The sequence below is a fragment of the Myxocyprinus asiaticus genome, chromosome 38 (genome assembly GCF_019703515.2).
Source record: "Myxocyprinus asiaticus isolate MX2 ecotype Aquarium Trade chromosome 38, UBuf_Myxa_2, whole genome shotgun sequence".
Taxonomy (NCBI): domain Eukaryota; kingdom Metazoa; phylum Chordata; class Actinopteri; order Cypriniformes; family Catostomidae; genus Myxocyprinus; species Myxocyprinus asiaticus.
The window spans coordinates 41902440-41974528 of record NC_059381.1 but is presented as its reverse complement, the minus strand read 5'-3'; positions in this window follow the sequence as shown (position 1 = coordinate 41974528).

Sequence of the window (72089 nt, the reverse complement as noted above, 5' to 3'; positions counted from 1 at the left end):
TTGAATGGTTAACCCAATAACGACTATCCGTGCATATCCCTAATTTTCATCAGTCCAGTTGGAAAGAGGGTCATGTTCACAAGGTTTAGGGTTGAAACAAGGAACGCTTTAAAGTGGTGTCTCTACATTAGGGCCAGGTGGAGCTTTTGTGCAAAATACGTGGCATAGGCCTTATACAATTATTTTAAGAAATGTAAGCACAGCGTAGTTCTAGCGGGAAGACTAGCAGCTGTACATCATCGCACCATTAGCTAGGTAACTCCTAGCCAATCACATGTAGGCCAGTGCTTTATAAGTCTGCTCACAATCTATCACATTGCGTTTCAGTGTGCTAACACGGCAACCTCCACCACCCCACCACCACCAGTTGAGTCCCGTCCTGCATGGGGGTAGGCTCCTCACCCCTGCCTCCTATCTCTGGTAGGATATGACGGTTCCGAGAACAACTTCTTCGGACCATCAGACAGGGCTTACTTATTCATCAAATAAATGTCATCTTAAATTTCACTCAAGTCTGCGAGTCTTCCTGATAGAACTATATTTTCCGCATCTTAAAATTATTTTATGTCCATTATACAACACAACAGTAGATCTTTTTTTGAGAAATTTCTATAATTATTAAGGTCTGTTCTGTTAATGCCATTTAATCGTTCTCATTTGCTATGCATGGGGCTATCCCGTTGTCCTCAGTGATAATCAAGGGAAATCTAGAGAACATAATGCGCATGTGCAAAGAGCATTCAATGTTAGCCTGTGGGGCACGTTTGCCTTTGCCCCTTAGCGTTAGCCAATAAAAAGCTTTGGAAGTGCAGACCTGTGTAAGGAACTTCATTGGTAACTTTTAAAAGCTAATTTATTCTAACATGATGCTGGTTGGATTAGTTAAAGCCTGTCGCTCATAATTTCAATTAATTGTATGCCATTGCTTTAAGGTGTTGATGCACTGGTTTATATTAGATTAAGATAACTGCGAAATATTGAGAGCCCTTCATGTTGATTAGTTTTGTAATGCTGTTTATGATTGTGGATTGTGGGCGTGGTCAAGCATCCGTCCGGAGAGAGAGAAAGCGGTACGGGCAATTGCACCTGAGCTAGATTATGTTTAACACCTGTATCTTATTCCAATGAGCATGGGGAGAGCGGCATATAAGCAGCCACACCACCAGCAGAGAGAGAGAGAGAGATAGTCTGGCACAAGGAAGGCCACGGTGCTCCTGAAGCTGTTGTGTTTAATCTGTTGTGTTTGTGAAGCTGATGTGTCTAAGTACCTACGTGCCTGTGAAGCTAATATGTTTGAAAGTCTACATGCCTGTGAAGCTGACGAGTTTGTAAAGTTGTGAAGCATTGAAGTGGCCGATTAGAAGTCTTACCTGAGCCTAGAAAACCCGCTTCCCTGTGTTCTCCTTCGCTTCTTCTGTGAAGTTGTGTTACAAGGATGTTTTGATATTCTAGGTACTATTAACAGGTCATAATTTTGCATTCGTAGTGAACGTGATGGAAAATAGCATGATAGAAGGTTGCTTAAGTACTGAGGAGCTAGACCATTCAAAGCTTTGTAAGTAATAAGCAGAATTTTTTAATTTATATGAAACTTAACAGGTAGGAAATTTAGTGACGATAAAATGGGGCTGATATGATCTATGATCTAGTCAGCACTCTAGCTGCTGCATTTTGAACCAACTGAAGCTTATTTATTGAACCTGCAGGACATCCTCCCAGTAATACATTAAAATAAGAGGTCACGAACGCATGAATTAGCTTTTTGGCATCAGAAACAGAGAGCATGTGTCGTAACTTAGAAATATTTCTGAGGTGGAAGAATTCTGTTCTACAAACATTGTAAATGTGATTTTCAAAGGACAGATTGCTATCAAACATAACACACAAGTTCTTAACTGTAGAAGACAACATAACAGTACATCCATTGAGAGACAAGTTATATTCTAGGATCTTATCTTTAGACGTTTTTGGTCCAATAAGTAGTACCTCCTTTTTTTTTTTTTTTTTTTTTTTTTTTAGAATTAAGCAGTAGGAAATTTCTAGCCATCCTGTCTTTGATATCATTAATACATTCTGCTAACTTGGAAAATTGAGAAATTTCATCAGTTCTCAAGGAAATATAAAGCTGATTATTATCTGCATAACAGTGAAAACTAATTTCATGGTTCCTGATATTGTCTTCCAGGGGAAGCATATACAAGGAGAAAAACAGAGGACCTAATACTGAGCCCTGCGGTACTCCATACTTCTACTTGATGCTTGACTTTACCATGCTAATGCCTGTCCACAAATGCTAAAATTATTCTCAAGCCTAGAAATGGTTTTAATCAATGGTGTCAAAAGCAGCACAAAGATATATTAATATTTTAGACATAAATTGGAGATTTGAGATCGGTCTATAATTAACTATAAAACTAACAATATAATCTATAAAAAGCTGTACATTTCCACTGGAGTGAAAGAAATCTGCTCAGCCCCGTTCACAACACTAGAAAGCTGACTGTGACTGATCACTTTACATGTCAGTTAGATGGCTCGTCCTGTCTATGTAGGTGGTTCTTGGCCAATTTAAGCTGTAATGCAGACCTGTGCCATTTTATGGAAACATTAGGCTAGTAAATCAAATCAAATCAAATCAAATCACTTTTATTGTCACACAACCATATACACAAGTGCAATAGTGTGTGAAATTCTTGGGTGCAGTTCCGAGCAACATAGAAGTCGTGACAATGATGAGACATATACCAGTCTACAATAAACATCAAATTTACACAACACAATTTAAAATCTAATATACACATAATTACACACAACACAATATACAAATAATAACATACAATGTACATTATACAATACACACAGTATAAATACACATTATAAAATAAAAAAAATTGTATATATAGTATATATAAAATGTACAGTAGGTTGTATTATACTGTATTGACATTCAGGCTGTCGGTTGATGGTCAGTTGCCAGTGTGTTGTTAAGAGAATATAATTTATGACAGTCCAATGTGAGATAATAAGATTAATAAAGTGCAGTGCTGATGTATATTGATCGTGAGAGATCAAGAGTTCAAAAGTCTGATTGCTTGGGGGAAGAAGCTGTCATGAAGTCGGCTGGTGCGGGTCCTGATGCTGCGATACCTCCTGCCTGATGGTAGTAGTGAGAGCAGCCCATGGCTCGGGTGGCTGGAGTCTCTGATGATCCTCCAAGCTTTTTTCACACACTGCCTGGTGTATATATCCTGGCAGTTAGCACCACCCTTTGCAGGGCTTTGTGGTTGTGGACGGTGCTATTGCCATACCAGGCGGAGATGCAACCAGTCAGGATGCTCTCTACAGTGCTGGTGTAGAACCGTGTGAGGATGTGGCGGTTCATTCCAAACTTCCTCAGCCATCTCAGGAAGAAGAGGCGCTGATGAGCCTTCTTCACAATGGCCTCAGTGTGGACGGACCATGTGAGTTCCTCAGTGATGTGGACACCCAGGAACTTGAAGCTGCTGACTCTCTCCACTGGTGTTGAATGCTGAGCTGTAGTCTACAAACAGCATTTTCCTTTTTTCAGGTGGGAGAGAGCAGTGTATATTGTAGATGCAATGGCATCATCAGTGATGGAGGCAGCACAGAGCAGATGTAATCTCTGATTAGTCTCTCATCAGCATTTGCTGATGATGGGGGTCAGAGCAACAGGATGCCAGTCCTTTAAGCAAGTGATTTTGGATTGCTTTGGTACAGGCACAATGGTGGACGTTTCAAAGCATGTGGGGACTACAGACAAGGAGAGGGAAAGGTTGAAAATATCCGTAAAAACACCAGCCAGTTGGTTCGCGCACGCTCTGATGACGCGGCCCGGAATTCCGCCTGTAAGTGGGCAGAAGCAGAATGGAAGAGTGGTCCGATTTGCCAAATGGTAGGCGAGGGAGGGATTTGTAGCCATCCCGGAAGGGAGAGTAGCAATGGTCCAAAACCCGGTCCCCTCGTGTGTTAAAACTGATGTGTTGGTGGTATTTTGGTGCAATTGATTTAAAATTGGCTTTGTTAAAGTCCATGGTCACAATGAACGCAGCCTCAGGGTGTGCGGTTTCCTGCTTGCTTATAATCCCATACAGTTCCTTGAGTGCCCGGTCTGTGTCGGCTTGTGGCGGGATGTACACAGCTGTGATAATGACCGCTGTGAATTCCCTCGGTAGCCAGAATGGTCGACACAGAAGCATAAGGAATTCCAGATCAGGAGAGCAGAAAGACTTGATAGAATGTACGTTCCTCTGATCACACCAGGATTTGTTGATCATAAAACATACACCACCACCTCTGCTTTTACCTGAGAGTTTTTGCTCGGTCCGCTCGGTGCATGGAGAACCCTGCGGGTTCAATGGCTGAGTCTGGGATCTCTGCAGACATCCAAGTTTCTGTAAGGCAGATAATGCAGCAATCCCTCGTCTCTCGTTGGAAAGAGATCCGCGCTCTCAGCTCACAGAGCTTGTTGTCCAGAGACTGAAAATTTGCCAGTAGAATACTGGGTAGCGGGGGTCGATTTGCATGACATCTTACTCTGATGACAATGGTGGCTCTGTTTCCCCTTTTCCTTCTGTGTTTCTGCGGCCGGGCAGCCCAGACAAAGAGCTCCGCTGGCGTGTTTGTAAACAGTGGGTCGGCATTGAGGAATTTGAAGTTCGGTTTACAGTGTGTAATTGCAGAACCAATGTCCAAAAGTGTTTGTCTGTCATAGACATTAAGGCAGACAACATCCAATGCAAAAAACGTAAGAATTGTAAACAAAACAAACAAAAAACTGCAATGTTATTTCAGAGCTCGCAACGCAGCAGCCATACTCGGCGCCATCTTGAGTCCAGTTCCTTGGGCACATATTTGTTGTTCTGGTGCAAACATACCTCTCTAAACCAAATGCTTGGAGTTCTAGATCTTATATTCTGTGTTGCCAGGATTGTGGGCAAATTGTGGAGGATTTTGTGTATTCTGGAGTTTATCTGGCTCGGTCTAAGTGGTGCCCCTTCTTTGTATGCCTTAATAGAGGAATCAGTAAAGGCAGGATATTGTTTTGCCACATTACAGGTGGTGTAACAGTGTTTGATCCCCACAAGGTCTTCACCTTCTCCACTGTATCCAACACCCTATCCACCTTTCTCCTGAATTTCATGAGGATTCATAAGGGAATGTTCTCGTTTTCTAGTCTCCAGTGTTTTCACTCGCATCAGAGTATGTTCGTAGCTGATAAATTAGCATAATAAATTTGTAAAAACATTTCATAAAAAACATGTGAGCAAGAGAATCGGGATGATTGTATTTTGTAGGAGTGGGGCTATGAACCGAGGTTAGTTATATAAATATCATTAACTACTTTGAGTTGTTATGACAGCCAACAATTGTACAAGTTGAGCCTGAACTAATTTTTTCCAACTGACACTTAAAATGGTTGTTGTTCTCCATCTGGAACACTGATTTTTAAGATTTTTTACATGAAGCCTTATGGAGGCCGCAACCAGAAAACAGTCCAGCAGCAATCAGAATCACCTTGGCGTCGTCCAAGGGTGTAGATTTGGCTCCCCCCTGGAATCTACACCCCTGGCGTCACCCTGTGGTTAGTCAGGAAAATTGTGGATTAAAAAATGGAACATTCCATAAAATTGTGACACTCAGGAAGTGACATCATTTTGCAGCCACATGTTAGGAAATTTGGATGTTTATTTAATGTTCATTGCTAGAAAATAACTCAAATCAGTGTTTTAAACTGTATTCAGACTTTGGTAACAGGGTTGAAAAAATTGTAAACCTCATATAAAATCAATAGAAATTAAAATGGCAAATATAATATTTGATTTTCTGAATGTTCAGCACCTCCTTTTACTGACTCAATTTCTTAGCCATATTTTGTGCCCCTTCCATGGAAATCCACCCCAGGACATACAGTTATTTCAACCAATGTAATCTGAGTGTTATACTTCACATGTAAATCTCAACTCTCATAATTGTAAACGCACGCAGTGGACTTCACCGTACTGAATACAGCTGCAGCTCGAGCAGTGCCTGGCTGTTGTGTAGTAAAGACTTTATCCACTGTTTTTTTATTGGGCTGTAAGGGGTCTAGAGGTTACACTGTCTACAAGTCAAGGGTTAATCTGTAGACCGGATCAAAGGGTCACCTCGCAGATAAAGCCAGACCCTTGAGCTTTTCTCTGCTATCTGCAAATGGTTAAATGCACTGTGATGAACTGCATCCAGTGGTGGAGGGGAGGTTTTAAGTACGTATAGTTGCAGGCTGGAGATCTCCAAGTGGGGGTGGAATCTCCAAAAGAGTGTGGGGTTACTTCAAAAGGGGGTTGCACCAACTCCAAAAAGTGCCGTCATTTCCACACACAGTTAGGGTTAGAGAAAGGATTAGGTTAGGGGCTCGCTATATCTTTGCTGGTGGTTTGGAGCTCCCACCCCTTTTGGGAGCTCTGCCTGCAGCTATACCCTTCTTTGAAGTTTTGCTCTAATAGTGCAGATCTCTTCAAACACAAAAGTCTTAAGGCATCTAAAAAGTAAATTAGGCCTTTCAACATTAAAATTATTTCACAGCTTGGTTGCAGAGTTGACTATAAGGGACTATATTTTCCTGTAGCTCAACTGATACTCACAACCCCAAGGTCCCTTTCAAGGCAAGTCAGCCTACTCTGCAGCCATCTTTGGAATGTTAGTTACTTTCTATGGATACAAGCCGTAATATCATAAATTGTACTAATTTAGCTCAGATCAAGCTAAAAAATGCTATTTTTCAGGCTGATCCAGCCTTATGCACGTTCTCGAGTTAACTGACTGGTGATGTCTGTATCTGAAAGGTGATTGGCTCTTTTAGTCTCTGATTTGATTCTCAGGGAACATGTGTACTTATAAAATTTACAGATGTACTGATTAACCTTGAATGCACTATAAGTATCTTTGGATAACAGTGACTACCAAATGCATAAATGTAAATGATCCAAAAGAAACTTAAAGTAGGCCATTCATAAGTTGGTTTCTAACAAAAGTTTTAAAACGTTCCTCTGTTAGTTTGAGAGTCTTATCGTTTGGAATATGTTTGAAAACAGTGATTATTTTTTCAGTTCTGTTTGGTGATACTATTGATGCACAAATAAAGGATTAGTTCATCCAAAGATAAAAATGATGTCATCATCTACATCATGTACCTCATGTCACTCCAAACTTGTATTGCTGTCTTCTGTTTGGTGTGAGGAACAGACCCAAATTTAATCTCATTCAACTATGCTGTGTCTAGTTTGATGTCAGTGACGCTGAATGCCATTGGCAATGTGTCAAGTTTAAATCTGCAAAAGTATGAATGAGATTTGAAAGCTTCAGCGGAGCGTAGATTTTTAGTGAATAATTACTTGCATTTTATCCTTTCCTCACAAACTGTTGAAACTGTTTGGGCTTGGCCCACTGAAAAATCTTGGTAGTCTTCAAACCAAGGGTGTAGGTTTGGTTTAAAGTTGGTAGGGATATTTCAAGGAGGAAAATATTAAAAATGTTGGCTTTAAGAAAATGTGAGAATGTCAGTGTGGTAATATAGGCAAAATAACATTATTTCCTTATGCACGTAACAAGTCACATTTCCCATTTCTCTGCCATACCACATTAAATACTGGCCTGTTTTTTTTTTTTATTATTATTTCTGAAGAATAAACATGTTTAGAAGTGACCACTAAGGCTGCACAGTATGGAGGAGAAAATGTGATGAACTCATTGATTATGAGACAGCAATATGTGTGGTGATAAACCTCAGATTAATGTGTCAAATATAGGCTACATTAAAATGTATTAATATACACTGAGAAAACAATGACATCCAAGGGATTGAAGTGACAATCTGTAAAATTTATTATCCAGCATTAAACAAATGGTAATCTAAACAAACAGTAGGCTAAATGTACGAGTTACGTATGCAAATTGGCATCTCAAGATAAACAACCTATGGGGAAGAATGGAGCATTGACACCCCTTTACATTTTTATGCTTTCCAACTCCCCACACTTCCACATAATGTTTATTTATATGTAGTTACAGTTTAATCTGAAAAAGTAGGCCTCTGTACAAAGTAGACTTTAGGTTTACAAATAATTAGATCACAAAGGCCTGATTTTATTGTATATTTTATTGACAAAAGATGCTTTTCATATCTACCCCGAAGTTCTTCTCCAATGTGCAAAATAAAACATGTATTACCTAAATGCAGTAGTGTAGTCTAGGGCATACGCAGGCATATGCTGTATTCCCACCAATCTTTCTTGAGATTTTGCATATGCCCACCTAAAATAAGTGATACGTATGGCCGCCAGAAGAACTGGGTTAGCTTTTGACCCAGAATTTTTTCAATCTAATAACGCGATGCCGCAGCACCGTTGAGTGAATTGTGATTTTATTTTAATTTATAAAAGTGGACAGAGATTCTCTCTAAACATGTGTATATATATATATATATATATATATATATATATATATATATATATATATATATATATACACACCGATCAGCCACAACATTAAAACCACCTGCCTAATATTGTGTAGGTCCCCCTCATGCCACCAAAACAGTGCCAACCCGCATCTCAGAATTGCACTCTGAGATGCTATTCTTCTCACCACAAATGTACAGAGTGGTTATCTGAGTTACCGTAGACTTTGTCAGTTCGAAACCACTCTGGTCATTCTATGTTGACCTCTCTCATCAACAAGGCATTTCTGTCCGCAGAACTGCCCCTCACTGGATGTTTTTTGTTTTTGGCACCAATCTTAGTAAATTCTAGAGACTGTTGAGTGTGAAAATCCCAGGAGATCAGCAGTTACAGAAATACTCAAACCAGCCCATCTGGCACCAACAATCATGCCACTGTCCAAATCACTAAGATCACATTTTTCCCCATTCTGATAGTTGATGTGAACATTAACTGAAGCTCCAGACCCGTATCTGCATGATCCTATGCACTGCAGCCACACGATTGGCTGATTAGATAATTGCATGGATGATTGTTGGTGCCAGACGGGCTGGCTTGAGTATTTCTGTAACTGCTTATCTCCTAGGATTTTCACACACAACAGTCTCTAGACTGTTTTTGATCAGTTCTGCAGCTCTTCTGACCACCACTATTATTTTTTACTTGGTATGGCAATCAGTTCTCTGCATCTTACTAACATCTTAAAGGGGTCATGGAGTGCTTTTTTAAAATAATTGTATTATCTTCCCTGAGGTTCAATGATAATGTTATAAAAGTTTTTTTTTTTTTTCCACCAAAACAGTCACAATTTAGTAATATATGAGAATTTTCCACCCTGTTTTTGGCCCTCTGTCTGAAATGCTTGGTTTTGGCATAAGTGCCTCCTTAAAACTTCAACGTAAGCGGCCACTGTTCTGACTGACTAACATCATGCAGCCCCTCAAATTCAGCAAACTCAATTGGAAGAGAATGAACCTAGACATTATAAAACTAAATTTCAGGGTTTACAAATTACATTAGTATAATTACCTATAATTACTACATTAGGGGCAAGTGGGGCTGAACCCTGCCAGAGGTGGCGCGGTTGTGAAAATTGCATGGCATCATCTTAAATATTTTTTTTTAGAAATAATATATTTTCCGGAACTTAAATGTGTTTTATGTCCATTATACAAGAAAAAAGTATATATTCTTGAAATTACATTATTATTAAGGTATGTTGCATAAAAGCCATTTAATCATTCTCATTTGCTATGCGTGGGGCTAGCCCTTCATCCTCAATGTTAATCAACGGAGATCTGGAGAATGTCATGCGCATGTGCAACGAGCGTTCAACGATGGCCTGAGGGGCTAGTTTGCCATTGCCCCTGAGCCAATCAAAAGCTTTGATCATATTTATGTCAGCTGTTGACATGAGCATCGGAAGTTACCGGGTGCAGAGTAGACCTGCGTTCCAACTTCATTGGTAAGTTTAAAAGCTAATTTTTTTCTAATGTGCAGCTGGTTGGATTAGTTAAAGTGTACCATTCATCATCCAAGAATTTTGTTGAAGGTTCAGAGTTTTATGTGTGACGTTTTGGGCACCCAAATTTCACTTTGCCCCAGACTCTGTATTTTGGGCGATGGGCCGATCATAAATTTGGGGGATAAACACATAAAAAATTGGGTTCTGACCAGTATCATGATTGGCAGGCAAATTATTTTAAGGGGATGGAAGACAGATGGAGCACCCTCATTTCCGGAGTGGTGTGCAGAGATGGGGAGGTTTGCTGCTTTCGAGGAGGGGTCAAGCAGAAGGCTGGGGGTTCGGAATTTGTTTGATAGGAAATGGGGCAACTACGTTTTTGGAAGACTCTCGGGGAGGGGCAGTGGAGAGAGTAGTTTAGTTTTAATTATACATGATTATTATATTTTCTTTTGTGTGTGTGTGTGTGTGTGTGTGTGTGTGTGTGTGTGTGTGTGTGTGTGTATTCATTCCTATTGTGACCAAGCGGTGTTCGTTTGGGGTCAGGGTGGGGTGGGTGATTGGGGAGGGGTAATAGTGGGGGTTACATTTTAAATGTGATTCAATGTATATATGTTGTGTTTTTTCTTTGTGATATGTCTATGAATCAATAAAAAATGTTAATTAAAAAAAAAAGTGCACCATTCATCATTTCAATGAATTGAAATGTGCCACTGCATTGCACTAAATATTGGAAGTCTGTTGTCATTTTGATTAGTTTTGTGATTTGCCTATTTGTGGTTTACTTGAGCTTTTTGTTGTGAATGTGCACATTTAGTGGTGTTTTGTGCTGAGATTAATTCATTAGGGATGTTTGTGTGGCATCATGTTCAGAGGTTGCACTAGAAACAAGTCTTTATCCATCACTCTCTGTAAAAATTCTGTCATGATCTATTTTTATCAGTCATACTTGTTTTCATTTTATAAGTACTAGGGCATTTAGGGACATGGCATCCATTATAATGGCACCTAAATGACAGTAGATAAGCTTTTATGATGGATTTATTGACTCCCCTTGTTTGAGTCCAGTGAAACCAATGAGTTCTAGTGTGAAACTTCTACCTGTCAATCAACCGCTGCGCTAAAATGAGGTTTTTAAACTTTGCCTGTTAAAGCGCATACACACATGCACAAGTTTACAGAACTTCATAGTCCCTAATGTGAACATAAAGTGTAACATGAGAAGCACATCTGTGACAGAATTTGGAATTATTTGTCAATATTTCAAAGATTGGTCACATAATTGATTGTTTAGGGATCGTTTGTGCCCCACACTAAATAATGACCCTGAGATGCCACTGATCTGAATATATTAAACTGTTCATCTCAAGCACAACTGTTAACACAGGGCACCATAAACTATCAAACACTCATGACATTTGAAATATTCATGAATGAAACAGTTTACTTATGTTTTTGAAATGTTTTTAACTGCCCCATTCTTCAATAACAGTTCTTTTGCAAATCCACGCTGACACAAGCCGAAAAAAATGCACACACATAGTCCAGAGTGGTGAAACTAGACACACTCACATACAGTATCGTCCTGCAATGAGGTGCACATCACTGGAAACACATCGAAATGGTCAAAGACGTCCATCGTCAAAGACGTCCTATGTTTACATTCACTACCAATTAAAAATATTGCAGATGTGCAAAAGTACGCATCCATGATGCGTTTGTCCTCAAAACAACAAGAGGCAGCAGCTGAATGAGAGAATTGCTTCTCCCTTTCAGAGTTGTAACTTTACACTGCGTCTTTTAAAAGCGGCGAGATATATGGCAGCGGTCAAAGAGTCTGTGTAGTTCATGTTTACATACAAAGTAATTCAATATAGTCAAGATGGATCCCCTTTGGTGTTCAAGATTAGTTAGCCACACAAGGCCTGCTCTCTTGACTTGAACTGCGCACCAGAGGCCAGGACCAAGGGTGCGATGATGCATGTTGTGGGATGTGTAAATACAAATGAGCAATGTTTCGTGACGTCACGAACAGACAGATTTCAAAACAAGATGTTTCAGCTGGGTGGTAACTATAAATGCTCTTTTTTGACTGGGGAGGAAGTTAAGAGTTCTGAAATTTGCAGTATGTTTTTTTTTAGTACAGTTACCTGTTATACTGTGTCTAAATATCAAGGGAAATTTGATTCTCCATTTCATGATCCCTTTAAAATCCTGCACCTCCAATCCACCTCCACCTGGCACAGTCATTCAAATTCAAAGGTGTCTTCCTCAAGAGGTCGCATACTGGCCGTAAATGAAGAATCCTCCAATAATTGGTATGCATGAAAGACTCAGAAAGCTTTTTTGACTTTCACAGGAAAGATTTGTATATAAAAGTGGTTTAATATATTTATTTTAAGGATTGTACCTAAGATACAAATGGAAATCCTCACTTGTAATCTTCAGAGAATGATTAAAAAGCCCTTATACAGTAATCACAAACTATTGTGATCCTGAACAGCACTTAGAAAAGTAACAGGTGCCATGAGACAATGCGGCAGTTCAATATAGGTCAGACAGAGTCACATGATGCCATGAGAGGAGAGGACGTGTGAACGGCGAGCTCTGTGCACTTTGCTAGTTTTAAAACTATGTGTATAATAAACCAGTGAGATTCAATTCACCCTGATTCTTAACTGTTCTAGGAAGACAATATGTCAAAGAATTCAAAATCCTCAGGCTCTGGAGACATTAAAAGACACTTATGTGCTCAAGCTGATTCCCCTCAGTGGCAGGCCGAAAGCCTCGGACTCAATTCGGACAGTTAACTGAAAGAAATCCGGTGTGAATTGATGAATGTGTCGGCAATGCTGGCGAAGGTCGTTGCAGACTTGGAGGATCTTGCTGTGATACGTCGATCGATCACCGCCATGGAGATGAAATTCTCTGAGATGGTTACAAGAATGTTGGATGTTGAGAAACGGATCGATTATCCGGTGTCATCGGAGAGGGAATTTGCTGCTAACACGCTAGCGACCAAGGGAGATTTGGAACGTATCTGGGAAAAACTGGAGGATTTGGAGAATCGTAATCAATGAAACAACGTAGAATTTTTGGAATTCCTGAGCATGAGGAAGGTATAGTAAAATTGCTCGACGGGCTCTTCCCGAGTCTGCTCGACATAACAGGCCATAAGCTGGAAATTGAGCGAGATCACAGGGTCCCGGCTCGGATATCCACTGAGGGAAACAGGCCCCGATCAATTCTGGCCAAATTTCTGAAATCATCCGATAAAGATCTCGTGTTATGCGAGGAGTAAAGGAAAGCTTTTTGGAAGAACCACAGCATTTTCCTGTTCCCAGACTTTGTGAATTAGACAAGAGTGAAACGTGAACAATTCAGGGAATGCAAGAAACTCTTACATCAATGGAAAGTTGCATTTGCTCTGATGTTTCCGGTCAAACTAAGAAAGATACTAAGGATGGCCGTAGAGAATTGACATGCCCACAGCAAGCATTGTCCTACATAAAGACAATGGAATGAGTAAGCCATTTGGTGATTTTCATGTTGCCGCCTAGTGGACCTGACTCACTGAACATTCTCTTGACTGTTCGAGGAAACTGGGTGCCTTTTTCATTTCGTTTTGTGCTGGTTCCGCCTAGCGGCTGGAGTTTATTTTGTGTAGTATCATTTCTTCGGGACAGTTTGTGGATGAATCTGCTCGTTTTGGGTGCTTATGCCTCCTGTTGGCTGGAGTTGGTTTTGTGGAATATTTCTTGCAGGACATTGGAGTGAGTTTGACTGCCTGAAGAACTGAATGGCCAGGGTTTTTTTTTGTTTTTTTGTGCTGGTTCCGCTAGCGGCTGGAGCTTGTTTTGTGGAGGCACACACCTTCGAGACAGTTCAGTGGATGAATCTACACGTTTTTTTTTTGTGTGTGTGTGTGTGTTTATTCCATTTATTGGCTGGAGTTTGTTTTATAGATTATTTTCTGTTATGTAAGTCTTTCTCACAGACTTTGTATAGAAGCACCGGACTTGAGAAATCCGATGGCAAAGTAGTCGCGGGGGCTCTCATAGGCGTACATTGACTGTTTGAGTTTAGAGGGATGGACGCCGGTTGCAACTTTTTATTTTTTCTGTTTGTTTGGTTCGGGGGGAATTTCGGGGTTTGATTATTGCACTAATGTTAATGTGGTCTTTATAATTTTATTTTTGACACACAATCCATTTTTTTAATATGTCAAAATGTCAAATGTTAATATGAGTGGATTGTCTCTCTCCACATGGAATGTGAATGGGTTGGGGCACCCCATAAAAAGAAGGAAGGTTATTTCTTTTCTTAAATGTAAGAAATATGATATAGTGTTTCTTCAAGAAACGCATCTTTCCCCACAGGAAGCTGAAACATTTGGGAGGATATGGGTGGACATGTTTTCTTTAGTGCTGGCTCACGTAAGAGCAGGGGAGTCATTACATTGATAAGTAAACATCTACAATTCAAATGTCTCAAACAGATTAAAGATAAATTAGGAAGAGTCATTGTTGTTTTAGCAGAAATTCAGGGGCAAAAGTTGATTTTGGCTAATATTTATGCACTTAATGCTGATGATCAGGGCTTTTTTACAGATCTTGAATGGATGTTGAAAGCCGCTGGCACCCCTCATGGTATAATATTGGGAGGAGACTTTAATCTTTTGATAGACTCAGTCCTTGATCATAGTGAAGCAAAAGTGTGTAAGCCCCCAAGAGCAACATTGATGCTTCACTGGATATGTAAAAATCTTGGTCTTACAGATATTTGGAGACTTTTAAACCCATCTGGGAGGGACTATAAATTTTATTAATCAGTCCATAAGATTTAGTCTAGAATAGATTTTTCCCTCATTTCATCTGTTGTTGATTGCTCAATTGGAAACATCTTAGTCTCAGATCATGCCCTGGTGAGTTTAGAGGTGTTGCCACATACAGAGAAAAAGAAGTCATATAGTTGGTGCTTTAATGTATCCCTTTTGCAAAATCCTGATTTCCAACAAATGTTAAAGGCTGAAATCAATGTTTATATGGAGACCAACTGGTCCTCAGTATCCTCTGTGGGCATGGCTTGGGAGGCACTTAAGGCAGTTCTTAGGGGTCAGATCATACAGTATGCTTCATTCATCAAAAAATCCAAAGCACGAAAACTCATGGAGTTGGAAGGGAATACTAAAAGTGCCAATGGCAGAGCTGATGCGCAAAATGTCGTCTGATGGCCTCAGAGAATTGACCTGATTGAAATGCAGATATAATACTATTTTGTCGCAGAAAGTGGAGTGTTGGTTATTCAGGGCAAGACAGTCCTACAAAGCAGGAAAACTTTTGGCTAGATATATTAAGCAGAGAGAGTGAAATCTGCTGGTGGTGAAATTTTTACCTCAGCCATTGGTATTAATAATGCTTTTAAAAAATTCTCTCTTGATCTTTATAGTTCCACGTCTTCGTCTACTGATGAAGATATTAGAAACTTTGTGGAACCATTAGATCTCCCTAAATTGGCGACTGAGCAAAAAAATTATCTTGATTCTGAGATAACCTTGGAGGAGCTTGACGAGGTAATTAAGGCCTTACCAGATGGCTTTGCCGCTGAATTTTTTAGATCTTATGCTACAGAACTGGCTCCACTTTTGTTAGAAGTTTATACGGAATCATTAAAGAATGGAAAGCTTCCGCCAACCATGACACAAGCCCGGATCAGTCTGATTCTTAAAAAGGACAAAGATCCAAGCGAGTGTAAGAGTTACTGTCCAATTTCCCTGATCCAGCTAGACGTAAAAATATTGTCAAAAATGTTGGCCAGCCGATTAAGTAAAGTTATGACATCTCTTATACATATAGATCAGGTGGGGTTTATTTGGGGCCGTAGCTCTTCTGATAACATTAGGCGTTTTATCAATATCATGTGGTCAGTGGCGAACATTCAGATTCCGGTCGCTGCCATCTCACTTGACGCTGAAAAGGTGTTTGACATGGTAGAATGGGATTATCTTTTTAAGGTTTTGGAAATATATGGGTTTGGGAATAGTTTTATTGGATGGATTTAGTTACTTTATAGACACCTGGTAGTTGCGGTACAAATGAATGGATTAATTTCGGATTATCCTAAATCCGAAGCTTTGGCTCTGACAGCGTACTGCCCAGTAACGGCTTTTCGGCCGTGTGCCTTTCAGTGGACCAAACAGGGCATTAAGTATTTTGGCATCTTATTCCCAGCAAATATGTGTGATTTAGTTAGAGTTCATTTCAACCCATTAATAAAAAGGTTTTTTGAGCGATGTGGGCAGGTGGACTTCATTACATTTATCTATGATTGGAAAGGTTAATGTTATTAAAATGAATTGTTTTCCAAAATTCAACTACCTGCTACAGTCTCTCCCTATAGATGTCCCCCTCTCTTATTTCAAGCAACTTGATAGTATAGCGAAGTCCTTCATTAGGAATGGTAAACGTCCCAGATTACATTTCAATAAGTTACATAGGCCAATTGACAAAGGTGGGTTAGGCCTACCCAAGAATTTGTTTTATTATTATGCATTCGGTCTCAGACATTTCGCTCATTGGTCGCTTCCACCTGAGAGAGCCCCTCCCTGGTTTTGTATCGAACAGAAAGTTCTTGCCCCTATTTTGCCATTGCAAAGCCTATCTATTAAACTAACCGGAGAAGTTATGTCACACCCCGTTATCTCGCATTTGCATGCAGTATGGACAAAAGTGTCCAGAGTGTTTAATTCTAACATTTATTTAAATGTTGCCTCGAGTATATGGCGGAACTGTATTAAAACGTCCCCTTTCTGCTGGTCAGAGTGGATTGTGAGGGAGGTTAATACACTCGGTGACCTATATGAGAGTGGAGTGCTAAGATCTTTTGAAAACATGGTTCAACATTTTAGGATTCCCAGATCTCAGTTCTTTAGGTATTTACAGCTGCGCCACCTGCTCTGTACTATTTTTGGGAGTAGCATACACCCCCCTAAAGCGGCAGATACTCTGGAAGTGGTGATTACTGCTTTTGGAAAAGGTCATGAGGCATCAGTGTATTACTCCCTGGTAATTCAGAGTCTGGGTGAAGGAGCTTTAACTTCTCTCAAGAGAGTATGGGAGAAAGATTTAAACTTGGTATTGGAGGAGGGAGTGTGGGCTAGGATTCTAAAAAAAATGTCAAGTCTGCATCTAGAGATGCAAGGGTGCGCCTTATGCAATTTAAGATTTTGCATTGATTCTATTGGACCCCCTCTAGATTGTATAGTCTTGGACTTAAAGACACACCCACCTGCTGGGTGATGCCAATCAGAAGATGCAGACACATCCCATGTGTTTTGGGGATGTGTTAAGATCCAAAAGTTTTGGTTGAGGGTTCAGAGCTTCGTGTGTGAAGTGGTTGACACTTGGTTTTCGTTTTGCCACAGACTGTGTGTTTTGGGGGATGGGGCGGTCCTGAATGTGTTTGATAAATATATGGAGAGCTGCGTCCTGACCAGCGTGATGATTGGCAGGTGGTTAATCCTCAGGGGATCGAGGTCATCTGGTGTGCCCTCGTTTTGTGAGAGGTGCGTCGAGTTGGGCAGGGTGGCAGCATTTGAGGAGATGGTGTATAGAAGGCTGGGCAACATGGATATTTACATCAGGAAGTGGGGCGGCTATCTGGCCTTTTTGGAGGGCTCTCGGGAAGGGGCAGCAGAGAGGGACTATTGGGTTTTAATTAATTAATTAATTTATTTATTCTTTATTTTCTATTTTATTTTTATGTCTCTAAATATTTTCTGTTTTATTGTCTATTTGTGTGTCTTTGTCATTTGACTTTTGACCACTGGAGTGCTTGTTTGTGTCGGGTGGGGGGGTTAATGTTCGGGGGGAAAAAGTTATGATTTCATGTGGTTTTATGGTGCATTTTCTGTTATGTCTATGTGATTTGCTGCATGGAATCAATAAAAATTGTTAATAACAAAAAATAATAATAATAATATTAAAAAAAATAAATAAATAAAACATAGTATAAAGTTTAAGTATTTTCTATGTGGTTAAATTGCCTAAATGTTGGTCGGGACATTTCAGATTTTCTGAAAGTTGATAGGGTCATGTCCTTACCATCCCTACCTAAATCTATGCCTATGCTTCAAACAAATCTGTAAAAGCCAGTTCCTCAAAGAAACACCATTTGTTTGATGTCATGAAAGGAATTTTTATTTACTAAAGGAAATGGTCTTTTTTTGTCACTTCTTGGGACTACTTGGGGATTTAGAGGCTTCTTGTACAGTAGAATTCCATTGTGTATGTCCACTAAGTTTGAGTTATGTTGCTTTATTGTCGTACTGCTGACGTTGAAATAAAAAATGAAAACTGGACTATATACTAAACTATTACAAACTGAAATCAAAGCACTGTGCAAACAGAAGAAAGTCTCCCAGCAGGCCACATCCTCAACACCTGGTCTTCTGGACATCACCTGTCCTATGGAGGGCGCACACAACTCTACTACAAAACACTACAAATCTACAGAACCTGAACATTCTGTCATCATTTTCTCATTCTCATGTCCTTCCAAACACAGAACTTTCTGTCTTCTGTGAATAATGCATACTGGTCACTATTTTTCCTCATTCATCTTTATTATATGGAAAAGAGCAACCAGTAAATTCTTCAAAATGTCTTCTGTTGTGTTCCACAGAAGAATAAAAATCATAAAGATTCGACATAAGATTGAGTAAATGATGACAGAATGTCCATGTTTGTGTGAACTCTGCCTTTAATGTGAGGTGTTCAGTAGAGCAGTTGCCCTGCAGCAAATATCACTTTGTTTTTTGTTTTTTTAGCTTTGACACTTTTGAGGGCTGCAGCGGCTCAGACGTGCATTTGCCACACAGGAAGGGTCCTGTCCGCAGAGGGATTTGTCAGATCAGGATGACTTGCGTTAATCCAGACAGTCTGCGGCAGTGTGTCATCTGCAGTGGTGTGACTGTGTGTGTCCTTCATTAAAACACCTCACACCCACTGACGGGCGACCCTCCTCATCATTATCCCATCAACCCTGTCACTTATACAAGCATTCAACACATTCGGACACACCCACATACAGCTAGCCAAACAAAAGTGCTATACGTACATTTGTCCTGGGGCCATTCAGGATCTGCTACAACAAAAGCAGTGTGGCAATGTGCTCAAACATCTCTGTGACTCCACCCGTGTGTGTGTGTGTGTGTGTGTGTTCAGACCCCTCTGAGATCAAATAATCTACAACAGTTTATTGTTTATAGAATGACATGGCCACATCATACGGTAAATAGTGTTCCGACCACTACAAATCAACAGAACAAATCAAATGTTACTGCTGAATAGTTTTTGGTTGATGAAAGTAAAGTATTGACATTATCAGTGAGTTATTTAAAGCAGGAATGATGGCAACAAAGACACAGAAACATGTATACGCACCTTTGGTGCTTGTCCCCTAAAAAGAAAAAAAAAAAGAAAACGAAATCTGTTGGCGGACTGACATATACTGTACATTGAGTACATGTTCGATAATGTAATGCATAAGGAATTTGTATTGCTTTTATTTTTGGAGAAATTGCAAAATCAGTTTTTGTCCCTCACTTTCTGTTCAGCTGCGTTATTCTGTGAAATGGTGTGATCTTTAGTGACATCATATGTAACAGAGTGACATCAAAATATTTTTGACCACATGATTAGTTTCTCTACATTTACTGTATATTAGCTGCGTCAAACATAATATTTCAACTCTGCTGTATCTGAAAATATTAAAGTGAGACAACAGAAAAAGACATGTTCTTTGACAACAGTCAATATTGTGATGTGATGTAATTATATTTTTAACCCGATCATAAACTGCAAATCATTTTAAATGTAATAGGGTTAAAAAGTCATTGCACTAAATATGTCTTGAAAGATAAAAGTCATAGGTTATTAATCATTTTTTTCCCCAGTTATAATGTTTTATTAATAGCCAAAACAAAACAAGTTATACTACCAAAATGCACTTAGTCATTAATTAAAATAAGTATAAGAATTCCAAATTTGGTTTGACAGGTATGAAATAATGTAGCACTGTTGTTGAGCTGGGCTTAGAGTTAGTAGAGATCAATAACTATTGGTACTTTGCAAGGCTGTAGTGACTTGTTAAGCACTGGCGGTAATAGAGATCAGTCTGCCACCAAAACACTCAAAACTCAAGATGCATTGAGCAGGTATGATGGTCTCCTGAACAGAATGACGCTGTTGTGTAAATGTGATATAGATCAGTGTATGTGATGTGGTCTGCTCTGGGTTGTGTTAAGGCAAAGCAAAGATCTTCTGCAGGCTATTGGAGCTTATAGAAGAATACAGGCATCTGACAGAGGGTGACTTTACCCTGCCTTCATCTCCGACACGGTATGCCGAAACAGAGACATGAATGTGATCTGCTGCAACAGAGTTCAAAGTGCACAGGAATAATGGAGGCTCATTAAAAGCTTATAGGAGAATCTGAGCTTCAGGTTGTCATGTGCACTGATGGTGTCAAAAACAGACACACAATGTAGTGACTGGAGTTAATTTAGTGCAGGTTTATAATAGTAATAAATAGTATAAATATACCACAATATGAAAGGCATTTTAGAATGACTACTAAACAAATAATCAATGTGTGTTTTTTTTGTTTGTTTTTTTTTTTAAAGACGAAAGAAAACAATAATTATAATAATAATTATACCCACTTCCCAACCCCCAAACTGTCTTTCCAATAATGTGTAAGTCTTATGGTTGTGTGTAACTGAACTGTGTCTAGACTGAATGTCTACCACCTTTAATCCAGCTAAATCGATGTGAAACCTGAGCTGAAGATGAACTTCTCAGGTTGTCTGAGGCATTCATGGATTAATGTGACAATGGCCTGTGAGCCCTGCAAATACTGTGCATACTTCTCAATACTGGCCACATACTCCTTCAGTTCTGTCCTTTTGGCAATTTGACACCAATTTAAACATCACTACCTTCTATTTAAACTTTCATAGAACATTTACCTTGTTCAATTTAATTTTTTTCCATGTGGCAGGCATTCTTGCTACACAAACTAATAAATGACAGGGTGGAGAAGGATTTGACTCAACTTGGTTGTTTTCATTGATTAGTGCTGGATTAGGGCTGAAGTTAGTTTTATGACCGGGATTAGGGTTAAAGCAAATGCTATGCCAATAAGACAAACAGAGGAGGGCAGTGGAGGTGAATCTTAAAATAACTGGATTCCAATAAATGTAAACAACACTAAACATTGTGCGCTAATAAATGTGAATATTATCATCCAACAGCAGTCTACAAATGTGAAAATAATCTACAGTGCCATTCAAAAGTCTGAGACCACACTGAATCACGTCTGAATTATGTTTAATTTATCTAATTTAAACATGGAAATAAAAAGAAAGTTTAGACTTTGGATTTTAAAATATTTAAAACATAAATATTATGACATAAAATGAAAAAAAAAAAAAATTCTAGGTCATTAATGGAAAAAAATTGTGACACTGACCTTGTGAACTCCATTATGAAAGATCAGATTTCTTTGCTTCAATTGAAGCTCTTTATAACATTTTCAAATCATCTTTCAAATGGTCTTTATCAGTATTTTATCACGTTTACACTTATATTAGCCTACTCACCTCGAAAAAAGATTTTTACAGAAAGGATTTTGTATTTGGCATAAAACAAGAATATCGACTATAAATAATGATATTTTCTAAGATTATTATTATTATTATTATTTTGCATTGGGTTATTAATATTTATTTTTTCATTTATATAATATGTCATTTAATTTAAGGCACACAGAAATACTAAACACCCAGTTATCTATTTAAATTATATGTACAGTATATGCATTCCAAACTTACTGTGATGGGGTTGAAATAATGTAGATATTAGTTGTGTTGGGGTAACCTAATGTATTGAGGTTGATTCAGACATGTTAACTAATATTTTTGACATGACTAAAATCAGCTCATTTAGAAGTGACCACATGAAGAACATTTTAGGTTAACATCTTTTCAGTGTAGTTTCTGCATTATTTGTTAAGCATTCAATGATTCATTTGTTTTTATTCATTAATTTGAACTAAAATACAACTCACCTAATTGCAAAATACATCAAATCAGCTGTCGGTTTCTGAGAAATAAATGTTTAAAACAGTATTTGGATGAAAGTTCAGAGCGTAACCTGAGACACATACTTGTAGTTATGGGGTCAAACACATATATTTGACTTTATCCAGACTCCCTTCTCTTTTGCTGTCTACTACTGTATGATGCTATAAATTTCATGCGGTTCAGCAACACCATGAGGGCCGTTTGTTGGTTCAGCATGCAGCGCTTGCATTGACTCTGAACTGCAGCAAATACAGTGAAACAAATACAGATAAAACCTCATCCTTAAGTATTCAAACAAACAGAATGACCATTAAATCTATTTTTCATTTCTTTACAGAGCAGCATACTAAGGGCCCTATGCACAGTGCTATGCCATAAGTTCATACACACAAAGTCAATGGACATGGCCAGGAGGTTTTGGAATTTTCGTGCAAGCATACATGGGTGGGTTAGATGAAACTGTGCACAACACGCTAATGTTATTGAATGAAAGTATTATTAATCATTTTCATCTACTGTCACACAAATCATGGCTAGTATCAACACTGATTGTATCGGAAAGCACTTCACATGTACCGGTTATTAAAATTAAACCAAAAATATTTCTAAATTCAAATTATACTTCAAACGAAACAAAAATAAAATCAAAATAACGAAGTGGTCAAAAAAATCATACCAAATCCAGATTTTACTCTCTCCAACTTCTTCCACCGGTCCCTTTTGTAATGACTTAAAAATCTCTCTATGACAACGGAAAAATACCAATACAAATAAGATCATAAATTGTAAATATAGCTGCAAGCAGCAATTCTGGGGCCAAGCAATGAAAAGGCAAGGATTGCACAACACTAAGCACAACCTAAAGAACACATAGAGTACATATAGAATACAGAACAAACACACACACAACATTACAAGTCACCTCAGAATGGACTTGAGCTTACACCTTTCTGTTTCACAGGTCAGTGCACAACCCACTGCACCACACAGCCACAACAATGACAGTCACCAAAGGGACATACCAAACTTAGAGGAATTACAGACAAGCATAGCAGTCACCATTATCAACTTTGAATTCATGTGACTTTTCAACAAAAATATTTGATTGGGAAAAGACCATCAACTGTTCAGTGAGCACAATAAAAAAAAAAATCTAAAGTTTATTTAGAAAACAACTGTTCAACTGTTCTTAGCTGGACTTGAAGGTAGTGGTGCACCGATCAGGAAATTTGAGGCTGATACCGATCTCCAATTTATTAACACTAAGATCGGCCGATACCAATACCGATACCGATTTTTAAAAAAAATGCCCTTTGCCACACTTTTGCAAGTTATAATGTGCAGTTATATGTTTATGCCCCACACAGTAAAATTACGGTAACACTTAAAATACAGCTTGAAAGTTAAAATTTGTGAATACTTAGAATTGCCAACAATTCACCCTCCAGAGGCCACACTGTCATGCATCAAGGGCTGAGAAAGCACTCAATCATTAGAGTAGCAGTGTATGTGCGATTCCCTGTGTGCTGCAAAAAAGATCGGCCCTGATTCTAGGCCGCCCACCGATCACAAACTTAAGACGAAGCTCGGCCAGTTTAGATCCATGGCCGATCGATCGGTGTACCCCTACTTGAACTAACAAACTTTTGAACCATATCCCAATGCATTAACCACTAGGCCAATCAGTTGACTCATCTCAACTGTGCCAAAGAGACATTCCAAGCTGAGAATACAAATCAATGGCTGAGAACTATGTGGTTTTGAATTCTAGCAAGAATCATACAATCTAGTACAGCTTATGTTGTAGTATGCACATCATGAAGATTCAGAGGTCCGAAGCAGACCGCTGAGCAATCCACGTCTCACCCTTTTACCTGAAGAAGTGAAGAAAGAAGATTTCTCTTCCTTCTTCAGCTGAGTTGACTTCGCTGATTTCTTCGCCAACCCGCCAAGAATCAGCCGCCGTACCGCCCACTGATAGAGCAAGGAAACAGCCTCCTGTCATCACCCAAGCTTCGAGGAACCGAGTCGGAGTCAAACGACGGAGAACCGCGTACTTCCAAGGTTGTAACGCACCAGCTCTGGAGGAAAGGGCTTTCAAGTCTCTCTTCCTTCACAACCTCCATGAGAGCGTGCGATATGATGTCATGATGCACTGCAGAAAGGGCAACCCTACCATGCAGGAAATCAGAAGGTACACGCAACTGACATGGGAGATGCACGTGCGCCCTGCTCGAGGGCACGAAGATGATGCCAGAGTCCTGGGGATTCAAGCCTCAGAAAAAGCCGACCTAGCGCTTGAAGGCAACGAGATACCTCGCGTTAAGGTGAATGTTAGAACAGGACCCCAGGGGCGCCGACCACCTCGCCAGCAAGGTGGGCAACAGAACCAGGGGGGTGGTGATCAGACACACCCCTAGGATCACGTCGGGCTAAAACGGCAAAACGGTCGCCGACTGAAAGGAAAGGTACGGTTCAAACGGAAACCCAAACAGGAAGGTGAGTGGGAAGACAAGGTTTCAAACCCCCCCAGAGCACAAGGTTTGATACAGGAAATGGAAGGTATAATCAGGTGATGCCTGACAGAGGCAGTAACGCAGCTTGATGTGCTCTGTCATTCAGCTGGGCTGCCGAACTCCTCAAAGGAATACGACGCTGACCCCCCGTCAGCTTGACTAGACTATGTACCCCCTCCCGTTAATGCCAAAGTTTACTTTGTAGGTTGGGAAAGGGGAACAGGAGAGGCCAAGTTGCTACCCAAAACAGTAACTCCTAACACACCACACCCTCCTTTTCTGACCTTCTTGGGCGATCTAGGCCATAAGGGCAACGCCCGATGCATATACACATCAGTAGTGGTTGGGGGGTACATCAGCTCCCACGCACTTCTCGACACTGGTTCCAAAATAAGTCTGATGGGTTCCAACACCTTTGCAGAGGTGGCTAGAGCAACGCTCTCCCTCGGCAAACCATTATAGATCGAGAACTGCAACATAAGTGTGAGAAATATAGATTTGCTCTCAGTTTCAGGCCTACTTTTTCATTTTGGGCCTCTATTGCCACTAGTCTTTACTGACACGTAGAACTTGTTTTTCTGTTCTTTCTGCTCTCCTTATCTGAAGCTCAAGGATTTCTTAAGCTTGCCTTTTAGTACAAAGTGGTATAAACTGGTATTCTGATAGCAGAGAGCACCTCTTTGGCTGGCACACAGATAGAGATGTCTGTTATTGACGCATGATGGATTTTCCTTGACGTACTTTTCTGGTATAAATATGTTTGATTGTCAATAGACCTTTGAAGACACTTTGATATCAATTTTGTGTCAGAGTCTCTTCCCTTGCAAGCATGTTCCTGAGCGAGAGGATGGAGAGTGCTGGGGGCGAAAAGGTCGAACTACATAGATTATAGGAGAAATAATCTAACAACTCTGGTGGCCTGTACGGGGATTTCTCCGGACAGGTAAGAGAAACATATTTTGTTTTCACTCCTGTCCGCAGAGAAATACATTAGTTTTCACCCAAAAGATCTTTAACATATTTCAGTATATGTTATTATAACAGATCGGCTCTTCCGTTGGGAAGTGGGAGCCTCACGAGCTATAGATGTGGGAAGAGGAATAGATGAAATAATTTTCTTAAACTTTTCAGTGGGATCCTATTCCTATAGTACTCTTTGTGTCCTTCGCTCACGAATTAATTTTTATACCTCTTTATACCAAAAAGAGTGGTCAGAGCAAAAGTAAAGCCTAAAAATATTTTTTGCAGAATTTTTGGTCATCAAATTGATTGTGTCTATCTTTGTTGAGTTGTGAGAATGGGGAACAAGATAAGTCAGCCAATGCCGGGGGAAACACCCAGAGACTGGATGTTCAGAAATAATAAAGGCTTTAACACAGAACCGTTTTTGAGTAATCTGGCAGGATGGTCAGAGGGTAAAACTCAAATAGATCCTTATCCAAGGGAAGGTGCATTTAAAAATGCAGACATGGCTAGCATGAAATCTGTGGTCACGGGAGGCTGGGGAGACCCAGCATGGGATTATAATTACATGAAAACTTAATTTTCTATATGGAAAAACATGAAGCCGTTTTGGGAGAAGGGCCCCGAGAGAAAAAAGGACAGTAGTCAGAATCAACAATCAACCTCTGGGTCATGGGCCCAACACGCTTCCGCTGCGCAAGTTGCTCTAGGTCTAACCTCTCCGCCGAGTGCCCCTCCTTGTGTCTCTCCCCCTCAGTGCACAGAGGTGAGAGACACACAGGATCGGCCGCTGCTGCAGTATGAGTCTGTTGTAAAACATCAGCTGTACCCTAATCTAAACACGCTGTTGAAGAGTCAAAACATCTCTCATGAGATATTGAGTGTTGAAAAAACACTCCTTACACGGACTGTCGATCCCCCACCTGTTAGCTCTGTCCATGCGTTTCCATTCGCACAAGTCCCAAATGGTTACAAAATATCTCCTCTCTTGGTGACAGAAGCAATGGCTATCTGTAAAGAACTTCCAAACACCATTAAGAACACACATCAGTATGTGGCGGTGCTTAAACATCTGACTTCCTATAGTCAGCTTACAGGCAGAGACTATCATTTCATACTCTCCAAAACTCTCCCTTCGGAATGCAATGAATGTGAGTTGATAAAAGAGGTGCCCGTACTAGATCCAAAAAATGACATGCCCGTTGAAACTAACAAAGTGGTGACTAGAAGTAAAGATGAGGTAACTGAACCGCCATAATTATTATGGGCATCCACTGCCTTTGTTGAAGGTTTCTTTAAACACTTGGTTAAATTCTTGACTACTCAGGCCACATCAAAACAAGACATTTCATATGCTGTTAATACCAAACAAAAGAAGAATGAAACACCAACTGCATTCTTTATCAGGTTTAAGCAGGCATGGACTGAAGAGTCAGCCCTACCGATCACGGGAGCTCATAGACAGTTGTTTCTCAACACACTTTTAAATAACATGGACAAAGAGATCACCTCTTTAATTAGAATCACAACCGCTAATTTAGGTGATATTTCAGTTGAGGATATGGGACGCAGGCTGCGTGAACTGTCTAGTGCAGGGGCGTTTACAGATTCTAAAATGCATGCTTTCGTCCAGGTTCCAATGAAAACTCCACAATATTATTATTCCTAATTCACTGTTCTCATTGCTCTGACATGACAATGCACAAGATTGGTGCAAAAATCTCATTTGATGATAACTCTGTACAACTCGTTTTTCCTGCAGTTTTTTCTCTCATTACAGACACAGGAACTGCTGAGATAGCTGCTGACACACAGACTGAAGAGACACAGGAAGCAGCTAACTTTAACCCAAAGTTGTGGGCCGCCCACAAAGACGAGGCAGGACTTACTGACGCCATTCCGTACAGAGCAGCGCTACAAACAGATATACCAGAATATTGTAAACAATATGCTCTCTCTGAGAAAGAGGAAGGTATTCGACCAGTTATTGCTGAACTACTCCAGCAGGGCATCCTGGTTCCCACTCACTCACCATACAACATGCCCATTAACCCTGTAAAGAAAGCAAATGGTCCTTTGAGATTATCTCAGGACCTTAGGGAGATCAATAGTTTGATTAAGCCATTATCTCCTATTGTTCCAGATGTGCAGACTACCATTAATTCTATTCCATCTAATCATGAATACTTTACAGTGATTAATTTATGTTCTGCTTTTTTCAGTGTGCCGGTGGATCCTGTGACACAGCCACTGTTCGCATTCAAGCAAGGTGGGGTCCAGTACATGTGGACGCACCTTCCTCAAGGGTTCAGAGATTCCCCGGCTGTGTTTTCTGCTGTAGTGCACAATGCCCTTAAAAATGCACAACTGCCTCCCGACACCTGCCTGTTGTAATACACAGATGATATTCTGATCACTGGACAGTCTAAAGACTTGTGTGCTGTTGCATCCACCATTGTTTGCAATATCCTCGCTGCTGCAGGATTCAAAGCCTCCAAAGCAAAACTTCAATGGGTCCAGAGGAAGGTGGAATACTTGGGACATATCCTCAAAGGTGGCGCAGTCTGCCTGTCTCCAGACAGAGTGAAAACTATCACTACATTCACTCATCCAAAGAACAAGAAACAGATGCAAAGCTTTCTGGGACTGGTGAGTTATTGCAGATCCTGGGTGCCGAACTGTTCAAACTATGATAAGACTTTGCGTGAGTCTACCCTGGGGGAAAAAAACAATTGCTAATCATAGCATTGTGGCCGAGCTTATATCTGCAGCACAACTGCCTTCTAAGTTGGCAGCAGTCAAGGTTGCCGGATATGCTGCAGGAGACTCGATGAGGCAAAGGGAAACAGATTTGCAGACAAATGGGCAGCTAAGGAAGCAATGGTAAGTCCATTTCTGGACAAAGTGGGCATGGGCGTGCCTATGATGCATTCTAAGTTAACTGTGGATTTAGACATTAAAGCTTTACAAACAAACCCAAGTCAGAGTGATTTAGAACATTGGGCTGTGAACGATGTAAAACTTTCCGGAACTGCCTTTCCAGCATCAACAGATAGACTTCACACGCATGACACCTCATGGCAACAAGTATATGCTTGTGTCTAACAGAACTGTTAAGGAGAGAATAAATAAAGCCTGCTTAGATACGGAATTAAAGTGGGTAGATGTACTTCCTATGGTGTTAACAGAGATAAGAATGACCCCATCCTCAACCACAAAGATGTCACCTTTTGAAATATTAATGGGTAGACCTTTCCCAACCCCATGGGTCAAAGGTCGCGCTGGCAATCTTTCCACAGGAGACGTGGAGGTGCTGATTTCAGATTATGTGGATTCCTTAATTAAAACTTTGAATGGAATCAATGGCGATGTTTCTTTGTCTCTTCCTATGCCCACAGAAAAGCTGACTCATTAATTTGTTCCAGGACAGCAGGTGTTGGTGAAGTGTTTGAAGCCCACTAAGGTCGGAAAGCCAAGGTACCTGGGACCCACGACTGTCACTGCTGTGACACGGACCGGGGTGCTGACTGACTGGCAGCCACAGTGGATCCATGCTGAAAGCAGCCCCAGGAGAGAGAGTGCCACTAAGATCGGGAGAATCTGAGATCGAGAGTTCTGGAGAACCTGAGTTTGAGAAAGCCATGGTGAAAACAGAATAACGAGGAGCAACACAGTCGTCTGAATCGATGAATGACGATGACAAGACAAAGAGGAAGAAAGATTCTATCCAAGGAGGAGTTTGTGTTCTTATAGGAGTAACAAGCTGAACATTTATCCCTGATAATGATGCTGATGACCATTTGATTGATGAAGGTTTTCAGAACATGTCAAGAATTGCTAATGATTTATGAAGTAGAGAAGTAATTGATGCTGAAAATGGTATTTTGGCCTGGCTGAATAGCTGGAAGAAGCTATTTCTGAATGGATTAATACCCATTGGTGTAATCCTTTTGATATTAGCCTTTCTTGCTTGCTGCATTTTGCCACTGATTAAGTATTTGATTAATAGAGCAATGAATACCCTTGTATCTACTCCATATGCTCTTTTTCATGCTAGAACTGAAACTATATACAACTAAGAATACCACTCTTTGATTATTTGTGTAACCAGAAATCAATTGTAATCAATTTGTTTTTTAAATCAATTTCATTGTTTTGATTGGTAATTAGATTAGTGAATGCAAATTTTTTATTCTCTTCTAGTCAGTTCGGAAGAGATATGTTTGGTTTGTTGTCCGAAGAATGGTACTATACAATACGGTTGATTGGTAAGAAAGTAGGTGACCCATGATTGATGTCAATAGACAGTGCAGAAGGAGAAACTGGGTTGTAAAGTGCCACTCTTGAATAGTTTAGGTCACATACAGTATTCTTCATCATGCATTTACTGAACTAAACTGAGAGCTTGTGGTTCTTTTAGAACCAAAGCGGGCACTGTGAGAAATATAGATTTGCTCTCAGTTTCAGGCCTAATTTTTCATTTTGGGCCTCCATTGCCACTAGTCTTTACTGACACGTAGCACTTGTTTTTCTGTTCCTTCTGCTCTCCTTATCTGAAGCTCAAGGATTTCTTTAGCTCGTCTTTTAGTACAAACTGGTATAAACTGGTATTCTGATAGCAGAGAGCACCTCTTAGACTGGCACACAGATAGGGATGTCTGTTATTGACGCATGATGATTTTCCTTGACGCACTTTTCTGGTATAAATATGTTTGATTGTCAATAAACCTTTGAAGATGCTTTGATATCAAATTCTCTTCCCTTGCAAGCATATTCCTGAGTGAGAGGACAACGGAGAGTGCTGGGGGCGAAAATGTCGAACTACATAGATTATAGTAGAAATAATCTAACAGTAAGCATCACAAGCTACACCCAAGATAGGCTGTCTATCACAAAACGGGCATGGATTGATATTACCTACCAAGGGATGATGCTGGTACACCCCATTTACATATGTCCCATTAATACGGAACCACTGTTAATTGGCCAGGACCTACTGGACTGACTGGCTCTGCTCATTGACTGCCGTCGTGGACACACGTGGGCTCAGTGTGACACACTGAGGCAACTTGGTTCAGAAAACGGTTCGCCAGCTTCAGATGGACAAGTCGCCATCATCCAGGAGTCCAGAGGACCCCTACCAATGATCATGCCTCCTCCAGAGCCTGACCCTGGCTCTGATCCATCTATGCCACCTGCGAGCCCACAGCCGCTGCAGGTTGATAGTCAAAACTCATTTCATGACCACAAGTCTTTGCTTTGTTCACTGAAGAACACAAACTTAACCCTGTACAGCCCCCATATTGTGGGAGGCGTGCACATCAATGGTATTGCGACACCAGAAGCGCTTGTAGAGCTCTGGTCAGAAAAGACCACTATGAGCCTGGACCTATACGAAGACTGGTGTCGACACAGTCCTCCTCTGTTTTTCACACTGCGAAGTCACTGCATCCTTTCGGCAGGGTCACCACAAAGTTTTCTCAAAGCGACTGGGGAATGCGCCCTCTCCGTACGGATTGGGAAAAGGCAGGTCATGCATTTCGTGAGTGTAGTCCCTCAGCTCCAACCCCCATTCTTCATGGGGGCGGACCTTCTGGTCAGACTAGGTGCTCAGTTGGACACAGTCAACCAGGTTCTGTGGTCCCAAGCCTGGGCCAAAAGGCATTCTCTGACCACTGAGGTATAACACATGATATCCAGCCAGACCATTCCCCAGGCATGCCAGGTTGCTAGTGAGATAGATATGACTATCCCCATGCGAACAGCAGGTGTTCCCATCTGCCTGGTGATCTCTAAAGGACAGAAGATACCTCGCCCACAGGCGTTCTTCCAACCCTTGCCCCACTTCTGGGAACTCAATCTGACTGTCTACGGCACGCCCCTGCTCGAGTTGAGCCATAGCTCAAACTACTTGTTGGTTCATAACCTGATGCACGTCCCGATTCAGGTTATGGCATGGCGACTGCTAGGGATGTTGGTCGATAACTTGTTTCATGATTTCGAATTGACACTGCCAGTGATAAGAGAATTACCTCCATCACTAGCCAGGGACAACAAACTGGATGGTGTCCTGTCCACTTTCCCGACCAAAATGATCACGGTTCATTTATCAAGAGTCGTTATATTTTAGCGGCTTGATTTTAGAGGTTTTCGGTCCAATAATTAGTACCTCTGCTTTGTCGGAATTGAGTAGAAGGACATTTCTGGCCATCCAATCTTTTATTTCATTGATACACTCTGCTAATTTGGAGAATTGTGAAATTTCATCAGGTTTTGAAGAAATATAAAGTTGGGTATCGTCAGCATAACAGTGGAAATGTATTCCACGATTCCTGATAATATCTCCCAGGGGAATCATATACAAGGAGAAAAGCAGAGGCCCTAAAACTGATTCCTGTGGCACCCCATACTTTACTTTTGCTTGGTTTGACAATTCCTCATTTACATAGACAAAGTGGAAGCGGTCTGCTAAATAAGACCTAAACCATGTTAATGCAAGTCCACAAATGCCAACATAATTCTCTAGCCTATTCAAGAGAATGTCGTGATCTATCATGTCGAATGCAGCACTAAGATCTAAAAGCACTAGAATTGAAATGCAGCCGTGATCAGATGATAAGAGCAAGTCATTTGTAACTGATAAGTGCAGTCTCTGTACTGTGATGGGGCCTAAATCCTGACTGAAGTTGTCCATATATACTATTTCTCTGTTGAAATAAACATAGTTGGGAGGATACTACCTTTTCTAGTATTTTCGACATAAACGGGAGATTTGAAATTGGTCTATAATTAGCCAGTTCTCCAGGATCAAATTGTGGCTTCTTAATAAGTGGTTTGATAACTGTCATTTTAAAGTTTCTTGGGACATGTCCTAAGGATAGCAAGGAGTTAATAATATTAAGAAGAGGTTCTGAGATTACAGGGAATACCTCTTTTAAAAGCTTAGTTGGTATTGGGTCTAACAGACATGTTGTAGCTTTTGATGTCTCGATAAGTTTTGTTAGCTCTTCGTGAACTTTGAAAGCAAAGGATTGAAGTTGCACATGAGGAAAATTATGAGACACTGTTTTCTGAGGTACCATGACAGATGATTGCATAATTCCATAATTTTATTGTTATAGAAATTCGTGAAGTCATTACTCTTGTGCTGCGACAGAATATCTAGTTCAGCTGAGGCTTTATTCCTAACCAATTTAGCCACAGTACTGAATAAATACCTAGGATTGTTGTGGTTATTTTCTATGAGTTTGCTAAAATATGCTGACCTGGTAGCTTTTAGTGCCTGTCTGTAGCTACAGCCATGCACTGCAAAATACCCTTAATTTTGTATTCTTCCACTTGCACTCCATTTTCCGAGCTGCTCTCTTGAGAGCATGAGTGTGATCATTGTACCATGGTGCAGGGCTTTTTTCTTTAATTTTATTTAATCAAAGGGGGGCCACACTATGAAGAGTGATAGAGAAGACTGTATTTATATTTTCTGTTATTTCATCAAGTTCTTCTAGGCTTTGGGGCTTACTGAGTGTAAGAGATAGATATGGAAGATTATTAGTGAAGCTATCTTTAGTGGTCGAAAGAATAGTTCTACCTGAACGATAGCATGGTGTAGATTGAGTAACATTAGCTGATTGCAGCATACAAGAGATGAGGTAAAGATCTGAGATGTCATCGCTCTTCAGTAGAATTTTTATAGTATCAACATCAACTCCATATGACAGAATTAAATCTAGCATATGATTATGGCGATGAGTTGGTCCTGTCACATTTTGTCTGACTCCAAGAGAGTTGAGAATATCGATAAATGCTAGTCCCACTGTGTCATTTGCATTATCTATGTGAATGTTGAAGTCACCAATAATTAAAGCTCTATCTACAGTAATTACAAGATCTGACAAAAAATTTGCAAATTCACCAAGGAAATCAGAATAAGTCCCAGGTGATCTATATACTGTAGCAAAGGCAAAAGACGACAGAGTTTTTTATTTATATCTGATGGTGTCACATTAAGCATTATTAGTTCAAAAGACTTAAACTTATATCCTGTCCTCTGAGTACACCAAAAACTTCACTGTGAATTGTAGCAACACATCCTCCTCGACCCTTCAGATGAAGCTCATGTTTATAACAATAACCTGGGGGAGTAGATTCATTTAGACTAATATATTCATCCGGTTTAAGCCAGGTTTCAGTCAAATAGAGCGCATCCAAACTTTGATCTGTAATAATTTCATTTACAATTAGTACTTTGGTAGAAAGAGATCTAATGTTTAGTAGCCCTACCTACATATGATGTTTATCTTAATTTTTTTTGTTTTGTTCAAGTTTGACTTTAATAGTGAGAGTTTTGTGTTTGGTAGTTCAGGGAACAAACACAGTCTCAATGTGATTTCTAGGTGATACAGTCTCTATGTGTTGTAGTTTATGTGACCTGTGTGACGTCTCAAGGCAGCTAGCAGACATTTGGATTAACCAGTTTGTCTGCTTCCTGACCTGGGCCCCAGTTAGTCAGATACTATCATTATTAAGACTATGAGCCAAATTACTAGAGAGGAGAGCAGCACCTTCCCTGGAGGGATGGAATCCATCTCTCTTTAGCAAGACAGGTCTACCCCAAAAACTCTTCCAATTGTCTATAAATCCTATGCTGTTCTCCAGACACCACTCAGATATCCAGCCATTCAGTGACACTAAACTACTATAAACCTCGTCACCACGACGAGCAGTGAGGGGGCCAGAGCATATTACAGTGTCTGACATCATTTTTGTAAGTTCACACACCTCTTTAACATTATCTCATGTGATCTCCGATAGAAAGCAGATGCACACGGAAAATGCATGCAGTTGAATTGCGATAAGAGAATATTGCAGGGGAAAATCTGATGTGCGCTGAAACATGGCAGATGTAAAGGATTAAAAGCTAAGCAGGAGTCGCGTGGCCCCCATGCGAGTGTCGGACATGTGAACCGCAAGCTCTGCGCACTTTGTTAGTTTTATTACTATTTGTGTCATAAACCAGTGAGATTCGATACACCCTGATTCTTAACTGTTCTATGAAGACAATATGTCAAAGAATTCAAAATCCTCGGGCTCTGGATATATTAAAAGACACTTACGTGCTCAAGCTGATACCCCAGAGAGGGCCACAGACCAGGGACTCAGTTTGGACGGTGCGGTGGGAGAGATCCAGCGTCAACTGTCGAGCATGTCGGCAATCCTGACGAAGGTCATTGCAGACTTGGAGGATCTTGCTGTAATACGTCAATCGATTTCGGCCATGGAGACAAAATTCACTGAGTTGGTTACAAGAATGGGGGACGTCGAGAAACAGATTGATTATTTGGAGTCATCGGAGAAGGAATTAGCTGCTAACCCACTAGCGACCAAGGTGGATTTGCAATGCGTTTGGGAAAAACTGGAGGATTTGGAGAATCGTAATCAATGAAACAACGTCCGAATTGTTGTAATTCCTGAGCATGAGGAAGGCCAAGATATGATAAAATTCCTAGATGGGCTCTTTATGAGCCTGCTCGACATAACAGGCCATAAGCTGGAAATCGAGGGAGCTCACAGAGTCCCAGCTCGGAGATCCGCTGAGGGAGACAGGCCCTGATCAATTCTGGCCAAATTTCTGAGCTCATATGATAAAGATCACGTGTTACATGAGGCAAGGAGTAAAGGAAGGCTTTCTTGGAAGAACCACAGCATTTTCTTGTTCCCAGACTTTGACAAGAGAGAAACGTGAATGATTCAGGGAATGTTAGAATCTCCTACATCGAAAGGTCATTTTTGCTCTGATGTTTCCGGCCAAACTGAGAATAGATACTAAGGATGGCCGTAGAGAATTTACATGCCCCCAGCAAGCATTGTCCTTCATAAAGAGAATGGAGTGAGTAAGCCATTTGGTGATTTTCAAGTTGCTGCCTAGTGGGCCTGACTCACTGAACATACACTTGACCGTCCGTGGAAGCTGGGCGCCATTTTCGTATCTTTTTATGCGGGTTTCACCTAGCGGCTGGAGTTTGTTTTGTGTAATATCATTTCTTTGGGACAGCTTGTGGATGAATCTGCACGTTTTTGGTGCATTTGCCTCCTGTGGCCTGGAGTTTGTTTTGTGGAATATCTTTTGGAGTGATTGGGTCTTTTGTTGCACTCATGTACAGGCTGAATGGGCCGGCTTACTGTACATTCGTTTGACTGCCCGAAGAACTGAACAGCCCCTTTTTTCTTTTTTTTTCTTTTTTTTTTGTGTGCTGGTTCCGCTAGCGGCTGGAGCTTGTTCTGTGGAAGAACAAACCTTCGGGACAGTAATGTGGATGTATCTACACGTTTTTTCCGCTTATTGGCTAGAGTTTGTTTTATAGACTATTTTTTGCTGCGTAATTCTGTCTCACAAAATTTGTATAGAAGCACCGGACTTGAGCAATCCGACGGCAAAGTTGTCACGGGGACTTTCGTAGGCGTAAATGGACTGTTTGAGTTTAGATGGATGGATGCCGGTTGGCGCTGTCGTGCGTGGGGTTAATGCGCACATTTTTCTTTTTTCTGTTTGTTTGGTTCGGGGGGAAGTTTGGTTTGATTGTTACACTATTATTGGAATGTGGTCTTTATAATCTTGTTTTTGACACAATATATTTTTTCTAATATATGAAATGTTAATATGAGTGGAGTAATATGGCAATGTTTGATTTTGGCTAATATTTACGCACCTAACACTGATGATCAGGGCTTTTTTATAGATCTTGAAGGGATGTTACAAGCCGCTGGCACCCCTCATGATATAATATTGTAAGTAGACTTTAATCTTTGATGGACTCTTACAGAACAAAATCTTGGCCTTACAGATATTTGGAGATTTTTGAACCCATCTGGTAGGGACTATAACTTTTTCATTAGTTCATAAGATTTTTCTAGAATAGATTTTTTTTTATATCTAAGTCCCTCATTTCATCTGTTGTTGATTGCTCAGTTGGAAACATCTTTGTCTCAGATTGCACCCTGGTGAGTTTAGAGGTGTTGCCACATTCTGAGAAAAAGAAATCATATAGCTGGCGCTTTAATGTATCCCTTTTGCAAAATCCTGAATTTCAACAAATGTTAAAGGCTGAAATTAATGTTTATATGGAGCCAACTGGTCCTCAGTATCCTCTGTGGGCATGGCTTGGGAGGCACTTAAGGCGGTTCTTAGAGGCTGGATCATACAGTATGCCTCATTCATCAAAAAATCCAAAGCAAGAGAACTTGTGGATTTGAAAGGCAATATTAAAAGTGCTGAGGCAGAGCTGAAGCGCCGCATGTCGTCTGATGGCCTCAGGGGATTGACCCGAATGAAATACAGATATAATACTATTTTGTCGCAGAATGTGGAGTTTTGGCTATTCAGGGCAAGACAGTCATTCTTTGAGTCGGGGGACAAAGCAGGGAAGCTTTTGGCTAGATACATAGCAGAGAGAGTCTTTTTCTACCATTCCTTCAGTGAAATCTGCTGGTGGTGAAATATTTACCTCGGCCATTGATATAAATAATGCTTTTAAATAATTTTATCTTGATCTTTATAGTTCCATGTCTTCGTCTACTGATGAAGATATTAGTAACTTTGTGGAACCATTAGAACTCCCAAAACTGACGATCGAGCAAAAAAATTCTCTTGATTCTGAGATAACCTTGGAGGAGCTTGGCGAGGTAATTAAGGCCTTGCCTACAGGCAAGGCTCCGGGGCCAGATGGCTTTGCCAATTAATTTTTTAGATCTTATGCTACAGAACTGGCTCCACTTTTGTTAGAAGTCTATACGGAATCATTAAAGAATGGAAAGCTTCCACCAACCATGATGCAAGCCCGGATCAGTTCTTAAAAAAGACAAAGATCCAAGCGAGTGTAAGAGTTACCGTCCAATTTCCCTGATCCAGCTAGATGTAAAAATATTGTCAAAAATTGTGGCTAACCAATTAAGTAAAGTTATGACATCTCATATACATATAGATCAGGTGGGGTTTATTCAAGGCTGCAGCTCTTTTGATAACATTAGGCATTTCATCAATATTATGTGGTCAGTGGCGAATGATCAGACTCTGGTCACTGCCATCTCACTTGACGCTGAAAAGGTGTTTGATATGGTAGAATGGGATTATCTTTTTCAGATTTTGGAAATATACTGGTTCGGGAAAACTTTTATTGGATGGATTAAGTTACTATATAGACACCCGATAGCGTGTGTCAAACAAATGGATTAATTTCAGATTATTTTACTCTGGATAGGGGCACCCGGCCGGGTTTCCCTCTTTCCCCCTTATTGTTCTGTCAGGTCCTGGAACCATTAGCAGCCGTGAAAAGAAAGGAGGAGGATTTTCCAGGGGTGGTGGCAGGTGTTATGGCGCATATGCTTTTGCTTTACGCAGATGATATTTATTATTAGTCTCCGACCCTACTAGATCTATGCCTTGCCTCCACAGAATTATTAATTCCTTTTTCTAAGTTCTCAGGATACAAAATCAGTTGGTGTAAATCCGAAGCTTTGGCTCTGACAGCATACTGCCCAGTAACGGCTTTCCAGCCAGGTGCCTTCCAGTGGCCCAAACAGGGCATTAAGTATTTGGGCATTTTATTCCCAGCAAATTTGTCTGATTTAGTCAGAGTTAATTTTGACCCCTTAATTAAAAGATTTTCGAATGATGTGGGCAGGTGGGCTTCATTACATTTATCTATGATTGGGAAGGTTTATGTTATTAAAATGAATTGTATTCCAAAATTTAACTACCTGCTACAATCTCTCCCTGTAGATGTCCCTCTCTCTTATTTCAAGCAATTTGATAGCATAGCGAAGTCCTTCATTTGGAATGGTAAACGTCCCAGATTACATTTCAGTAAATTGCATAGGCCGATTGACAAATGTGGACTAGGCCAACCCAAGATTTTATTTTATTATTATGCATTTGGTCTCAGGAATTTGGCTCATTGGTTGCTTCCACCTGAGAGTGCCCCTCCCTGGTTTTGTATTGAACAGGAAGTTCTTACCCCAATTTCGCCATTGCAAAGCCTTTCTATCAAACTAACCAGAGAGGTTAAGTTACACCCCGTTATCTCGCATTTGCTCTTGGTATGGACAAAAGTGTCCAGAGTGTTCAATTCGGACATTTATTTAAATGTTGCCTCAAGCATATGGCTGAACCCTAAATTATGTATTAGTAAGTCCCCTTTCTGCTAGTCAGACTGGATTGTGAGGGGGGTTAATACACTCGATGGCCTATGTGAGAGTAGAGTATTGAGATCTTTTGAAAATTTGGTTCAACATTTTGGGATTCCCAGATCTCAATTCTATAGGTATTTACAGCTGTGCCACCTGCTCTGTATTGTTTTTGGGAGCAGCATACACCTCCCTAAAGTGGCAGATACTCTGGGAAAGGTGATTACTGCTTTTGGAAATGGTCATGAGGCATCAGTGTATTACTCCCTGTTAATTCAGAGTCTGGGGACAGATTAAAAAATTTAAACTTGGTATTGGAGGAGGGAGTGTGGGCTAGGATTCTAAAAAACGTAAAGTCTGACTCCAGCCAGGCCTCCTAAGCAACCAAATTGTCCCGGTTGGTTGGGAGGGTAGAGTCACATGGGGTAACCTTCAAGTGGTCACTATAATGTGGTTTGCTCTCGGTGAGGCGCGTAGTGAGTTGTGTGTGGATGCCGCGGAGAATAGCATGAAGTCTCCACACGTGCTATGTCTCCGCTGTAACACGCTCAACAAGCCACATGATAAGATGCGTGGATTGATGGTCTCAGATGCAGAGGCAACTGAGATTCATCCTCCGCCACCAGGATTGAGGCGAGTTACTATGCCACCACAAGGACTTAGAGCGCATTGGGAATTGGGCATTCTAAATTGGGGAGAAAAAGGGGAGAAGAAAAAAAAGTAAAGTCTGCATCTAGAGATGCAAGGGTTCACCTTATGCAATTCAAATTTACATACATTCTTTTGGACACCCTCTAGATTGTATAGGCTTGGTCTTAAGGACACACCCACCTGCTGGCAATGCCAATCAGAAGATGGAGACACAACCCATGTTTTTTTGGGGGTGTGTTAAGATCCAAGAGTTTTATTTGAAAGTTCAGTTTCATGTGTGACGTTTTGGGCACTCAAATTTAGTTTTGCCCCAGACTCTGTAGTCTGGGTGATGGAGCGGTCATAAATTTGGGGGACAAACACATAAAAAATTGGGTCCTGACCAGTATTATGATTGGCAGGCAGATTATTTTAAGGAGATGGAAGTCAGATGAGGCTCCCTCATTTCTGGAGTGGTGTGCGGAGATGGGGAGGGAAGCGGCTTTTGAGGAGATGTCGAGCAGAGGGCTGGGGGTTTGAAATTTGTTTGATAGGAAGTGGGGCAGGTATTTGGTGTTTCTGGGGGACTCTCGGGGAGGGGCTGTGGAGAGAGAGGTTTAGTTTTAATTATATATGATTATTATATTTTATAATTTTTATTATTATTATTATTATTATTATTATTTGGGGGGGGGGGGGGGGTATTTATTTTTGTTTTTTGTGTGTGTGTATTCTATTTGTGACCACAGGGGTGGGGTTCTTTGTTGTATGTTTATGAGTCAATAAAAAAAATGTTAATTGAAAAAGGATTAAAAGCTGAAAACAGATAGATAAGCGATGCTAAAAAAGCTAGCAGGCTACAAACACAGACTCGAGCTAGGCACCAGCAGCAACAGGTAAAATACACAGATGAAACTGTAATTTTACAGCGTGTTTCGGGTTTTTCGCTTTTCTACAAAGGATAAAATGATGAACCTATGAGAATAAGAATAAGCAATGCTAAGCAGGCTAGCAGGCTACAAACGCTTGTGCAGTGTGCCGTCAGCAACAGGAAGTCCAGTGACAAGAACAAATTTACTTTTGAAATGTATTCCACAACAGATTACAGAATACATGCTGTAAAATGTCATTTGTAATGTATTCCATTAGATTACGCAAGGTCAGTAACGTATTCTTAAAACTTTGGATTACTTCTTCAGCACTGGTAGATTTTTTTCTTGTTTTGACTATAAAAACTCTGCCAGTACAGTAAAACAAAATACACATGTTAAAAATACATTCTCTGAAAAACCTAAATATCTTATGCAGTGTTGTTTCTAAAACAAGATAAATCAAATTGATCTTGTTTTAAGGATTTTTAGATATTTTTACATGAAAACAATACAAAAATTATCATCAAGAATACGATTTTTGCCCTAATATCAAAGGTCTTACTAGAAAAAAAGAAATTATGATCCAACGTGAATTTTCTTGATAAAAAAATATGATCGTGTCTGGTAACATGGCATGTAAAATGGCTAGAAATAGCATTTTAGCTTAGCGTAAAGCTGACAGTTTACACAAGGTTTATTTCTATTTCTTCTGCTCCAAACTTACTTCAAACGTACTTCTCTGTCTGCTCGTATGAATGTAACACATCATAAGAAAGTGTTTCACCGCTGTTCAAATGCACTTTGGATCGCATCATTTATATGTATAAATGTTTTCCATCTGAAAGGACTAAATATTAAATGAAACAAATGACAATAAAATGCAAAGAAATCTTTTCAGTAATCAAAATACTTTTTGAATGTAACTGTATTCTAATTACCAATGATTTAAATTGAAAATGTAGTGGAATACAGTTACTTATATTTTGTATTTTAAATACGTAAAACCGTTACATGTATTCTGTTACTCCCCAACCCTGCACACAACACATACACCCATTCACGCACACACACACACACACCAAAACATTCCTCTCATGTATTATAGGCTTATCCGTTACCATATCTAATCATGTTACTGTTTAGTTTGTAGTTGGAAGTTGGAAGTTTATCGACTGCATTGTACTGATTATTAATTGATATTATTGCATCAGTAAAATTTGTTATACATTGAGAAGTGTTATACATTCATACAAGAGGAGTGTTTTGGCATTGCTCTGCATGCACCTGTGCCAAGGGCTGGCAGGGGATGTTAGTGCTCGGATTCAAGCCTTCATTGTTCCCATTTTGAATGTCGATGTTCTCCGGATGTCGACTTTCCTAAGAGAACAATCCTATATTGAGACTGCTATATTGTATGGTTATTAGGAATCCCTGATTCCAGGGTGGTGCCACGGCAATATTAATTCTTATTAATATTTTATTGATTTTGATAATTGATAGTTATCTTTGATGATTGTTGATTTGAAGGATTTATAAGCTAATGTTGATTCTGATCAAAGTTCTATTGATTTTAATAATTAATAATTGTCTTTGATAATTATTAGTTATTGCTAATAACCAAGCCCACTCCTGAACGAAGCCCCAACACTACAGACTAGAAAGCTACTTCATTTTTTTTTTCAACCAGATGCACAGAACATACTGTACTGTCAAAAGCCTCTAAAAGACATATTTACATGACGTTTATCAAAGCCATGGTACAGTATAGTACAATAAAGTGCAATACAGTATACAAGAATACAGTATGGTGCAATATGAAATGTATGTGCATGTAAAAAACAAAAAAACATGTAAATTCATATTTATACATTCATATATTCATTTTACTGTATATAACAACTCGTCATACATCATGTACTATTGATACAGTATTATCCTGTAATTCTTTATCTAGTGGAGTTATTTCTGTATGTACTGGTTTCTGTTCAGGGCCAAATTCCAACCAGCTGACTGTACATTATCCCGCTTATTACACGGCTACTAACCAAATAAATAATTAAATGTACATAAAATATTGATTTGCGCTGAAATTATGTAATCAAATTACTCAGAAATATCAGACCACAAGATGGCGCCATTGACCAATCAGAATTAAATATTCCAAAGCGCCGTGTAATAACACTCTGAAAGCTGATGGTATCAGATGGTAATTCTCTGGTACTTTGATATCTACAGTACCATATTTATGTACCATTCTGTATTTACATGATGCTTAAAAGTACTTCAAAGAATACCATGGTACTACCATAGTACTTTGATATATGGTTACCATTTTAATTTACATGGTGCTTCAAGGTAATGGTACATATATAAACTTGGTAATGCCATGGTACTTTTATGAGGAGTTTTCGTGTAGGCTACTAATGTTTTGATACTCTTTTGGTTGGAAAATGTCTTGACCTGCAGTAGTCGTAGTTCTTCATCACTGGCAAATGATATGACACATTTGCAGGTTTAGTTTCCATTGCTTGTAGATAAATAACCAGCATTACCTTTGTTTTTCGTGTTTCAAAGTATTTCGTTAGCATGTTGGCGAGTGAGAAACTGCTCTAAATGATGCAGCAGCGCACGGTGAATCTGCTTTACTGAAAGTCACAAATTACATTTTGATCAGTCTTGACTCTGGGTCTTAGTTTTAATTGATCTAATTGCAGCATTTGATACTACTGACCACAGCGTTAGAACGTCTTGAGAATGTCAATCTTACAGATAAGACCTGTTCTGCTGTATAGGGAATTTTTCCTGAGCAACTGCACTTATAACTTGCGGTGTTCCTCTGGGATCTATTTTAGGTCCTTTATTGTTTACACTTTACATGCTTCTTCTGGGTTCCATTTTTTACATGTATAATATTGCATATCACTGTTACACTGATGATACCCAACTTTACCTTTCTGTCAGACTTGAAAGTAGTTGCTCCTTAGGCAACCTCTTTAATTACATAGTGTTGGACATTAAGTGTTGGATGGTAAATAACTTTCTTCAATTAAATGAGGATAAAACGGAAGCTAGGTTCCTCGAATTCCATTGCTTATTTTTTTAATCATTTAGGTGACCTATCCACTAACATGCACAGTTATGTCAGAAATCTTGGCATTATTTTTGATTCCTCTGTTTGTTTTGGCAAGCAAATAAATGCTGTCATTAAGGGAAGTTTTTATCAACATTTTCTCACATGTAAGCATTTGGAAATAGTTGTCAATTACATCTCTATTGGATTATTGCAGTTCCTGTATGTGGGCCTCTCTCAGTCTGGTATCTCTAATTTACAGATGGTTCAAAACACAGCAGCCAGATTTCTAAAGGTGCTGTCACACATACCTTTGCACGGTGAAATTCTGCAGGCGAAGATGATGTGGGCGGATGCTGAGCACGTGTGGAATTAGCAGAAAAATAACTGCCAATCAGTCTCTTTTTAATGCTGCACTTCATACTCTGACAGAGTTAAGTTAAAAAGAATCTCACTGCTCAAATTATATCCTTGTCCATTGTGTATTCAGTGTAGCTTTGTACGAAACATTGCCCACTCAGAGGTCACTGCCAAACCAAGCAGCCTTCTATTGGTCAATGTGGCGAAAATTTGCCAAAAAGTTCACCAAATTTGAACTCCACACGAAATCCGCAAAAAAGAAAATTCTTTGCCATCAGAAGTCTATAGCATGAAATTCATGATCGCGCAGATTCCCATTGAGATTACTGTATTTTGCCCATGGAATTTCACCATGCAAAGGTATGTGTGACTGCTCCTTAATAGGGACCAAGAACTGAGACCACATTTCTCCATTACTGGCCTCTTTGTATTGGTTAACAGTTAGTTTTAGAATTGATTAAAAGATCTTGTTTTTTTTAAGGCTCTGCATGGACTAGCACCTCAATATATAAGTGATCTCTTGCATCCTTACCGCCCTTCTAGGTCACTCAGATCAAGTAATCAATTTCTCCTTAAGGCTCCCCGTTCAAGATGTAATTCAAAGGGCTGCCCCCAAGCTCTAGAATAGTCTTCTGATTCACATCAGCTCATTTTAAATCTAGTCTAAAGGCATATTTTTATTCCTTAGCTTTTTAAATTGCCTGATGTAGTATAAAGACTTTCTATGTCAATTGGTTATTATTATTTAAATATATACTGTATTTGTGAATATGCATTGTATTTTATTATTTTTTAATTAAAAAAAAATTTCCCACCTATTATTTATTTTGCCGTACAGAACTTTGGGTCAATTTCTGTCATTTTAAATGTGTTTTAGAAATAAACTTGATTTTTGAAATGGTAAAGAACCGACTCAAAAGAGTGATTTATTCTAAATCTGACATCTAAACCGCTGACAGTAAGTTAGTTGTATACATGGCATGATGTAAAATGCAGCATTGTAGCTTTTGTCAACACTATGCAGTTACAGTACCTAATCCCACAGGTAACCTCAGGAGAAATACAGGCTGCTCTGGAAAGAGACGGTGTGGTTGTTTCAAGGAGCACAATATGACGATACTTGAACAAAAATGAGCTGCATGGTCGAGCTGCCAGAAAGAAGCCTTTACTGCGCCAATGCCACAAAAAAGCCCGGTTATAATATGCCCGACAACACCTTGACACGCCTAACAGCTTCTGGCACACTGTAATTTGGAGTGACAAGACCAAAATAGAGCTTTATGGTCACAACAATAAGCGCTATGTTTGGAGAGGAGTCAACAAGGCCTATAGTGAAAAGAATATAAATCCCAACTGTGAAGCATGGTGGTGGCTCACTGATGTTTTGGGGGTGTGTGAGCTCTAAAGGCATGGGGAATCTTGTGAAAATTGATGGCAAGATGAATGCAGCATGTTATCAGAAAATACTGGCAGACAATTTGCATTCTTCTGCACGAAGGCTGCGCATGGGACGCTCTTGGACTTTCCAGCACGACAATGACCCCAAGCACAAGGCCAAGTTGACCCTCCAGTGGTTACAGCAGAAAAAGGTGAAGGTTCTGGAGTGGCCATCGTAGTCTCCTGACCTTAATATCATCGAGCCACTCTGGGGTGATCTCAAACGTGCGTCAAGACTTTGCATGACCTGGAGGCATTTTGCCAAGATGAATGGGCAGCTATACCACCTGCAAGAATTTGGGGCCTCATAGACAACTATTACAAAAGACTGCACGCTGTCATTGATGCTAAAGGGGGCAATACACAGTATTAAGATCTAAGAGTATGCAGACTTTTGAACAGGGTCATTTCATTTTTTTCTTTGTTGCCATGTTTTGTTTTATGATTGTGACATTCTGTTATAACCTACAGTTGAATATGAATCCCATAAGAAATAAAAGAAATGTGTTTTGCCTGCTCACTCATGTTTTCTTTAAAAATGGTACATATATTACCAATTCTCCAAGGGTATGCAAACTTTTGAGCACAACTGTAAATACCTAGGAGTAATGTTAGATAATATGCTATCGTGGAAAGATCATACGGGCAGTATCTGTAAAAAGACAAGGCAGAGAATTTATTTCCTTAGACGTCTTAGGTCCATTGGAGCAAGAAAACAGATTCTGTTATTATTCTTTATGTCTGTGATCATGAGTGTTTTACAGTATTGTAACTCTGTATGGTACATGAGCCTGTCTGTTAGTTTAAAAACAAAGCTGTTGAACCAAATAAAAATATGTTCAAAGATTGTAGGTCAGCCTCTTGAAAAAGTATATGAACTGTCCTATCAAAAGAACCTCTTAAGGTTGGCTAATAATATTGTTTCTGACCCGAATCATGTGCTGCACAATGAATTTGTACTTTTACCATCTAACCATCGGTACAAGGTACCGAGATTTAATCGAGTGAGTCTAAAGAAGTCTTTTGTGCATCAAGCCATCCTTGAACTGAATAAGGCACACAAAAAATAAGAACCCTTTTTTGTGTGTGTGTGTGTGTGTGTGTGTAATGTGTATTTGTTGTATTTTTTATTTATTTTTTTGTGCTTGTAAAGGTCTAGTGATTTTAGTAATAATTGTGAATGAACATACTGTCATGCAAGAAAAGTTTCAGACCTTGTCTGACAATAAAGTCAAAATCATATCATAAAGTGTTTGAAGTGTTCATCTGCCTTGATGTAATATTTATGGCTAGAAAAGTGGAGAAACAGCAGCTCTTTTATTGCTCAGCAGACACAGCTCTCTCTCTCTCTCTCTCTCCTGTATGACACTATCAGACGGCAGCTGTTAAACACTTATAAACTGCAAGTGAGAAAAGTCATCATGTAACAGTTTTTCCATTGTACTCTCATTATTAGCATGAAAGAATGCTGCTATTAATATACTATTAATATACTTAAAAAACAAATTGTGCCGATTTACCTTGAATAAAAATAGAGCAGAAACAGAACATATTTTACATTGCACTACATCAAATTGTATCTGAACTAATAACACAAAAGGTGCACAAACAAGGCTATTGATATTTTCAACAATTTGGAATGAAAAGGAGGGGTCAGTGGTTTCAGATGTGAGAGCGAGAGGCCAAAGGTCACAGCACTGAACTCTTCATTGATTGTTGTGAAGGCTGATGTGTGTCACTTCATGACTCTTCTGCAGTGGTAGGGCCTCTCTGCTAATGCATTCATTCTGACCCCACACATGTAAATCAAACAGTGCACTTCAGATCTGCTGATGCCTGTGTTTGGAGTATGCATGCTTCAGAGGTGTGTGTGTGGTTTTTTTTAAGGGAAAGAGTGCAATTAATACTAACTTTGTATTTATATCAGTGTGCATGCCACATATAAACTCTTTTAGGTTAATGAACAGATTGTTCTCTTTGCAGTGTTCATGACAGGGGGAAACCAACAGATGGCGACAGCTTGCTTCATTTCTCATACTGTTTTGGATCTCTGAACTGTTACATTCATAAAGAGATCAATGACATATACTGTAAAATCCTCAAGTCTGTTAACTGCACTTTTAAGCTTACATGGATATTTCTGTTGAAAGCTGTAAAGGTTGCATTGTTACAAATTAGACAATCATGCAGTTAAATGTGAAATGTTAACACATTCAGATCATATTCAGTGATAAAAGCTAAAATTATTATTATTATTATTATTATTAATGAATCTGAAATGAATTTGATTAATTTTGACCAACAAATTTCCATGACTGGTTCAAAATAATTTTATAGAGATTTCTGAGGCATCTTCCTTTTGTATATCAGGCACTAGCTTTTGCAATTCATATATTTATTATTTTTATTAGATAATTAGCTTATACTTAATAGTGTAGAAATGACTCCAGTGGAGACAAAAAGAAACACTATCTTGCAAATTAATGTGTAGCCAATGAAATATTGTAGAGCAGACATTTATTTTCACTACAGAAATTTCCATGACTTTTAAGGAAATCAGTTGTAAAGTTCGCTGGCATTTCCAGGTCATTCATGAGCGTAGGAACCATGTTAATATATTAAACTAAACAAAAACATTAGAAGAGACTATAAGCTAAATGTTTCACACCGTTTGTGAAACTTCACTATAATCAAGTATTTGAAAGGATAATGGTTCTGTTCCCACTGTTTTACAGATACAGACACCTGCAGCTGTGTTTCCAATAGTTCGGACTCTCTCAGTCATCTCAACCCAAACACACATCTAATCCCACAAGATCACAACTTATAACTCGCAGCAGCATTTAAAAATAGAAAAGGACAGAGGTCAAAGCTACACAGGGATTTAGAGTCATAATCGCAAAATGGCGAGCAGCTTTGAGAAACTGCATCGCCTGAGAATATTAGACAAAAAGTGAGAGTTTATCTTGATGATTTCATGGTACAATCAAAGGGACTGATCGGTACTGGTAACTCAGAGCAGAAACAGGCGAATCACTAAAGGCTCAGAAGAAATGGAGGCTCTCTCGAATGTGAGCTCGTCTCCTGCTGGCCATGTTATCTAACATGAGCCTCTTTTGTCGTGTAATGAATAGCACTTTGACAAAAGTATTTGAGCTTTTATAAGTTTCAAAGCAAGTGTTAAGTTCCACTGTGTTTTAGTTATTGGGAGGTTCAAAACACCACAGTGTGCTTCACATTCTCTTCTCTCTTCTTTTAGAAACATCATGTCTTGAATCAATAAATGCACAGATCTGAGGTGATAAATTAATAGTGTATTCATTAAGTTACATTATTAATAATAGTGGTAGTTGTGTTGTTGACAATAACAATCATTAATGACAATACAAATAACAATCAACAATACGTACAAACATACATTATTTGGCATTAACAGAAGTTTTCAAGTGACTTGCATTATTCCATGAGCTCCAGACCTGCTGGCTAAATGAGAAAAACTCAAAAACATGTTAAAAAAAACAAAGAGAAGCATTACTACTTAGTATGCATACAGTACATTACATACACATTCATATTTCATCTTACAGTAGCTTTAAAAATGTATATACATTTCACTTGAATGAATATAACCAAACAAAATTAAACAAAGATAATTAGGTTGTTTTTATATATTTAAATAGGGAGAAGGAATGTAGCTGATGTGAACTACTCTCTGCCTCATCTTCTAATATTATAGTGTTAACACAATTCACCTTTCCTGCCGAGAAACTTTAATATTTTCAAATCAGTGTTTTTACTCCATGTAGATTTGTAAAATTATATTGTGTTTGTTTGATATATAATTTACACTTACCATTTTTGTGCAATTTTTAATAGAAATATTAAGACAACAGATGAAAACTGAGTTTCTGCAAGCCCAGGGGCCTGGTGGTAATGCTTTCTATAAATCCTAAAGCACAAATACTGTATAAGACTGCCGTCTAAAGAACACACACACGCTGCTTTGGACTAAAAGCCATTGACTTCTTGTATATAATGAGATTGTGCAGGTCAGTGCCACAATCACCATAGACACACATCCACCCCTACATTCACATTGGTGATCAGTGACATGCGTTTTATAATGAACAGGTCTTATTGCATTTGGTTACATTTCTGGTGCAGGTAGTAAATTCTGTAGATTAAATGTCAGCCGTCATATTGAAATATGGAGAAATATATGTTAAATGCTATGCAAAGAAGTATTGAACCCTGTTAATTTTTACTGTCATGACTGCTACACAATGGAGTAACAGCTCATTGAAATTCCTACTGCACAAAAGCTAATGTGTCAAGCTTTCAAATTGCTGGGCAATGTAAGGAAAGGGCTTAGCGCCTACCGAGAGAAAATTTTTGCCAATCTGCCTGCACTAACAGTAATTTAGCCATTGCTTGAATGTGGAAAGGCAAACAATTAGAGGAAGGACCAGATCAATTATGTTTAATCTTAAGGTGTAAAACAGGCACAGTTAAATTAGTGCTCAAGCGCCTCAGAAGATACTTTACAAATTATTTCATCAGGGCCTATGGCAATTTTCTTTAAAAGAACACATTGCAAGTATAGTATGAAACATTTCCATAATGGCGTATTGAGTTTCCTTTCAAAGTTATACTAGTTTTAGCCCAATGTTCCCACAACATTTTAGCCACATCTGAACTCTTATTATTAAAATATGAGGATGTGAGGGAATACATATACTCTTATGATAACTCTTGTTTACACAGTTTAGTTTCACAGTTTAACAATACCTCTGTATAAAATACACTCAATATCTTTGTTTGTTCTAAGCACCAACATTATGAAACCTCTGCAATTATTTTAACCCAAACCACCTTATATACCCATTTATTTTGTATACAGTTTCAATCTTAGCAGTGATATCTATTTTTTTATTAATGGTTATTTTTTATGAAATGTAAGATTAAAGTTTAGAAACTGCCCATTGACATTAATTATTTGAATGTTTTGCATTCAAAAAGTGACAGCTTAGTTTAGTATGCTTAGTGTACATCAGTGTAACTTCTACTTATAATCAACCACAATTGTTAACTAATACAATACAGTATGTGACTGCGTGAAAAACTAGTTGATTAATTAATTGCATATGTAACGTGTGTAAAGTATGAGAATTTGTGACAATGACAAAAATGCAATGCTTTTGGTGATATTTAAATTGGAAAATAAATTGAATCTCTACTTGACTTTTCTTCCTGAATTCTTTTCAGATCTTTTGTCTTTGATGTGACATCCAGCTGTACTCTGTTCTTCTGTGTCTATAGAGCATCATTGGCCTTAATTTCCACCATACACATTGAACAGCTACAGAGGAAGTTACATCCCCAATGTAACAATGTGTATAGAAATGTGAGTAGAGTTTGTAGTGAGCACAGGGCTGTGTAAGTGACTGCTTAAGACCCCTAAGCCTCCTGGGGGCCCCGCTAAAGGGGGACCACTGCAGAAATACAGAAAATAGCTTACAGTATTCTAAAGACACTACCCTTCAAAAGTTTGGAAACACTAAGACATTTTTGTTCTTTAAAGAAACTGATGGTTCTCTTCACCACAGGTACATTTAATTGACCAAGAACACTACCTTAAACATAAGTAATGCTGCATATAATATTTTTATATATATATATATATTTGTATTTGTTTTAAAATTCATCTTTTACACATTGATTTCAAAGCCCCATTTTCAGCAGTCATTACTCCAGTCTACTAAGAAAATATTGTCACGTAATCCTTAATAAATTATTCAGATGTGCCAATTTGGTATTCAAGAACTTTTAATAAAAATTTTTGTTTAGAACATCTGAAAATGTTTGTTACTTTATGAAGTGTGGAAATTCAGTTTCTGAAGTATTCAGTACACTCGCATTTCTTACAAGTTACTTTACACTTGCAAGTCAAAGTTTAGTTTTAAAAATGGCCAAAGAGACACAAATCTCACTAGAAATTCATCAGTCTTTTGTTGACTGTTGATATCTGAGCATGCATACTTGAAAAGACAAAACTAAAAGTTCACCAGAGACAACAATCACTCAGCTCAACACAATAACATTGCAAACACCTACCTCTGAATAGAGGATTACTTTTATGATCATTATGTTGGCTTTATTAAGTGTCAACTTGATATTCTATTTAAATTTCTTCAACTGAGACTAAAATGTCTGACTCTAACTCCTCCTAGAGCTTTAAAGGTACACAATTTTTTCCTCATTAAAAAAGTTTTACACTTAAAGACATGAATTGTAATTTTGCAATATATGTAGGAAATCATGACCACTCACGTTAAAATGAAGACCCCAGTCATATCAGTAACCTTTAAAAGCTGTTTTAGTCTACATGGAGAGGGTCTGCACATGGGGGCTGCCATTTTAGAATCACATGACCAGCTGAATACTACTTGCTTAATCTCAATAACCGTCCTGTTATCTGACACTTTCACTCATTGATTAAAGTAATCATGGCTGACTGTGAACACTAAATGTCTACAATGGCATCTGAAACTGAAAACTATCGATTGGAAATGATGCTGCATCCAAGCTGCTAGGTGTCAGTGTAAGTCCAAAATGACACAAAGACAAAAGTTACTAAGTGCACCTTTAAAGCAACATCCACCAAACTCAGCTCAGACCTTCAGAATATTCTGACTTAGTGTGTAAACCATCTATAAACCATTTCATAGTATATTCAGTGGTTTTGGTGACGTCTTTGTTCCTAGAACATTTCCGCAATTGGAAAGGCACAAAGGAGGCAAAACTGAATATATAAATGACTAAAACAAATACAATTTATTAATTAAAATCTAACTTAAAAAGATGCGTCTTCAAATGCTTTTAAAAATGTGAATGTTTTGCGCTTGTCTAATTTCAATAGGTAAAAGGTTCAAGATTTTGGGGGCATAATGGTTAAAAGCAGCTTCACCTGATCTCTTAAGGTTTACACTACAGTATGTCAAAAATTCAGTATTGGAAGACCTCAAACTACGAGTTGAAACATATTTTTATAAAGAGCCAGAAATGTATGAAGGTGTGAAGCCATTTAGTTCTTTGAAAATCAGTTAAAGGACTTTAAAATTAGTCCTGTACTTATCAATGCAAATGAGGTAAAACAGGTGTAATGTGATCTCTTCTGCTGGACCTTGTAAGAACTTTAGCTGCAGTATTTTGTACCAGTTGTAGTATATCTATCTATACATTTGTTACAAAATGCCTTACAATAGTCGAGGCGAGAGAAAATGAATGCATTAATCAATATCTTAGCCTCATCCAGTAAAACAAAGGGTCGAATTCATGCAATATTTCTGAGATGATAACCAATTTAAAACACTGCCTATGAGGCTTATGAGGTTCTCAAGTCTGTTCAGCAGAATACAGTGATCACCAGGGTCAAAGGCTGCACTTAGGTCCAAAAGGACTGTGACTGATGCATTCCTCTTATCAGTATTCAAACTAAGATAATTTACCACTTTTAGCAATGCCGTTTCAGTGCAGTGATCATGTCTGAAACTGACTGACATTTCTCATGCATCTACACATTTATTGATCTATTTAAAAACTTTTTCTTAAATCTTACTTAAAAATGGCAAATTAGAAATTTATCTAAAATTATAAGGACAGTAAGACAATACAATAAAACAGAAAAAAATATTTAGAAATACATAAAAAAAAAGTATGTTCAAAAACAAAAAGGTTACAACATACACATTTAAAACAACACGTCTCCCTCCACTGCCCCTCCCCAAGAGCCCTCCAAAAAGGCCAAATAGCTGCCCCACCTCCTGATGAACATAACCATCTTGCCTTGCCTCCTATATGACAACTCTTCCCAAGCTGCCACCCTGCCCATCTCCTCGCACCACTCATGAAACGAGGGGGCTCCAGCTGACTTCCAACATCTAAGGATAACCTGTCTGCCCACCATAACACCGGCCAGGATCTAATTCTTCATGTACTTATCTCCTACATCAATGACCGCCCCGTCACCCAAAATACAGAGCCTGGGGAAAAAGGAGATCCGAGTACCCAATACGTGGACCCTCAACCAGAACTCCTGTATCTTACGACACCCCCAAAAAACATGGGTGGTGTCTCCATCTTCTAAATGGCATCGCCAGCAGGTGGGTGTGTCCTTAAGACCAAGCCTATACAAATTAGAAGGGGTCCAATAAAATCTAAATTGCATAAGGCGCACCCTTGCATCTCTAGATGCAGACTTGACGTTTTTAAGAATCCTAGCCCACACTCCCTCCTCCAAAAACAAATTTAAATCTTCCTCCCATAATCTTTTGAGGGAATTTAAAGCTCCGTCCCCCAGACTCTGAATTAGCAGGGAGTAATACACTGATGCCTCATGACCTTTTCCAAAATCAGTAATCACCACTCCCAGAGTATCTGCCACACTAGGGGGGTGCGTGCCACTCCCAAAAACAGTGCAGAGTAGGTGGTGCAGCTGTAAATACTTATAAAATTTTGAACCAAATTTTCAAAAGGTCTCAATACTCCACTCTAATATAGGTCACCAAGTGTATTAATCCCCCTCACAATCCAATCTGACCAACAGAAAGGGGACTTATTAATGCATAGTTTAGGGTTCTGCCATATGCTCAAGGCTACATTTAAATAAATATACGAATTAAACACTCTGGGCACTTTTGTCCATATCGAGTGTAAATGCAAAATAACGGGGTGTGACTTAACTTTGATCGAAAGGCTATGCAGAGTTGAGATAGGGGCAAGAGCTTCCTTTTCAATACAAAACCAGGGAGGGGCTCTCTCTGGTGGAAGCGACCAATGAGCCAAATGTCTGAGACCGAATGCATAATAATAAAACAAAATCTTGGATAGGCCTAACCCACCTTTGTCAATCGGCCTATGTAACTTATTGAAATTACATTTACATTTATGCATTTGGCAGACGCTTTTATCCAAAGCAACTTACAGTGCCCTTATTACAGGGACAATCCCCCTGGAGCAACCTGAAGTTAAGTGCCTTGCTCAAGGACACAATGGTGGTGGCTGTGGGATTGAACCAACAACCTTTTGCTTACCAGTTCAGTGCTTTAGTCCACTACGCCACCACCACTCCAAATTTAACCTGGCACGCTTACCATTCCAAATGAAGGACTTTGCTATACTATCAAATTGTTTGAAATAAGAGAAGGGGACATCTATAGGGAGAGATTGTAACAGGTAGTTGAATTTTGGAATACAATTCATTTTAATTACATTAACCTTCCCAATCATTGATAAGTGTAATGAAGCCCACCTGTCCACATAATTCGAAAACCTTTTTATTAAGGGATCAAAATTAACTAAATCAGACAAATTTGCTGGGAATAAAATCCCCAAATACTTAATGCCCTGTTTGGGCCACTGGAAGGCACCCGGCTGGAAGGCTGTTACTGGACAATATGCTGTCAAAGCCAAAGCTTTGGATTTAGACCAATTGACTTTGTATCCTGAGAACTTGGAAAAGGAATTAATAATTCTGTTGAGGCAAGGCATAGATCTAGTGGGGTCGGAGACTAATAATAAAATATCATCTGCGTAAAGCAGAAGCTCATGCACCACACCTCCCGCAATCACCCCTGGAAAATCATCCTCCTTTCTTATTGCAGCTGCTAATGGTTCCAGGGCAAGACAGAACAATAATGGGGAAAGAGAGTAACCCTGCCGAGTGCCCCTATTCAGAGTAAAATAATCTGAAATTAATCCATTTGTTTGTACCGCTGCTACAGGGTGTCTATAAAGTAACTTAATCCAACCAATAAATGTCCTCCCGAACCCATAAATTTCCAAAATCTTAAAAAGATAATCCCATTCTACCATATCAAACACCTTTTTGGCGTTAAGTGAGATGGCAGCGACCGGAGACTGATCATTCACTACTGACCACATGATATTGATGAGACGCCTGATGTTATCAGAAGAGCTGAGGCCCCGAATAAAGTCCACCCGATCTATATGTATAGATGTCATAACCTTATTTAAATCAGTTAGCCAAAATTTTTACATCTAGTTGGATCAGGGAGATTGGACGGTAACTTTTACACTCGCTTGGATCTTTGTCCTTTTTAATAATCAGACTGATCCGGGTTTGTGTCGTGGTTGGAGGAAGCTTTCCATTCTTTAATGATTCAGTATAAACTTCTTACAAAAGTGGAGCCAGTTCTGTAGCATAGGATCTAAAAAATTCTGCGGCAAAACCATCTGGCCCCGGAGCCTTGCCAGTAGGTAGGGACTTAATTACCTCGTCAATCTCCTCCAAGGTTATCTCAGAATCAAGATAATTTTTTGCTCAGTCTTCGGTTTAGGAAGATCTAATGGTTCCACAAAGTTTCTAATATCTTCATCAGTAGACGAAGACGTGGAACTATAAAGATCAAGATAGAATTCTTTAAAGGCATTATTAATATCAATGGCTGAAGTAAAAATTTCACCACCAGCAGATTTCACTGAGGGAATGGTAGAAAAAGACTCTCTCTGCTTTATATATCTATATATCTGCTTTGTCCCCCGACTCAAAGTATGACTGTCTTGCCCTGAATAACCAAAACTACACTTTCTGCGACAAAATAGTATTATATCTATATTTCAATCGGGTCAATTCTCTGAGGCCATCAGATGACATACGGCGCTTCAGCTCTGCCTCTGCACTTTTAATATTTCCTTCCAACTCCACGAGTTCTCGTGCTTTGGATTTTTTGATGAATGAGGCATACTGTATGATCCGACCCCTAAGAACTGCCTTAAGTGCCTCCCAAGCCACGCCCACAGAGGACCAGTTGGTCTCCATATAAACACTGATTTCAGTCTTTAACATTTGTTGGAAATCAGGATTTTGCAAAAGGGATACATTAAGGTGCCAACTATATGATTTCTCTTTCTCTATATGTGGTAACACCTCTAAACTCACCAGGGCATGATATGAGACTAAAATGTTTCCAATTGAGCAATCAACAACAGATGAAATGAGGGATTTGGATATAGAAAAAAAAATATCTATTCTAGAATAAATCTTTTGGACTGATGAAAAAAAATTCATACTCTCTACCAGATGGGTTCAAAAGTCTCCAAATATATGTAAGACCAAGATTTTTACACATCCTGTGAAGCGTCAATGTTGCTCTAGGGGGCTTACACACTTTTGCTTCACTATGATCAAGGACTGAGTCCATCAAAAGATTAAAGTCTCCTCCCAAAATTATATCATGAGGGGTGCCAGCGGCTTGCAACATCCTTTCAAGATCTATAAAAAAGCCCTGATCATCAGCGTTAGGTGCGTAAATATTAGCCAAAATCAGACTTTGCCCCTGAATTTCTGCTAAAACAATAATGACTCTATCATTAAACTGTTTGAGAAATTTGAACTGTAAATGTTTATTTACCAATATAATGACTTGATTTGAGCAAACACTAAAGAAAACATATCCACCCCATATCTTCCCAAATTTTTCAGCTTCCTGCGGGGAAGATGTGTTTCTTGAAGAAACACTATATCATATTTCTTACGTTTAAGAAAATAAATAACCTTCCTTCTTTTTATGGGGTGCCCCAACCCATTCACATTCCACGTGGAGAGAGACGGTACACTCATACCAACATTCGACATTTTGATATAATAGAAAAAATAAATTGTGTGCCAAAAACAAAAATATGAAGACCACATTTCAACAGAAATGCAACAATAAAACCCAGAACTTCCCCCCGAACAAAACAAAGAGAAAAAAGAAAAACGTGCGCATTAACCACACGCACGAAAACGCCAACCGGCTTCAATCTCTTTAAACTCAAAGAGTCCATGTATGCCTTCGAGAGTCCCCGCGACAACTTTGCCATCGGATTGCTCAATTTTGCCTCACAAATTTACAGGCAAAATTACATAACATCAAATATTTTGTAAAACAAACCCCAGCCAATAGGCAGAATAAACACAAAGAACATGTAGACTCATTCACAGAACTGTCTCAAAGGTGTGTTCCTTCACAAAACAAATTCCAGCCGATATAAAGCCGTTCAGTTTCCTCGGTCAGACAAACGAATCTTCAGTGAGCCAGCTGATGTGTGCAGCAGATGACATAATCTTTCCAATATCCCACGAAAATACTCCACAAATCATACTCCAGCCAACAGGAGGCATAAGCACAAGGAACTGACAGATTCATCCATAACTGTCCCGAAGTAATGTTATTTAACAAAACAAGCTTCAACCACTAGGCGGAACCAGCACAAAAGGAAACAAAACACGCATGGACAAGAGTCAATTCACTCGGAGGCCGCATAAAAGTACATCCCATGATTTACACAGTCCACCAACTTTATAAAAGACATCCTTTGTGTGGGTGTGTAGATATTTTGCAGTCATCCATTCATTGTAAAAGTGAACTTCCGTCAATGCAAAAGTTTCTTTAAGGAAAAATGTTAATCCACAAAACAAAAACTCCAGCCACTCAGCGGAGCCAACACAAAAGGAAACAAAAATGGCACCCAGCTTCCTCCGAAAGCCAGCGTATGTACAGTGAGTCAATCCACTCACAAGAAAAACACCCAATGGTTACTCACCCATTGTTTCAATAAAAGGCATTGCCTGATTGGGACATGTAAATACTTTGCTGCCATCCTTGGTGTTTATTCTCAGTCTGGCTGGAAACATCAGCGGAAGATCACTTTTGCTCTGATGTAAGAGTTTCTTGCATTCCTTAAACCGATCGTGTTTCTCTCTTGTCGAGTTCACAAAGTCCGGGAACAAGAAAATATTGTAATTCTTCCAAGAAAGCTTTCCTTTGCTCCTCGCCTGGCACAACACGAGATCTTTATCGGATGATCTCAAAAATTTGGCCAGAATCAATCGGGGCCTTCCTCCCTCAGCAGATCTGTGAGCTGGGACTCTGTGAGCTCGTTCGATTTCCAGCTTGTGGCCTGTTATATCGAGCAGACTCGGGAAAAGCTCGTCTAGGAATTTCACCATATCTCTGCCCTCCTCATGCTCAGGAATTCCAACAATTCGAATGTTATTCCTGCCACTTCTATTCTCAAGATCTTCAAGCTTTTCAAGAACACGTTCCAAATCAACATTGGTCGCGGGCGGATTAGCGGCTAATTCCCTCTCTGATGACTCCAAATAATCGATTCGTTTTCAACATCCGTCACTCGTGACTAGCTCAGAGAATTTTTCCCACCGCCATAATCGATCGAAGTATTACAGCGAGATCCTCCAAGTCCCCAAGTACCTTCGTCAACATCACTGACATGTTGGACAGTTGACACTGGATTCCTTCTCCCGCCGCGCCATCCAAATTGAGTCCCCGGTCCACAGGCCTGTCTGAGCTTTCATCTTGAAACCGTAAGTGTCTTTTAATGTCTCCAGAGCCTGAGGATTTTGACTTCTTTGCCATGTTTACCTCAAACAGTAAATGTATAACTGGGTGTATCTAATTTCACCGGATTATATCATGATAATAATTTAAAAAAATTAGCAAAGTGCGCAGAGCTGTCTCTCACACATCTGCCCTTCGCATGGCGTCACCGTACTCTCCAGTCTGCGACTTCTTTAAAAGATGTTGTGGGAAAAGGGTCTAGAGAGTAAGTAAAGGACTTGAGATAAAATATTATTAGCAAAACCTGTTCTTTATTAACTGTCCTGAAGACATCCATCTTATATTGATTTTCTTTTTATCTGTGTGCCATGTTGCTATAGTGCACAATAACGGATCTAATCTGAACTACTTTCTAAATGAAAAATTAAGCAAATTCCCCACACTTGGATTCGGAAAGTAACCTATCAGAAATGTGGTTTAAAAAAGGCAATCTATAGTTACTATTCTCTAGTGGTGGGAAAGCCACACAATTTGCATACTTAAGTAAAAGCACAGATACCACACAAATTTATTACGTAAGTAAAAGTCAACCATTAAAATACTAAAGTAAAAAGTACCTGGTTTTAAAAATACTTAAGGTGTGTACCCCGGTGTCCTGGCCAAATTCCCCCCATTGGCCCTTATATATCATGGCCTCCTAATAATCCCCATCCCTGAATTGGCTACATCACTCTCCTCTCCACCAACAGCTATTGTGTGGTGGGCGTTCTTGCACACTATGGCTGCCATCGCATCATCCAAGTGGATGCTGCACTCTGGTGGAGGTTGAGGAGATTCCCCCTATACAATGTAAAGTGCTTTGAGTGCCTAGAAAAGTGCTATATAAATGTAATAATAAATAATAATAAATGTTATTATTATTATTATTATTATTATTATTATTAAGAATCTAAGAGTAAAAGTAAATATTGAAAATTCAAATCATCTTAAAAAAAGCGACCCATTAATGTTGTTATTTTTACAGCCATATAATTGAGTCTCATAAAGGTAATATTAGATACAATAAGTGATAGTTCAATATTGTAAAGCCGAGTCACTGGTGGATAAGGACTGGGCATTTTATTCAGAAAATAAGCTATAGTTCATGGAAATGAACATAAACAGTATATAATTAATTCAAACAATAATATCATATATAGCTGCAAGCAGCGATGACGGGCTTAAGCACAACTGGTCCAGTTCCACCCAGTGGCTTTCGGAAAACAATGCAAGGTGGACATATGCATTTGGCATTTGACATTATTCTAAACAATTTTGAAGCAATTTGAGTAAATATAAGAGGACTATTTTAAAGTCTGTGGTAAGAGCCACACTTCCTGCTGCCAGGTGGTGGTGCTATGACCGTGACCCAAAATAGTCAAATCCATGTGATTAGCCCCCAAGACTAAGATCTAAATCATACACTGCACACAAAAGATATGAGACCCTTCCTGTTTAACATTTTTGCCATTAATTTAATGCCTCACCATGGCAACATCGTTCGATATATCAAAATCTGTTAGCAATTTATCATCTACAATGTCTTGGCATGATGTTGCACAAATTTGGTGTCAGTCACATGAATCCTCTAGGAGGAGTATTTAAAAGTTCAGAGCTTACGATATTCAGAAAATCAAAAATGGCTGACTTCCTGTTGGGTGGAGCTAATGACTATAATTATAAAAGTTGTCCAGTATGTTGAGAACTATATTTGTACCAAGTTTGGTGACTGTAGGTGAAAATGAGGGTGTTACAGAGCCCCACTCCCCCCCTGCAACTTTGCCCAGCCCTAATGGCCAATGACTCTGATGTGTGTGCAAAAATTCAAGAGTTTTCACACATTAAGTACCCCATAAAGAATAATAATAAATATAGCTGCAAGCGGCAATGATGGGCCCAAGCATCATGGGTCCATTTACACCCATTGGCTTTCGGAAAACAATGCATGATGGACTCAACAACTCAACATGTAAACTTTGACCCTAATCATACAATGCGTAATAGATATATGCCACCATTCTAGTTTGATTACAACTTCATGTAATTTAATCCGTTGCCATGACAGCACTATTAAAGCTATCAAGCATCCCTTTAAAATTTTCCATCAGCAGTGTCTAAACAATTTTGAAGCAATTTGGGTAATGTAAGAGGACTATTTCAAAGTCTGTTTTAAGTGCCACACTTCCTGCTGCCAGTTGGTGGCGCTATGACCGTGACCCACAATAGCCACATCCATGTGATTAGCTCCCAAGAAAAAACATACAACTCAGTTTTGATCTAAATCACATAATGAACACAGAAGATGAGACACTTCCAGTTTCCATATTTTTGCCATTATTTTAGTGAATCGCCATGGCAACACCATTCGATATTTAAAAATCTGTTCGCAATTTAGCATCTTCGATGTCTTGGCATAATGTTGTCTAAATGTGGTGACAGTCTCATGAATCACCTAGGAGGAGTATTTAAAAGTTCAGAGAAGTCAGAGAATCTATCTATACATTTTTTTGTCTTTCCAGCCCAACGACACCACAGTGACTGCTCGAATTTCTGCCTGCCTGGTGGACATCTTGGCCTGGATGAAGGAGCACTGCCTGCAACTCAACCCAGCCAAGACTGAACTCCTCGTCTTTCCAGCCAACCCTGCTGTTGAACACAACATCACCGTGCAGCTGGGTGCAACTACAGTAACACCTTCCAAATCGGTCAGAAATCTAGGGGTAACCATCGACAACAGACTAAATTTCACAGACCACATCTCAAAGACCGCAAGATCATGTAGATTTACACTCTACAATATCAGGAAGACCCTTCCTCTCTGAACATGCCACACAACTGCTTGTCCAGTCACTTGTCATAACTAGACTGGACTACTGTAACGCTCTCATTGCAGGCTTCCCGGCATGTGCAATTAAACCCCTGCAAATGATCCAGAATGCAGCAGCACGTCTGGTCTTTAATGAACCAAAGAGAGCACGTTACACCACTCTTTGTCTCTCTCCACTGGCTGCCGGTTGATGCACGTATCAAATTCAAGGCTCTGATGCTGGCATACAGAACAGTCACTGGGTCTGCTCCAGCATACCTAAAAAAATTTCTGCAGAGCTACGCGCCCACTAGAAGCATGCGGTCAGCTAAGGAATGTCACCTTGTTGTACCAACACAAAGAGGCACCAAAACACTTTCCCGGACTTTCAGCTTCATCGTACCACGTTGGTGGAACAACCTTCCCAACTCCATCTGTGTAGCTGACTCACTCTCCGTCTTCAAAAAACGACTAAAAACACATCTGTTCCATGAGCACTTAACCAGTCATTAAAAAACTGTTGCACTTTATTCTGTTTTGAATACTATTATGATGCTAGTGACTTTGTAATACAGCACTTTTCATACCACTGTCTCCTAAGATGATTCGCTTACGTTTTCCTATTTTGTAAGTCGCTTTGGATAAAAGTGTCTGCCAAATGAATAAATGTAATGTAAATGTACATTTTTTATTGTAATTTCAATTTTTTTTGGTAACTGATTTTACATTTTTGCTATAATTTAATAATTATTTATTGAAAAAAATATGTAGATCTAAAGATTATATTGTAATGAAGTCATTTACCATTTTTATTTATCCTTAAAATGGCTTTAAATTAAATTAACAAATGTTTTTGAAGGCATTAGGTGTTAAGATAGTCTAAGTAGATTTTAATATGAGCACAGAAGTCATTTAGGCTTGCAATTTCATTGCAGTTCTGTGGCAATAGGTTTCAATTTCTTTTATTGTTGCATTTTTTCTCTGTTCACTGTCAAAATAAATGAAGAACATTAACTTTTAGTCTGCATTCGTTATTCATATGCAACTGTTTAAATAGCCTTTTGTGGTGAGCAGGGCGGAGCCGAGAGGCGTCTGGACAGAGCGAGGCCGGAAAGTGGCGAATGACTTCCACCTGCACGCCACACTGGCCTTGCGTTCCAGCGAGGGTAGGTGGGAGTATTTAAGGAGAAGAGACAGAGGCAGACGAGAGAGAGATGTACGAAGCTTTTCTGCGTGTCTAAATGTCTTTATGATTTGACCCAACTGGCTGAAAAGCAGTGTGTTTTTGTTTCTTTGGATGCTGAAAAGTGTTATTAAATGTCTGTGTTTGTCAAGCCGGTCCCAGCTTCCTCCTTTCCCATCTTTAAGTGTTACGCCTTTAAATTATGTAGGGAAAATAAGGACATAAATTAGGTTAGACTACTGCATGTCCACCAATAGAATAATCATTAAAAGCAAAAATTACTGAAAAAACTATTGTTCCTCGATATTGCCACAACGTTGTAATGATGGACTGGCACCATTCCAAAGTTATGTTGTGGCTACAAATAGAAATTTCACTTTTTCGGTTGTCACAACGTAATCAGTTATGTTGTCACAATGAAAGTTTGGTCATCAAATTACGTTTCAGTTAGGTAATGCAAGAAAACTTATCTAAGGTTAAAATAGATGTACAATAAATCTGTAAACTAAAAACACAAATGAGGATTCAGTAATTAGGCCTGTTGCAATATTTACATTATCTGAAATTTAAATCTGGTATATGGCCATATATGAACAAATACAATTAGAGTTCATATATTTGTATTATGTACTATATACTATGGACGGGTGGCAACACCAAAGAAAGCGCCCATGCGTAGTTCTTATGGATTAAGGTACCAAGCTTCACTGCAACAAGTTCTAGTTCATTAATTGGAGTCACAAAATATAAATATCCATGAATTTGCGATACAACTGCATTTACACAGGAACCATATAGTAACAATTTTGCTACTGATTTGCCAAAATAAAAAGTAAAAAAAAAAAAAAAAAAAAATCTCCAGAGTACCAATACATTGTCTATTAAACACATCAACAAATTCTAAATGTTCCTTAGCTTGACAAACTGGCAGTCTGGAATAAACTTCACATTATGCAGGAAAATTGTTTTAAGTGAACCCATGGATGGAGAGTGCATGCATATCCAATGTTATTCTGCTAATAAAATCCTGTAGGCCTATCAACTTTGTAACAGCTGGAATAAACCATTTGAAAGGGAACATTAACACAAAGTTAGTTCTAAATATAAAATAAACTCTAGGAAAACAGTACTTTGGGTGGCAGTGCTGCGAAACGTATTAATATAAATTATTTTATGCACAATAAGAGATTATTTTAAGTCACCTATTTTGATAAACAGTCATTCTTAATGACCTATTCAATCTCTCAAATAGATATTTCATATTATATGGTAATTTTCTCTCTACATCTGCTACTATCAGTCTTGGGATTTTGTTAGTCAGTAGATGAACACACATGATCAGCAATTTAATCAAGAACATGACTGATTGGTCTAGTGGTTACTTTTTAGCTGCATAAATATGATCAGCCCCTATTTCAAAACATACAGCTGAATTTTCATCAAAATCATACAATGCACACAGAAGTTATAAGGAACTTCCTGTTTCACATTTTTGCCCTTAATTTATTGCCTGCGCAATTCAGCATCTTCAGTGTCTTGGCATAATATTACCTAAGTTTGGTGCCAGTCACATGAATCTCCTAGGAAGAGTATTCAAAATTCTGGGCCTGAGTTTTCAAAAAATGCACATTCAATCCAAAATAGCTGACTTGGAGATGACGTGACGGCATGCGAGAAGCAGACATGTGAAACATGAGCTCCGCGGACTTTGCTGTTTTTTTTATTATTATTTTCATGTTATAACCGGTGAGATTCGATACACCCAGTTACATATTTGTCCTTTGAGGTAAACATGGCAAAGAAGTCAAAATCCTCTGGCTCTGGAGACATTAAAAGACACTTACGTGCTCAAGATGAAACCTCTGGCGGCCCTGCGATCCGGGGACTCGATTTGGATGGCACGTCGGGAGATGAAATTCAGTGTCAACTGTCCAACATCTTGGTGATGCTGACGAAGGTTGTTGCTGACTTGGAGGATCTCGCTGTAATACGTCGATCGATTACGGCGATGGAAGCAAAGTTCTCCGAGTTGGTTACAAGAGTGACAGAAGTTGAGAAATGAATCGATTATCTGGAATCATCTGAAAGGGAATTATCCGTTAATCCACCTGTGACCAAAATAGTCATGGAAAAAGTCTTGGAAAAACTGGAAGATTTGGAAAATAGGAGCCGAAGGAATAACATACAAATTGTTGGAATTCCTGAGCATGAAGAAGGCAGAGATATGGTGAAATTCCTGGACGAGCTCTTCCCGAGTCTGCTCGACATAACAGGCCATAAACTGGAAATCGAGCAAGCTCACAGTGTCCCGGCTCGCAGATCTGCTGAGGGATACAGGCCCCGATCAATTCTGGCCAAATTTCTGAGATCATCCGATAAAGATCTTGTGTTGCGCGAGGCGAGGAGCAAAGGAAAGCTTTCTTGGAAGAATCACAATATTTTCTTGTTCCCGGACTTTGCGAATGCAATGAGAGGAACGCAATCGTTTCAAGGAATGTAAGAAACTCTTACATCAATGGAAGATTGCTTTTGCACTGATGTTTCCAGCCATTTTTTTAAATGAAGGATGGTCGCAGGGTATTTACGTGTCCAAAGCAAGCACTGTCTTTTATAAAAACAATGGGTGAGTAAGCCATTTGGGGTTTTTCATGTAGCTCCAGAGTGGATTAACTCGCTGTACTTACTCTAGCTGTCCAAGGAAGCTGGGCGCCATTTTTGTTTCTTTTTGCGTTGGCTCCGCCTAGCGGCTGGAGTTTGTTTTGTGGCATGACTCCTTCAAGAAACTTTTGCATGGATGGATGATCGCATTTACACTGAAGTTCCTGGCCAGATTGAGAATGGATACTAAGAATGACTGCAAAATATCTTCATGCCTACACAAAGGATGTCTTTTATAAAGTTGACGGACTGAGTAAGTTTTTATATGCAGCCTCTGAGTGAATAATACATACTTGATCATTCGAGGAACCGGGATGCCTGTTTTTTTTTGGTTTTTTTTTGTTGGTTTTTTTTTTGTGCTGGTTCCACCTAGTGGCTGGAGTTTGTTTTGTGGAATAACACTGCTTCGGTACAGTTATGGATGAATCTGTGCGTTCTTTGTGCTTATGCCCCCTGTTGGCTGGAGTTTTTGTAGAGTATTTTCGTGGGACATTGGAATGATTACGTCATCTGCTGCACTCATAACAGCCAGCTCACAGAACAATTGTTTGTCTGTCCGAGGAAACTGAATGGCTTTATATCAGCTGGAGTTTGTTTTGTGGAGGAACACACCTTCAAGACAGTTCTGTGAATGAATCTACACATTCTTTGTTTATTCTGCCTATTGGCTGGGGTCTGTTTTTACAAAGTATTTTCTATTATGTAATTTTGCCTCACAAAATTTGTGCAGATGCACCGGACTTGAGCAATCCGATGGCAAAGTTGTCGTGGGGGTTCTCATATGCATACATGGACTCTTTGAGTTTAGAGGGATTGACGCCAGTTGGCGCTGTCGTGTGCGGGGTTAATGCGCATGTTTTTCTTTTTTCTGTTTGTTTTGTTCGGGGGGGAAGTTCTGGGTTTGATTGTTGCAATAATGTTTGAATGTGGTCTGTATAATCTTGTTTTTGACACACAATTTATTTTTTCTATTATATCAAAATGTCAAATGTTATTATGAGTAGGTTCTCTCTCTCCACATGAAATGTGAATGGGTTGGGGCACCCCATAAAAGCGAAGCATTTTCTTAAGCATAAAAAATATGATATAGTGTTTCTTCAAAAAACACATCTTTCTCCGCAGGAAGCTGAAAAAATTAGGAAGATATGGGGTGGACATGTTTTCTTTAGCACTGGCTCAAGTAAGAGCATTATACTGATAAACATCTACAATTCAAATTTCTCATACAGATTAAAGATAAAATAGGAAGAATCATTATTGTTTTAGCAGAAATTCAGGGTAAAAGGTTGATTTTGGCTAATATTTATGCACCTAACGCTGATGATCAGGGCTTTTTTTATAAATCTTGAAGGGAAGTTGCAAGCCGCTGGCACCCCTCATGATATAATATTGGGAGGAGACTTTAATCTATTGATGGACTCAGTCCTTGATCATAGTGAAGCAAAAGTGTGTAAGCCCCCAAGAGCAACAGTGACGCTTCACAGGATGTGTAAAAATCTTGGTCTTGCAGATATCTGTAGACTTTTGAACCCATCTAGTAGGGACTATACGTTTTTTCATCAGTCCATAAGATTTATTCAATAACAGATTTTTTTATATCCAAGTCCCTCATTTCATCTGTTGTCGATTGCTCAATTGGAAACATCTTAGCCACATACGGAGAAAAAGAAATGATATAGTTGGCGCTTTAATGTATCCCTTTTGTAAAATCCAGATTTACAACAAATGTTAAAGGCTGAAATCAATGTTTATATGGAGACCAACTGGTCCTCAGTATCCTCTGTGGGCGTGGCTTGGGAGGCACTTAAGGCGGTTCTTAGGGGTCGGATCATACAGTATGCCTCATTCACCAAAAAATCCAAAGCACGAGAACTCGTGGAGTTGGAAGAGAATATTAAAAGTGCAGAGGTAGAGCTGAAGCGCCAAATGTCATCTAATGGCCTCAGAGAATTAACCCGTTTGAAATACAGATATAATACTATTTTGGTCGCAGAAACTGTAGTTTTGGCTATTCAGGGCAAGACAGTCATACTTTGAGTTGGGAGACAAAGCAGGGAAGCTTTAGGCTAGATATATAAAGCAGAGAGAGTCTTTTTCTACCATTCCCTCAGTGAAATCTGCTGGTGGTGAAATTTTTACCTCGGCCATTGATATTAATAATGCCTTTAAAGAGTTCTATCTTGATCTTTATAGTTCCACGTCTTCGTCTACTGATGAAGATATTAGAAACTTTGTGGAACCATTAGATCTTCCTAAACCGAAGACTGAGCAAAAAAATGATCTTGATTCTGAGATAACCTTGGAGGAGATTGACGAGGTAATTAAGTCCCTACCTACTGGCAAGGCTCCGGGGCCAGATGGTTTTGCCGCAGAATTTTTTAGATCCTATGCTACAGAACTGGCTCCACTTTTGTAAGAAGTTTATACGGAATCATTAAAGAATGGAAAGCTTCTGCCAACCATGACACAAGCCCGGATCAGTCTGATTCTTAAAAAGGACAAAGATCCAACCGAGTGTAAAAGTTACCATCCAAGAGACCTCTGTATTGCGTGTTTGTGTCGGGTGGGGGGGAATGTTCAGGGGGAGGGGTTTTAATTTATATAACTGATTCCGTATTTTATGTTGTGTTTATTGGTTGTGTATGGAATCAATAAAATGTTAATAACAAAATAGCTGACTTCCTGTGGGGTGGAGCTAATGGCTGTAATTTTGAAATTTGTCCGGCTTGAGTACAATATATGTAGCAAGATTGGTGACCGTAGAAGAAACTGACCCCACCACTTTTGTCAAAAGGTGGTGCTACAGAGCTCCCCAGCCATGCTCATGTGTTAACTTTTGCCCAGGCCTAATGGCCAACAACTCTGATGTGTGTGCAAAATATCATGAAAATTCAAGCATGCCAAGTACCTCAAAAACATGTGAATATACACAAAAAGGAAAAATAACATTTAATGCATTGCCATGGCAACAGTATTTAAGATATCAAGAATCCCTTCAGAATTTTAAATCTGCATTGTCTTGACATTATTCTAGTTTAACCCATGCAATTCAGGTAAACATAAGAGGGATATTTCAAAGTCTGTTAAAAGTGCCACACTTCCTTCCACTTGGTGGTGCTACGACTGTGACCCACAATAGCCACTACAATGTGAACAGCCCACAAGGACAAACATTTGGCTCAATTTTGATGTAAATCACACCATGCAAGCAGAAGATGAGACATTTCCTTTTTCCAATTTTTTGATGTTAATTTTTCACATCACCATGGCAACAACGTTTGATATATCAAAAATCCGTTTGTAATTTAACATAGTCAATGTCTTGGCATGATGTCACCCAGATTTGGTACCTGTAACATGAAACCCCTAGGAGGAGTATTTCAAATTCCAGAGGATGCATTTTTCAAACAATCCAAAATGGCCAACTTCCTGTTGGGCGGAGCATATGACTGTCAGCGCAAAAGTTGTCCGGCTTGATGAGATCTATGTGTGTACAAAGCTTGGTGACGATAGCTCTAAAGGGATGTGCTACAGAGTCCCCGAACATGCTCATCTTCTAGGTGGTGCTACAGTGCCAAGCCCCTCTGGCAAAATGTAGCCAGAGCAAACTGGCAAACATTTGAGATGTGTCCTGAGCAGGAGTCAGAGCGCTTGGAATGTCAACAAGAAATTAGAGATTTATCAAAAGAACTTGATGAGCATGTTGATATATTTCCTGATCTATCCATTCAAAATGAAAGCAGCAATCGATTTGAATCTAGTTTGAATGTCTTGTGTAGATCAGATACTCTCAATCTACTTAGGTCTCTGAACTCCAAACAAAAATATATTTTCTATCAAGACAGTGGTGTTTAGAGAAAGTTAGAGATAAAAAGCCAGAACCTTTCCATGTGTTTGTTACAGGAACAGGAAAGTCACATTTAATCAGAGCTATTCATTATGAAGCAACCAGATTATTATCCCAAATTGCAACTGCACCAGACAAAGTTTCTGTTCTATTGACAGCACCTACTGGAATTGCTGCTTTCAACTTGGGTGCCAAGACCATCCATAGTAAATTTTCAATCGGGACAGATGTAAAATTGCCTTACACACCTTTAGGTGAAGAAAAATAAATACAATGCATGTGGTATTTAGTGACTTGCATATACTGATTATAGATTACATTTCTATGGTAAACCACAGCCTACTAGCCTATGTCCATGGTAGGCTTAGGCAAATAAATCAGACAGGTGACTACTCACCATTTGGTAAAGTTAGAATAATTGCTGTGGGAGATTTTTTCAAATTACCACCTGTGAGAGGAAAACCATTGTATTTGCAAAATGCTCCATTGGATTTGTGGAACAGCATATTTGCACTGTCATATTTAACAATCATTGTTAGACAAAAAGACTCTTCAAAAAGAAATATTGATTAGATTGCGTACACGTAGCAAGAGTTCCCCACTATCACTTAATGACTTAAATATGCTCAAAAGTAGGGAAACTGGGCAAACCTCTTCTGCTTTACACATTTTCCCAACAAATACGCAAGTGGAAGAGCATAACATCAAACAGATAATTGCATATTTCCCATACCACATTTGTATAGAGGCTCAGGATTTTGAGAAAAATCAACAAACTGTACAAATGCAACTTAAAAAGGGACACTTTTCCAAAGTATTTAATTCTTGTTTACTGGAAGAATATTAATTATGTTAATTAAGAATATTGACATCGTTGATGGGCCTGTAAATGGTGTCTGTGGTACTGTAACAGACATGGCCTTAATACAAACAACACAATTGTGAATGTAGTATTTGTTCAGTTTGGTGATGATAAAATTGGGAATACCACTAGAAAGCTTATACCACCACCTAGAAACATCATGAATTCCACTCCAATTACTTTAGAGGAAGAGTGAATTAACAGCAAGGGTGGGTTGCGTAAGCAGTTCCCATTAAAGTTGGTATGTGATTGCACTGTACACAAAGTGCAAGGATTAACTGTCAATGAAGCAGTCATATCACTAAAAAAGATTTTTGCAGCTGGACAGGCATATATTGCTTTAAGTCGAGTCAAGACATTAAGAGGGTTGATCGTTCAAGATTTTGCTGATAAAGCAATTTATTGCAAAAACAACATCCAAGAATGTATCCACACAATGCCACAGTTTGAACATTATAATATTTCACCACATAACACCAACAAATCTTTTTCAGTTTTCCTAATGAATGTTCAGGGTTTACACTGCCATTTGCTAGATTTAACAGCTTCAATCCAATCCTATAATTATAGCTGTATAGCAGTAACAGAGACATGGCTGCCTGATAACATATCAAGTGAATCCACTTGCATTGAAGGTTACCACTTTCACAGTGCTCCACGTTGTTTTTTTGTTTTGTTTTGTTTTGTTTTTTAATTATGGCTTGAATATTTGATATGCACATATGAGCGACACTGAAACGCCCCTTTCATCTGATTGGTCAACTTGCCCCGTCATCTGTAACCTACTGCCTTAATACCATCAGCTAGGATTAGAGTTGGGATCGCTCTGCAAATTTGCCTCTCGGCCTGCACCTTCGGTGCTCGGGCCCTAATAAAAATCCTTAGAACAATTATTATATATAATAATAATAATCCTTAGAAGAACAATAGGGTCTCGACTTTCAGTGCTTGAGCCCTAATAATAATAATCTTTAGAAGAACAATAATTGTGAAAAAACGTTTAAAAAAAAGGGGGGGGGGCTTTAGCTCCTCCGGTGCAGGCCTCTCGGGCCTTAATAATAATCCTTAGAAGAACAATAGTGTCTCCGCACTTTCAGTGCTTGGGCCCTAATAATAATAATCCTTAGAAGAACAACAAGGCCTTGCACTTTGAATCACGAATCATCCTTTAATACGGTTCATGTACATGAATCCACCGAACAAATCGATTCACTAAAATGAATCAAGCTTCCCAAAGCTTCATATGAGAGGGAGAGGACGGTTTAGGAGAGCTTCATATACACGAATCGTTCAAACGAACCGATTCACTAAAATGAATAAGACTTTCTAAAGATTCATATGAGAGAGCGGCTTAGGAGAATACGTTAGAATAACGTACTTCTTCTTGAATAGTGTGTACATAAACAAGTGCTCATATGGGTGAACACATCAGGAACATTTTCAAATTCCGGGACATTTTGCAAATGAAAATTTATATTGGCAGGACAGCCTGACAAAAACAGTGATGATCCCAGGAAAACATGGACACGTGGCAACTCGACATGAGTGCTCTTTTCAGCACACACAGACATATGGGAGTTTGAAAGCAACTGACAAACAGCATGCGAGTACCAAACTGAGTCAATACTTGGTGCCACCAGTCCTGTAGAAAGAACCAAAAGCATGCAGCTCGTTTATGTTTATTTAATTTCAGACATTCACTATAGTCCATCCATGCCGCACTGGTCTGACGAGGACTCCATGAGCGCATGCACTGAATGTCTGTGTTCGTGGTGGTCAATCAAACACTCTGTGCTATGTTTATAACCTGCTCTCTGCTCTATTTTCACAAGTAATAAAACAAACTTTTTTTAAATCAGAGTAATGAGTAACTAGAGGGTCTGTATCAAAGTAAGATGTCCATTTGGCTAAAAAATGTGAAAGTTGCAACAAATTTAAATAAAGTAAAAATTTTGAAAAAAGCTTAAGCACTATAATAAAGTATTTGTACTTAGTTACTTTACACCACTGCTATTCTCATAATAAAATGACTGCCTTTTAGAATGTATAGCATCGGTGTAGTCCTGAATGCGATTCACAAAATGTATCGATGAACAGTTAATTTAGTTTTCCTCCAGGGCACTCTGCTCTGCGGAACTCACTCTTAAGGTGACAAGTGTGCTCATTTCTCCAAGGCATTTCATTAGTTTAACATGTCTTTT